Consider the following 71,348-nt stretch of genomic DNA (forward strand, 5'->3'; position numbering starts at 1 on the left):
TGACCAGGTTTGGAGAGCCATGTCATGCTGGCTGGGGAATTCTGGGAGTTGAAGTCCACCAGTCTTAAAGGGGCCAAGTTTGGAAACCCCTGAGCCAAAGCCACGCCCCATTTGGAAAAGCTGTATGCAGATCAGGAAAAGGCGTGTTGAAAATTAAAAGCTGCGGTTTTCAAAATTTAGAAGTTGCCTCGTGGGGGGGTCAACCCGATATGAATCCTGACTAAATGAATTACTTCTACTTTATTGCAAAGCTACGTTAACAGAAACTTGTAGGTTTGGAAATGCAACTCTCCCGCTGCCTCCTTTACAGCCGGAGAAACGAGGGAGGGTTTCTTCTGAGTCTCTTCCTCCGTCCATCGTGCAGTCCCTTATCAGGCTGTTTTCTAAAGCTTAACAGAATCTTGTAACTTGGAAAGTACAATTCTCTTTCACGGTGTCTTTTAGAGCCGGAGAAACTAGGGAGGGTTTCTTCTGAACCTCCACCCATTATGTAGCTGTGGGCTATGCGCCCTCTTCCCTACCTCTTCTTTAAAGCTACATTGACAGAATCTTGCAAGTTTGAAAGTGCAAATCTCCCACTGTCTCTTTTGCAGACTGAGAAACTAGGGGGGGTCCCTTCAGACCCTCTTTCTCTTCCCATGTGTGCAGCTGAGGGCTCTGTGCTCTCTTATCTGACCGTTCCCTGAAGCTACATTAACACAAGACTTACATCTTATCAGTCTGAAAGTACCCTTACAAATCCCCCACCATCTCCTTTGGAGACTGAGAAACTAGGGGGGGTCCCTTCAGACCCTCTTTCTCTTCCCGTGTTTACAGCTGAGGGCTGTGTGCTCTCTTATCTGACCGTTCCCTGAAGCTACATTAACACAAGACTTACATCTTACAAGAGCCGAGGTGGCGCAGTGGTTAGGGGTGCAGTACTGCAGGCCACTTTAGCTGACTCTGATCTGCAGTTCAGCGGTTCAAATCTCACCGGCTCAAGGTCGACTCAGCCTTCCATCCTTCCGAGGTGGGTGAAATGAGGACCCAGACTGTGGGGGCGATATGCTGACTCAATTTGCTAAAAAAATTGTAAACCGCTTAGAGAGGCCTGAAAGCCCTATGAAGCGGTATATAAGTCTAATAAATAAATAAATAAATAATCTTATCAGTCTGAAAGTACCCTTACAAATCCCCCACCATCTCCTTTGGAGACTGAGAACCTAGGGAGGGTCCCTTCTGAGCCTCTTTCTCTTCCTGTGTGTGCAGCTGAAGGCTGTGTGCTCTCTTATCTGACTGTTCCCTGAAGCTACATTAACACAAGACTTACATCTTATCAGTCTGAAAGTACCCTTACAAATCCCCCACCATCTCCTTTGGAGACTGAGAAACTAGGGAGGGTCCCTTCTGAGCCACTTTCTCTGTCTGTTATGCAGCTGGGGGCCATGCCGTCTCTTATCTGCTCTTCTCTTCTCTGCAGTGTATCTTAACCTCAGTCTCCCAAGGTCATTTGCTAAACCCCTCCATTCCCACGCACCAGGCTAAAAATGCACCAGCAAAGATGTTAAATCACCAGTTCAGGTTGGAACTGTTTGGCAAGGAAAATTGATTAGGAATACCTGGATCCTAATTTCTTTTTTCAACAGACTTGGATAGGTGCTACTATAGGCCATCTTGGAAATCTCCTAAATCCCTTAATTTTTTCCCCTCCCTTCTCCAGACTGAAAATCCTGCTCCAAGTCCGGGATCTGCTTTTAGACCAGAGGATGAAATAGAACAGTTGACCAAAAAGATGCTGTATGACATGGAGAATCCCCCTTCAGAAGAATACTTCGGTGAGTTGGCATTTTTTGCGACTGGGAAAAATGACTTACGACCGGGTCCTTGCACTTACGACCGCCGCAGCATCCCGAAGGTCACCTGAGCCGAGGTGGCACAGTGGTTAAATGCAGCACTGCAGGCTACTTCAGCTGACTGCAGTTCTGCAGTTCGGCTGTTCAAATCTCACCGGCTCAAGGCTGACTCAGCCTTCCATCCTTCCGAGGTGGGTGAAATGAGGACCCAGACTGTGGTTGGGGGCGATATGCTGACTCTGTAAACCGCTTAGAGAGGGCTGAAAGCCCTATGAAGCGGTATATAAGTCTAACTGCTATTGCTATTGATGGCCCTCAGTCGTGACCTTCTCAGCCGGCTTCCGACAGGCAAAGTCAGTGTGGGAAAGCCGGATTCGCTTAACGACCACATGACTCATTAACAACTCCAGCCATTCATTTTAACAACCGAGGAGTTCCCTTACCAACTGACGTGATTCGCTTGGCAGCCAAGGAGTAGCTTAACGACTGCGGTGATTCAAATTAGCAACCAAGGGGAAAAAAATAATAATAATCATAAAATTGGGATCGACTCCCCTAACAACCGCTTTGCTGAGCCACAGAAATTCTGGTGTCAGTTGTGGTCGTAACTCGAGGACTAGCTGTATCAAAGAACTGGGTGATCTGTTGTTCAAAGGGCGGGGGGAGGATTTTAAGAAATCCGTATGTTTCCTTGTTCTCTGATCCTTGTCTTTAGAAATCTGAGACAATTATGGAATCCTGGTGGCAGGGAGTTCCCCAGGCATTTTGTTTTACATGGGGGGGGGGGAGTTAATTTTCAAAGCCAAAGAGTTTGGCTGCAGCCTTTACTGTAGGGTCTCCAACTTTTAAGACTTGTGGACTTCAACTCCCAGAATTCCTCAGCCAGCCACGCCTGTTTCCCCCCCCCCTCTTCAACCCCTAAAGCAGAGAGATTGCAGAGGAAGGGATTACAAGAGAGGAAGCTATGCTGGCTGGGGGATTCTGGGAGTTGCAGTCCACAGGTCTTAAAAGTAGCCGAGTTTGGACATCTCTGCCCACCCCCCCATGCCAGAAAATTAAAAACCAAGAGCCCAACAAGCGACCTTGACCCCAACTGAGGTTGGACAATTTCTGCAGAGGAATTCAATGTCATAGAAACTTCTCCTCCACCCAGGTTTGCACATCCGAGCATGAGGTCAATGGCAACTGGGATGCATTAAAAAAGAAAATCTGTTGAGAGCTGCGATTTTTTGAATGGAAGGACCTAATTAACTGAGCTGGGAAGCTTCAGGCCATTATCATAATTCATGAGTATAACATGGTCCAAATTATTACATCTGAAGAGGCAAAGAGGATTAGGAAAGGTCATTGGCTGGTTCTTTTCTGCCTTTCTTCCTTTCTATTTCCAGCTCCCTCACCTGCCTCTTTTTCAGAAAGTCCTTGACTTATGGGGACGGTTGTGACCAGGAGAGAGGGAGGGAGAGAGGGGGGGATGTATATAGATGATAGATAGATAGATAGATAGATAGATAGATAGATAGATAGATAGATAGATAGATAGATAGATAGATAGATAGCTGATAGATGATAGATGATAGATGAAAGATGAAAGATAGATAGAAATAGAGAGAGAGATGAAAGATAGACAGACATGGATGAATGGGTGGATAAGTAGATAGGTAGCTAGGTAGGTAGGTAGGGATGGATGGATGGATGGATGGATAGATAGATAGATAGATAGATAGATAGATAGATAGATAGATGAAAGATAGATAGAAATAGAGAGAGAGATGAAAGATAGACAGACATGGATGAATGGGTGGGTAGGTAGGTAGGTAGGTAGGTAGGTAGGGCTGGATGGATGGATAGATAGATAGATAGATAGATAGATAGATAGATAGATAGATAGATAGATAGATAGATAAGAGAGAGAGAGAGATGAAAGATAGACACAGACATGGATGGATAGATAGGCAGGCAGGCAGGCAGGCAGGCATGGATGGATGGAGATAGATAGATAGATAGATAGATAGATAGATAGATAGATAGATAGATAGATAGATAGATAGATAGATAGATAGTACATAGATATGCGAGAGAGAGAGAGAGAGAGAGAGAGAATCAAACTTCAAATAGCTGTTGCTAAGCATTGCCAAGCACCAAATTTGGAGCACCAGAGTGTGGGGATGCTGCCATGGTCGTAAGTGCGAGGAGCAGTTGAAAGCCCCTTTCTTCAGTGCAGTTGCAACGTCTTCTGTGTGGCTGGGTGTTGCTCGTGTTGAGGGCCAGGCCAATTAAACCCCCAAGTAACCGTATCACCCAACCAAGATAATCACGGTTTGTTGTTCCTGGGCCTTTTTTGGAGAGCTTCCGTTTTGCGGCTGTCACACCCAGACATCCCAATTGTGTCTTTCCGATGTTTAACCAAGTCGCCTCCGGCAGGTTTGAAAAACACAAAAACCTGTTCAGGAAGGCGGAGGTAGTCCTCGGCTTACAACATTCATTTGGCAACCATTTCAAGTAATAATGACATTGAAAAAAATTGATTGATGTCTGTGGTAGCATCCTCCCGTGATCAAACTCTGGGTATTTGGCAATCCTCATGCACCGCCAGTCCTCGACTTAACAACGGTTCATTTAGTAACCATTCAAAGTCATGATGACACTGAAAAAAGCGACTTAGGACCGTGTTTCACACTTACGACCATTGCAGCATCCCCAGGGTCAGGTGATCAAAATCCAGGGGCTTGGCAATGGACTCATATTTATGACAGTTGCTGTGTGCTTGGGGTAACGGGGTCCTCTTTTGCGACTGTCTGACAAGCAAAATCAATGGCGAAGCCAGATTCACTTAACGACCAGGTTGCTAAAAGAAAAAACGGACGTGATTCACTTAACAACTGTGGCAAGAAAGGTCGTAAAACGGGGCAAAATTCAAATGTCTTGCTTAGCAACAGAAACGCTGGGGTCAATTGTGGTCGTAAGTCGAGGACTATCTGTATTTACAACGCGTGCAGCGTCCAGGGGTGACCATTTATGACTTGCCCAGCCAGTTTCCGACATGCAAAATCGAAGAGGGAAGCCGGGATCGCTTAACAAATGCAATGATTCACTTAATAACCGTGGCCAGAAAAGTCATCAACTGGGACAAAACTCACTTAAAGACCTGGATGGCTTAGCAATGGGAATTTTGAGCCCAGGGACTATATTGACCGTCATAAATAGGAGCCGGTTGCGAAACGCCTGAATCTTGACCGTGGGGATGGCGGTGCGATTCACTTAATGACTGCAGTGTTTCACTTAACAACCATTTGAGCGGATCTCAAATCGTGGAGCTGAAAAATTACCCGCTCAGGAGTGAGCCTGGAAGATGGGATTTTTGTCTCTGGGGAGGGTCTTCGCTCCTCCCTCCCCCTGTATTTCAAATTCAAGGAACGTTTTGATTTTGGCTCTTGGTGGGGAAATGAAAAATTAATCACTAAAGCTCCTTAAAGCCAGAAACATTTGGTGCCGATTCCACGGGCTTTTATTAGTGTCCTCATCACTCATAAAATGCATACAGACTAAACGTTTTTACTTATTTATTTGCTCATCCAGTTTATACGGACGCCCGTCCCACGAGAAAGAGCCACGGGGGGGGCACGTAATAGAAAAGATTCTGAAACGACTAACATGCAAACGTTCCCTGTTTTATTTTTTAAAAAATAGTAATTTTTATGATGATTTATTCACATTGTAAGTACAAGTCCTTGACTTACGACCCACCATTCAGCCCGCAATTTCCATGGCTAAACGAGACGGCCATTAAGTGAGCTTTTGCCCCCCTTCGTTGTGACTTTTCTCGCTGCGGTCATTAAGCAAATCGCTGCGGCGGTTAGCTTAAGTCACGCGGTCGTTATATTGAACGGGCTTCCTCGTCGGCTTTGCTCATCCGAAGGTCACCAAAGGGGAATTGCATGACACTGCAAACTGTCATAAATACGAGTCAGCGGCCAAGCAGCCGAATTTTAATCATGTGACCACGGGGATGCTGCCGCGGTCGTAAGTGCGAGGACCAGCTTTAAGTCCCTTTTTTCACCATGTTGTAAAAGTCGCTAAACGAATAGTCAGTAAGTCGAGAACACCCTGTTTTTCCAAGCTCCTTTTTGGGATGTTTTTCACCCTGTAATGAAACATTTGAGTTTTGGCCGCTGCCGTCCGGATGTGACCAATATGTCAATATTTTTGGCAGTCCGCCTTGAAGACAACTTCCAGAAAACACAACGCAGAGAAAGAGCTGGTGTCCTTCCAAGCCACAATCTTCATAAATAAATTGGGCCGGCGTTTTTAAGCTTCCGTTTCTCTCCGATCGGACACTCGCCGGGGAAGGTTCCAGCAAGTAGAATTCGTGCCGTGCTTCAACACAACGCAGGTTTCAAAGCGAGGATTGAACTGAAGGGGGAGGTCATTCACCTGGAAGCTCTTCCCAGGTTGAGGGGCTTCTAGGTCGGCTGGAAAGCACCCCCCCCCCCCCGTGGATCCTGCTGCCACCCCAAAAGACCTGAGAACTGTGGTCAATAGCAATAGCAGTTAGACTTATATACCGCTTCCTAGGGCTTTCAGCCCTCTCTAAGCAGTTTACAGAGTCAGCATATCGCCCCCAACAACAATCCGGGTCCTCATTTCACCCACCTTGGAAGGATGGAAGGCTGAGTCAACCTTGAGCTGGTCAGGATTGAACTCCTGGCAGGGCAGAGTCAGCAATACTGCATTCTAACCACTGTACTACCATGGCCTTTCCTTCCTTCTCCTCCCCTCCCATTTAGCACTTAACATTTATATACCGCTTCACAGTCCTTCGCAGCCCCTCTCTAAGCAGTTTACAATCTGGGTCCTCATTTCACCCACCTCGGAAGGATGGAAGGCTGAGTCAACCTTTGAGCCGGTGAGATTTGAACCGCTGAACTGCAGATCACAGTCAGCTGAAGTAGCCTGCAGTACTGCACCCTAACCACTGCGCCACCTCGGTCAAGGACTTGTGGACTTCAACTCCCAGAATTCCTTAGCCTGCCATGTCTGTTTTGTTTTTTTTTCCTACAGCAGAGAGATTGCAGCGGAATGGATGACAAGAGAGTAAGCATTTTTTTATAGCAAAGAGATTGCAGGAGAAGGGATGACAAGAGAGTAAGATTTTTTCTATAGCAGAGAGTTTGAGTTTGAGTTTTGAGTTTTATTAATATTTGTAGGCCGCCCTTTTCCCTGAGGGGACTCAGGGCGGCTCACATAAAATCAGGGAGGGGGAATAACAAAACAATGACAAAGACACATATAATAAAAGTAATAAGCAACATACATTCATCATTCGGGAGGGGCAACTATCCTTGTCCCCAGGCCTGACGGGCGAGCCAGTTCTTCAAGGCTGTGCGGAAGGCCTGGACGGTGGAGAGGGTACGAATCTCTACGGGGAGCTCGTTCCAAAGGGCCGGGGCTACTGCTGAGAAGGCTCTCCTCCTTGTAGTTGCCAGCCGACACTGGCTGGCCGATGGAATGCGGAGGAGGCCTAATCTATGTGATCTTATTGGTCGCAGGGAGGTAATTGGCAGAAGGCGGTCTCTCAAGTATCCAGATCCACTGCCATGTAGGGCTTTATGGGTGATTAATAGCACCTTGAAGCGCATCCGGAGATCGACAGGCAGCCAGCGCAGCTCGCGGAGGATGGGTGTTATGCGGGTGAATCGAGGTGCACCCGCAATCACTCGCGCGGCTGCGTTCTGTACCAACTGAAGTCGCCGGATGCTCTTCAAGGGCAGCCCCATGTAGAGCACATTGCAGTATTCCAGCCTAGAGATCACAAGGGCCCGAGTGACTGTTGTGAGAGCCTCCCGATTCAGGTAGGGTCGCAACTGGCGCACCAGGCGAACCTGGGCGAATGCCCCCCTGGTCACAGCCGTTAGGTGGTGGTCAAATGACAGCTGTGGATCCAGGAGGACTCCCAAGTTGCGAACCCTCTCTGAGGGGTGCAAAATTTGAGAGATTGCAGGAGAAGGGATGACAAGATAGTAAGATTTTTTCTATAGCAGAGAGATTGCAGGAGAAGGGATGACAAGGGAGTAAGCTTTTTTCTATAGCAGAGAGATTGCAGCGGAAGGGATGACAAGAGAGTAAGATTTTTTCTATAGCAAAGAGATTGCAGGAGAAGGGATGACAAGAGAGTAAGATTTTTTCTATAGCAGAGAGATGGCAGCAGAAGGGATGACAAGAGAGTAAGCATTTTTTTATAGCAAAGAGATTGCAGGAGAAGGGATGACAAGAGAGTAAGATTTTTTCTATAGCAGAGAGATTGCAGGAGAAGGGATGACAAGGGAGTAAGCTTTTTTCTATAGCAGAGAGATTGCAGCGGAAGGGATGACAAGAGAGTAAGCATTTTTTTTTTCTATAGCAAAGGTGGCTCCTATTTTTCTACTTGCATTTTTTAACGTGCTTCCGAACTGCTCGGTTGGCAGAAGCTGGGACGAGTCACGGGAGCTCACTCCGTTGCACTCGGGATTCGAACCTCAAACTCCCAACCTTTCTGATCGACAAGCTCAGGGTCTTTAGCCCCTGAGCCACCGCATCCCTTGCTTCTATTAGACCCAAAATGGTTGTGCCGGTGCCAGAACGTCTTCCCACTAAGGTCAGAGGAAGCACCACGGACCCCACAGAGCTGAATTTTGCTCCACATCCTAGGCCAGTGAGGGCGAACCTTTTCGGCACCAAGTGCGCTCGTGGGAGTGGGATGCGGCCCTGTTTGTGCCAGAAACCGAAGAGCAGTCTCCCAGTGCGCATGTGCATTCCGGGAAGATGGTTTTCCGGGTTCTGGTACGCCAGCTGGTCTTTGTGCATGCGTGTGCCCCAGAAGACCAGGTGACTGGTGCTCATGTGCGTGCCAGAAACCGGAAGAGCATCCGGCTTCCAGCCCTCCCGCATACAGGAGCACCAGCTGGCCAGCACTGCAGGATGCGGAGGAGCGACGTGCCATGGCTCTGCGGGCCACCTCTGCCCCCCCCCCTCCGTGCCTTCGGTTCGCCCTCACTGCGCTGGGCCACGGAGGGACATACCAGTGCCCCTAACAGGTTGTGTGAAGGTGGGCTAGGGAAAAGGACGTCGTGGAAGGCTGGGCCAGAGGGGTCCCAGGTGGACTTCAGCCCGTCTCTTTGTCCCTCGCAGGTCGTTGTGCCCGCTGTGGGGAGAACGTGGTGGGGGAAGGAAGCGGCTGCACAGCCATGGACCAAGTCTTCCACGTCAGCTGCTTCACCTGCATGATTTGCCACCAGAAGCTCCGGGGACAACCTTTCTACGCCGTGGAGAAGAAGGCCTACTGCGAGCCTTGCTACATCGTGAGTAGCCCTTCCTCCGCCTCCCTCTCCAGCGTGGGGAAGGGTCTCGGCTGAGCTCCGGGGGGGATCTCGGGCTTCAGCTCATCCTTCCAAAGGTCCGCCGGGGAACTGGGTTGGGCCGGAAAGGCCCAAGGCCCCCTTGAAAAGGTCCACTTAAATTAATTGACGGCTCCTCGTGCCCGGCCACAGGATGACCAGGACACAGGGGACCTTCTGGCCAAAGGCAGCTGGACTTTCTTGTTTTTTTCTTTGAAGAACTTTCGCTTCTCCTCCAAGAAGCTTCTTCCGTTCCGACTGGAGGGTGGGGAAAGGAAATCTAGGGAGAGCAGAGGAAGCTTCTTGGAGGAGAAGTGAGATGCCTTCAAAGAAAGAACAAGAAAGTCCAGTTGCCTCTTGGGAAAAGCACTTTTGGGACACTTTTGTGGATGACTGGGATGAAAGGAGGGCGGGAGGGAGGAAGGATGGATGGATAGAGGGAGGGAAGGATGGATGGATGGATAATGGATGGATAGATGCAGGGATGGAGGGAGGGAGGAATGGAGAAATGATGGATGGATGAAGGGATGGGTGGATGGATAAAGGGAGGGAAGGATGAATGAATGGAGGGAAGGATGGATGGAAGGGAGGGACAGAAGGACGGAGGGAGGAATGGGGAAATGATGGATGGATGGAGGGAAGGATGGATGGAAGGGATGGGGGAGGGAGGGACAGATGGGGGGAGCAATGGGGGACTGATAGATGGATGAAGGGATGGATGGATGGATAATGGATGGACAGATGCAGGGATGGAGGGAGGGAGGAATGGAGAAATGATGGATGGATGAAGGGATGGGTGGAAGGAAGGGTGGGTGGGTGGATAAAGGGAGGGAAGGATGAATGAATGGAGGGAAGGATGGATGGAAGGGAGGGACAGAAGGACGGAGGGAGGAATGGGGAAATGATGGACGGATAGAGGGAAGGATGGATGGGAAGGATGGAGGGAAGGGATAGATGGATGGATGGATGGAGCAACGGAGGGAGGGAGGGAAGGGTGGATGGGAGGGAGGGAAGGATTGGCAGAGGGATGGAAGGAAGAAAAGAAGGAAGGAGAGAACGAGGGATGGATCTTTGCTCACCAACCCCTTCCACTGTAGACCAAGGGTTGAGGGGGTCCTCCTGCTTCTCCCCAGAAGACCCTCCAGTGGTGGGCTGATCCAGGCCCTCTTGGCTCTTCTCTCGAGGCATCAGGCTTTGTGCCGTCAGGAGGGTCAAACGGGTCGTAGCTGCATCACTCAAGGGCTTCATTAGCCTGAGTGGAATCCTGGCAGAAGAAGCTCCATCAGCCGGCCTGGGAGGGAAGGAGATGAGCAGGACAACGGAGGAGGACTCCCTCCCTCCCTCCCTCCCTCCTCCTCGTTCCCATTCATCATCAGGTCTTCAATAAGGCATAAGAAATATTAGTGAAATGTTGAAATGGAGCAGAAGGTGGCTGGTTCCCTGGACCCCCTGCAGACCCCACCCCACCCAGAGCTCCCGAGGGGACAGTCAGAGGGTCCCACGAGATGTGTGTGAGAGAAGGCTCTTTCTGCCCCTCCATCATCACCCTTTCTCCTCCTCTTCCTTTTCCACCATCCCCATTTCCCCTTCTGTAGCACCACTTTCTCCTCCCTTCTCCACCATCATCTCTTGTTCTCCTTCCTCTCCCTCCTCTTCCTCCTCCTCTTCTTTCTTTTTCTTCTCCTTCTCTTTCTCCTCTTCCACCTCCTCCTTCCCCTCCTCCTCCTTTCTTCATCTTCTTCTCCTTCTCCTCCATCTCCTCCACCTCCTTTTCTCCTCCTCCTCCTCCTCCTCCTCCTCTTTCTTCTCCTTCTGCTAATCCTCCTCCCCCTCCTCCCTGCACACCCTCTTCCCCTCCAGCACTGATGATGTTCCCTAGTTGGGTTGTGAAACGTCTGGCAGGAAACCCCAACTCTGCTCCTCAGAGTGCGCCCAGGACCCCTCGTTTCCACCTACAAATATTCTCCTTGAGATGCCGGGGGGACGGGGGACGGGGACGGACTCCAACTCAGGATAACTCCTGAGCCGAGGTGGTGCAGTGGTTAAATGCAGCACTGCAGGCTACTTCAGCTGACTGCAGTTCTGCAGTTCGGCTGTTCAAATCTCACCGGCTCAGGGTTGACTCAGCCTTCCATCCTTCCGAGGTGGGTAAAATGAGGACCCGGATTGTTGTTGGGGGCAAATATGCTGACTCTGTAAACCGCTTAGAGAGGGCTGCAAAGCACTGTGAAGCGGTATATAAGTCTAACTGCTATTGCTATTGCTAACTCACCGTCACGGAGCACATTGGAGGCAACGTGCTGCATTTGGGAGTGATTATCTCCGGGGATGGAGGTGTTGCGTGGTGCGTTTGGCAGATGCCTCTGTGTGTGTGTGTGTGTGTGTGTGTGTGTGTGTGTGTGTGATATTTAGCATACTGTGCTACCTCAGCTTCCCTGACGATGCCCTCGTCAGCCCATCGTGTGAACCCAGAAAATGGGTGAAGCCGATTAGCAGATGCCGCAGGTTGTCTGAAGGCAGCCTGGGACTCCTGAGCGCTGACCCAAATTATCAGAAAGGTTTCCTTCCATGCCACAAAAGAGAGGGAGGTTTCCCAGGAACTACATCCAGCAGGCGACGGGCATTTTGACTCCTATCTAGAAGGGAAGAGAATATAGAATGGAATGGAATAGATATTGGAATGAAGAACAGAATATGGAATGTGGAATATGGAATATGGAATGGAATAGAATGAATAGAATAGAATAAATAGAATGGAATGGAATGGAATAGAATAAATAGAATAGAATAGAATGGAATAGAATACAACAGAACAGAACAGAACAGAAAATATGGAATAGAATAGAACAGAACAGAAAAGAATACAAAAGAAAATAGAATAGAGAGTAGAATAGAACAGAATAGAATAGAACAGAATAGAACAGAATAGAATAGAACAGAATAGAATAGAACAGAATAGAATAGAATAGAATATAAAATATGGTATGGAATAGGAATAGAATAGAACAAAAGAAAACATAGAAGAGAAGGAAATGGAATGGAATGGAAGAGTTGGAAGGGACCTTGGAGGTCTTCTAGTCCAACCCCCTGCCTAGGCAGGAGACCCTATACCGTTTCAGACAAATGGCTATCCAGCGTCTTCTTAAAGACTTCCAGTGTTGGGGCATTCACAACTTCTGGAGGCAACTTCTGTTCCACTGATTCATTGTTCTCACTGTCAGGAAGTTTCTCCTCAGTTCTAAATTGCTTCTCTCCTTGATTAGTTTCCATCTGTTGCTTCTTGTTCTGCCCTCAGGTGCCTTGGAGAATAGTTTGACTCCCTCTTCTTTGGGGCAACCCCTGAGATATTGGAAGATGCTATCATGTCTCCCCTGGTCCTTCTTTTCATTCAACTAGACACACCCAGTTCCTGCAACCGTTCCTCATATGTTTTAGTCTCCAGTCCCCTAATCCTCTTCCTTGCTCTTCTCTGCACTCTTTCCAGAGTCTCACCATCTTTTCTACATCGTGGAGACCAAAACTGGATGCAAATATTCCAAGTGTGGCCTTTCCAAGGCCTTATAAAGTGGTATTAATAGCAATAGCAGTAGACTTATATACCGCTTCATAGGCCTTTCAGGCCTCTCTAAGCGGTTTACAGAGAGTCAGCATATTGCCCCCAACAATCTGGGTCCTCATTAACCCTTCACGGGATCTTGATTCTCTCCCTCTGTTGATGCAGCCTAGAACTGTGTTGGCTTTTTTGGCAGCTGCTGCCCACGGCTGGCTCCTATTTAAATGGTTCTCCACTAGGACTCCAAGATCCCCCTCACGGTTACTCCTATTGAGCAAGGTATCACCTAAACTGTCCCTGTGCATTTGGCTTTTCCTTGCCTAAATGTAGAACCTGACTCTTTTCACCCTTGAATTTCATTTTATTAGATAGGGTGTTGAATGAGATCCTTTTGTATCTTGAGCCCATTTTTGGGGGTGTTGGCAGCTTTTGTTCTGCTTGGGAAAATACGGTCAAGTGAAGAAGGAAGCTCCCAATTCTCCATATCTGACTGGGGCTATTTTCTAGAAATTAAATGTCGGATGAGCAGAAATAGCTTTTTTACTTACTGGTGCAGAAAATCGGCTCCCGATTCCAAGCCACAGATAGCTGCTGTTTTTCCCCTCTCTCCCCTGTTAAAAGATTAAAAAGGACCAAAATAGCAACAGAGGGAGGGAGGGAGGGAGGGAGAGAGAGAGAGAGAGAGAATAAATAAATAAATAAACAAAACAAATAAATAAACAAATAAATAAACAAATAAATAAATAAATAAATAAATAAATAAACAAATAAATAAACAAATAAATAAACAAATAAATAAACAAATGAGAGGCAAAAGAACACACACAAACACTTACTTCCGTTTTTAAAATCCCTTATTTTCGTTTTTATCCCTCCACGAAATTGGAGGGTAATTTACCGAAAGAGACTGTCAGCGCAATGCAGCTCGACAATTTGAACGTTAACGGCTGGTGGAGGGAATCATTAAAGACAATTATGTGAGTTTTTCCTCCCTTACGGAGAGGCTGAAGGATTCTTAACGATTTACCTGCAAAACAAGAAATATGGAATTCATTAAACAAAAAAAATAGGGCGCCTTTCGAAGCCGCGGCGCAGCCGAGTCTGGTTGCGGCTCCCGGAGGACGTGTGGGTTGGGTCGGCGTGCAGGGGGGTCTGCGCTTAAGACCACAATGAAGCCCAACGTTTCCACGGCTGAGCGAGGCTGTGGTTAAAAGTCCATTTTGCCCCGTTTTATGACCTTTCTTGCCGCCGCCGTTAAGCGAATCGCTTCCATTTTTCAGTTACCCGCATAGTTGTTCAGGGAATCAGCCTTTCCCCCCTTCTCAGAAAGTTGCAAAAGGGGACAGTCAAGATCCTGCTGTGGCCTAGAGGTGGAACTCTCGCCTCACCCTCAGGAGGTTGTGAGTTCAATCCTAGGTAGGGGCAGATCTAGGGTCCCCTGCTTGGGCAGGAGGTTGGACTAGATGACCAGCAAGGTCCCTTCCAACTCTGTTCATCTGTTAAAGAGTGCAACCGTCATAAACACGGGTCAGCTTCCAGTCCATCCGAATTTTGAGCATGTGACCACGGGGATGCTGCAAACGGTCGTAAGTGTGAAAACTTACACTTACTCGGTGCCATTGTAACTTCAGTCGCTAAGCGAACGGTTGTAAGTCGAGGTCTCTCTGTAGGCATATTAGCGTGGTACGTCCTTGGGTTGAGGACTCTTTAATTAGACCCAGCCAGTTTGGTGTCTGCCAAAATCACGCCGGTGAATTCAGCTCAAGCATGGAAATCGGGGTGTACGTCACCTTTTGGACTTCATACTTTGAATTTTGGGAAGGGGCTGGGAATTGCAGCTTTTCAACAAACCCGGGTTTTGGAGAGCTTATCTTTTACTTGGTTTTAGCCCTCTTAACAAAGGCCGCGTTCACATGTACTGCGTTAACCTCCTTGTGGAACAAATCCACTTTTGGGGTGTGAATCTGCGGAGGACAAAGACGAGCCGGAACCGGGAGCAGACGGAGATTGGGGGGGGGGGGAGACTTTGTTGGCTTTAGAGGAAAATGGGGAGGAGCAGGCCGAGTCAGGCCAGAGCTTTTCAGGATTAGGACAGCTTGTTGGCAGGAAGAGACAGAGCTCAGGCGAGGAGCAAGGACCACCCCCTCCTGATCCTTGAGTATGGAGAGTAGAGAGAAGGCGAGAACAGAGCAGCTCACCCAACTACTCGGGAGAAGAGCAGGGACCATCCCCTCCTGATCCTCGAGCGTTGAGAGAAGGCGAGAACAGAGCAGCTGACCCAACTACTCAGGAGAAGAGCAGAGACCACGCCTTCCTGATACTCGGGTATGGAGAGTGAAGAGAAGGCAAGAACAGTGCAGGCTCACCCAACTACTCGGGAGAAGAACAAGGGCCACCCCCTCCTGATCCTTGAGCATGGAGAGAGGAGAGAAGGCGAGAACAGAGCAGACTCACCTAACTACTCGGGGAAAGAGCGCCCCGCCCCTCTTCCCAAGGAGCACCTGGGGACTGAGACTTAAGGAGATGCCGTGGGGAGGGGGAATTGTCTGGAACAATCGCTGAATTCCTGGAGTGCTGTTTGAACTTTCCTGGATTCCATGCATTCTTTCTGGATTCCTTGCCTTGCTCTTTTGCTTCCTGGACTCAATTCAATTCAATTCAATTTATTGAACTTGTATGCCGCTCTATTCCCGGAGGGACTCAGGGCGGCGAACAAACACATGGGGAAGGGGCCATACAAAACACACAAGACAAAAACAGAAAACAGAGACAATTTAAAACTACTCAACAGACGCAGCAATTCAAGTGGGGCCGGGAACTCATCAGCCCCAGGCCTGCCGGAACAGCCAGGTCTTGGCAGCTTTGCGGAAGGCCTGGAAGGTGGTGAGGGTCTGAATCTCCATGGGGAGTTCGTTCCAGAGGGTCGGAGCAGCCACAGAAAAGGCCCTCCCCCCGGGGGGTCGCCAGTCGACACTGGCTAGCTGATGGTATCCGGAGGAGGCCTAATCTGTGGGATCTAAGAGGTCTTTGGGAGGTAATTGGCAGGAGGCGGTCTCTCAAGTACCCAGGTCCGATACCATGTAGGGCTTTAAAAGTAACGACTAGCACCTTGAAACGCGTCCGGAGTCCAATAGGCAACCAGCGCAGCTCGCGGAGCATAGGTGTAACGTGGGTGTACCACGGTGCACCCACAATTGCTCGCGCGGCTGCATTCTGGACAAGCTGCAGTCTCCGAATGCTCTTCAAGGGCTGCCCCATGTAGAGCGCATTACAGTAGTTGAGGCCGACTCCTCAGAGAGGGAGGGAGGGAGGGAGGGAGATCACTTTGCTCTAGGACTTGCCAGAAACGTGGGAGCATTTGGGGCAATTTGGAGCAATAAAGGGCCGGTTTGAACCCAGTTGCCTGGGTGGTGTCCGTGCCAGTGGTGGGTTTCGAAAAAAAATTGGAGCCTCTTCTGTAGGTGTGGCCTGCTTTCCGGGTCCACTGGTGGAACTTCTTCTAACCGGTTCGGTAGATTTGACGAAACGGTTCTATCGAACCGGTGCGAACCGGTAGGAGCCCATCTCTGTTCCGTGCCATGCCCCAAGTCATCACAGGTTGCAGACAGTAGGACCACCAAGGAACCCAATACTTAATCCTAATTTTAAGGATTTCAACTCCAAGGAATCCCCCAGCCAGCATGCTTGGGACATTGAAGTTCCATGCATGTCGACTGGGGCATCCTGGCAGTTGAAGTCCACCCCTCCTGAAGTTGCCACGGTTGAGCCAACCCCTGGCTTAGGTGTCTCTGTTTGCAGAGGCGAATATTTTGGGCCGTGTTTGCAATGCCAAGCAGGCAACGGACTGCTAGATGTGTAAAAAATGGTTCTTGCTGGTTGCTTGTCTGCTGTTCTGTGTCCTTCATCTTATTAAATGTGAGTAAATTGAGGCAGGATGTTTGCATAAATCCCCATTTACAGAAATCAGCGCAAAGGTGGGTAATAAAAGAACAGTTGTCTGGTTGGGAAGCCGAATGGAGCTGCAGAGGGGAGAAATGATAAGCATGCCAGGCTCACCATTGGCAGCTTCTTTCTCTCTTGCTTCCTCCTCCTTTCTCTTTCTTTCGCTCTACATCTCTTCCTTTTTTCTGTCTCCTTCCTTCCTTTCTCCTTTCCCTCTCATTTTATCTTCCTTTTTCTTTCTCCTTCTCTGTCTATTTCGATCTTTCTTTCTGCCTTTCTGTTTCTCTTTTTTCCTTCTTTTTCTTCCTCTCTTTTCTTTCTTTCCTTCCTCCTCTTTCTTTTTCTTTCTTTCTCTGTCTTCCTTTCTCATTCTTCTCTCTTCCTCTTTTTTCTGTCTCCTTCCTTCCTTCCTTCCTTTCTCCCTTTCCCTCTCATTTTATCTTCCTTTTTCTTTCTCCTTCTCTGTCTATTTCGATCGTTCTTTCTGCCTTTCTGTTTCTCTTTTTTCCTTCTTTTTCTTCCTCTCTTTTCTTTCTTTCCTCCCTCCTCTTTCTTTTTCTTTCTTTCTCTCTCTTCCTTTCTCATTCTTCTCTCTTCCTCTCTTTTTTCTGTCTCCTTCCTTCCTTCCTTTCTCCCTTTCCCTCTCATTTTATCTTCCTTTTTCTTTCTCCTTCTCTGTCTATTTCAATCTTTCTTTCTGCCTTTCTGTTTCTCTTTTTTCCTTCTTTTTCTTCCTCTCTTTTCTTTCTTTCCTTCCTTATCTTTCTTTTTCTTTCTTTCTTTCTCTGTCTTCCTTTCTCATTCTTCTCTCTTCCTCTCTTTCTTTTTTCTGTCTCTGTTGCTTTTCTATCTTTAACTTTCTTTCTCTTTTTTTCTACCATTCCTTTTCTTTCTCTCTTCCTTTCTATTTCTGTCCTCCTTTCTGCCTTTCTTTTTTCCTTCCTCTCCTTCCTCTCTTCCTTCCTTTCCTTTCTTCCGTCTTTCTTTCTTTCTTTCTCTCTTTCATTCTTTCTTTCATTCTTTCTATCTAGCTTTCCTTCTCCGTTTACCCCTTTCTCTCTTTCTCTCTCTCTCTCTCCCAGTAATCATATAACCTTACAATTCCATTCCTCCATCTTGCCAACTCTCTTCTTTTGCAATGCGATTCCACCGTTAATAACCTTCCCTCTCAATTCTCTCTGAGGATTTCACAGCCGCCTGGAATAAAAGCTTAATCAGATGGAATTATCCTCCTTTCAACGTCCCCTTAACCTTTGTCTTTCCGATCTCCCCCGTTATCACTTGAAACGTTTACGTCCTCCTCTCATCGGTGACTTTCCCCATTTCCTACCCAGTTGAGGACGGCACCCGGCGTGCCGAGGTCACGGGCCATGTTTAACACGCCTTAATTCCCCCGTGCGCCCCTCTTCCCAGTGTGTTTCCTTTATGCCCCGTTAATTACTTTAATGGCAACATGCAGCTTTAAAAGACACCTTTATTAATCCCTCTAAATCTTCCTTTTTATTGTTATTTAAACTCCTTCTCCACATCCATTATGGAGAAGTGTTTAAAGCCTGTGCCCAGTCTCTGGAAAGAGATGGCTGGCCATAAATTCGGCAGTCAGCAACTGACAATTCTAGGTTTTCTAGATGTGGGGAGGGAGCAGGGCGGACTGGCGTGGAGCGTCCTGGGTGCAAGAAGGCACATTTTGATCCCCCCCCCAGGGAATTTGATCTTCTCAATGGCAAAGGCTGAGCAAGGAAGCTGGGATGAGCAACATGGGGGGGCTCAGCACCCTGCTCCAAACCGGAACTTCTCTCTGTTATCCAGTGTTTATCACACTTTGTAACTTTAAGTCAGGTGGACTTTAATCCCAGAATTAAAATAAAACCCTAGTAAGGCCACACCTGGAATACTGCAACCAATTTTGGTCTCCACGATGTAGAAAAGATGTGGAGACTCTAGAAAGAGTGCAGAGAAGAGCAAGAAAGAGGATTAGGGGACTGGAGGCTAAAACATATGAAGAACAGTTGCAGGAACTGGGTATGTCTAGTCTGATAAAAAGAAGGACCAGGGGAGACATGATAGCATCTTCCAATATCTCAGGGGTTGCCCCAAAGAAGAGGGAGTCAAACTATTCTCCAAGGCACCTGAGGGTAGAACAAGAAGCAATGGGTGGAAACTAATCAAGGAGAGAAGCAATTTAGAACTAAGGAGAAATTTCCTGACAGGGAGGACAATTAATCAGTGGAACAATTTGCCTCCAGAAGTTGTGAATGCCCCAACACTGGAAGTCTTTAAGAAGATGTTGGATAACCATTTGTCTGGAATGATATAGGTTCTCCTGCTTGAGAAAGGGGCTGGACTAGAAGACCTCCAAGGTCCCTTCAAACTATTCTCCAAGGCACCTGAGGGTAGAACAAGAAGCAATGGGTGGAAACTAATCAAAGGGAGAAACAACCTGGAACTAAGGAGAAACTTCCTAACAGTGAGAACAATTAACCAGTGGAACGACTTGCCACCAGAAGTTGTGGGTGTTTCATCACCGGAGGTTTTGAAGAAGAGTCCTCTAGGCAGAAATGTTCTAGGAAATGTCCTGCTGTAGCAGGGGGGGTGGACTGCAAGGCCCCTTCCTGCTCACTCATTCTAGATATTAGATATTAGGTAATTCCCCAGGCAGCAATACTGGCTGGGAATTCTGGGAGTTGGTCTCCACATCATCCCTTTGCCAAGATTGAGAGAAACGGCTGTGATCCAAACAGTGTACACAGTTGTAAATCCTCCAGACTTCTCAACCACCACGCCCCAGTTGGGTTCCTGAGCATGTGAAGAGAGCTTTTTGCAGCAGTTTTTATGCATTCAGTGGAGTGCATAGAAACACACCCTGATGCCATTTTAGGATAGAAAAGGAGGAGGAGGAGGAGAAAGAAGAGGGAAGAAGGAAGAAGAAGAGGGATGAAGGAAGGAGGAGGAGAAAGAAGAGGGAAGAAGGAAGAAGAAGAGGGATGAAGGAAGGAGGAGGAAGAGGGAAGGAAGAAGAGGAAAGGAGGAGAGGAGGAGGAAGATGACGAAGAAGAGGGAAGAAGGAAGAAAAGAGAAGAAGGAAGGAGAAGAAGGAAGAAGAGGAGGAGGAGGAGGAAGAAGAGGGAAGGAGGAGGAGAAGAAGCTATTGTCCTTCCTTCCTTCCTTCCTTCCTCTCCATCTTTCTTCTTTCCTTTGCTGACAATAGCTGTTTCACTTAGCAACAGAAATTTGGGGTTCAACTGCAGTCGTAAGTAGAGCCGAGGTGGCGCAGTGGTTAAATGCAGCACTGCAGGCTACTTCAGCTGACTGCAGTTCTGCAGTTCGGCTGTTCAAATCTCACCGGCTCAAGGTGGACTCAGCCTTCCATCCTTCCGAGGTGGGTGAAATGAGGACCCAGACTGTTGTTGGGGGCAATATGCTGGCTCTGTAAAGCGCTTAGAGAGGGCTGAAAGCCCTATGAAGCGGTATATAAGTCTAACTGCTATTGCTATTGCTATCCTGGAGGTCATCTAGTCCAACTCTCCCACCCAAGCAGACCTACACCATTTCTGACAGAGGGCAGTCCAGTCTCTTCTTGAAAGCCTCCAGGGATGAAGCTCCCACAACTTCCGAAGGCAACTTCTTTTCCACGGGTGGATTGTTCTCATTGTCAGAAAATTCCTCCTTATTTCCAGGTTGAATCTCTCCTTGGTCAGTTTCCATCCATTCTTCCTTCTCTGGCCTTCAGATGCTTTGGAGAATAGCTTTCCCCCCTCCTCTCTGTGGCAGCCCTTCAAATATTGGAAGATGCTCTCCTGTCTTCCCTGGCCCTTCTCTTCCCTAGACTAGGCATGTCTCTCTTTTTTCTTTTTTCATTATTTTTTCTTCCTTCCTTCCTTCTGTCCTCCTTTCCTTCCTTCCTTCCTTCCTTTTTCTTTCTTTCTTTCTTTCCCTCCCTCTCCCTTCCTCTTTCTCTGTTGTGCTTTGGAGAATAGCTTTCCCCCCTCCTCCTCTCTGTGGCAGCCCCTCAAATATTGGAAGATGCTCTCCTGTCTCCCCTGGTCCTTCTCTTCACTAGACTAGCCATGTCTCTCTTCTTTCTTTTTTCACTATTTTTCCTTCCTTCCTTCCTTCCTTCCTTCCTTCCTCCCTCCCTCCCTCCCTCCCTTCTGTCCTCCTTTCCTTCCTTCCATCCCTCCCTTGCTCTTTCTTTCTTTCTTTCTTTCTTTCTTTCTTTCTTTCTGTTTCTTTTCTTTCTTTTCTTTCACTTTCTTGTGCTTTGGAAAACAGGTTGACCCCCTTCCTCCTCTGGGGCAGCCCCTCAAATATTGGAAGATGCTATCATGTCTCCCCTGGTCCTTCTTTTCATTCAACTAGACACACCCAGTTCCTGCAACCGTTCTTCCTATATTTTAGCCTCCAGTCCCCCAATCCTCTTTGTTGCTCTTCTCTGCACTCTTTCTAGAGTCTCCACATCTTTTCTACATGGTGACGACCAAAACTGAATGCAGGATTCCAAGTATGGCCTTTCCAAGGCTTTATAGAGGGGTATCAGTACCTCAGTTGATCTTGATTGTATCCCTCTGTTAATGCAGCCTAGAACTGTGTTGGCTTTTTTTGGCAGCTGCTGCCCACAGCTGGCTCAGATTTAAGGGAAGGTCCACTAGGACTTCTTGGAGAGATAGACTTCCTATCCCATGTCATTTGAACCTTTCCAGAAGGCCAAGGAACGCAAGCAAAACTTGCAAGCATTTTATGTAATCATGATTGTATTGTATTGATTTGCCCATCTTGGGTTCATGGTCCTTGAGCCATGAATGTGGATGGAGATGTGAAAGGGCATCCATATATAAAAAAATTAAGCTGTAGAAGAGAATCTTTGTAGATAAGGATTGAACTCTGGGTTCTTGGTGCTTTCGATATCAAAAAATGTATTGAGACACTGGAAAGAGTGCAGAGAAGAGCAACAAAGAGGATTACCTCGCTTGATCTTGATTGTATCCCTCTGTTAATGCAATTTAGGATTGTGTTGGCTTTTTTGGCAGCTGTCACACACAACTGGCTCCTATTTAGCTGGTTGTCCACTAAGACTCCAAGCTCCCCCTCACAGTCACTGCTATTAAGCCTGGTTTCACCCAGTCTGTAGCTGTCCTTTTGATTTTTCTTGCCTAAGTGTAAGACGTGACTTTTCTCTACGTCGAACTTCATGTTGTTAGATACGGCCCAGGGTTCAAGGTTGTCGAGATCCATCTGGATCTTACTCTTACTTGGAGGAAGCTTGACCCTAATCCTCTTTCTTGCTCTTCTCTGCACTCTTTCCAGAGTCTCCGCATCTTTTCTACGTCCTGGCGACCGAAACTGGATGCAAATATTCCAGACGGATCCTTATAAAGGCTTCATATAGAGGAGCGGTTTGGTTTTAGCGGTGCAAAAAACGTTTGTGGGTTTTCGTTTTCCCTTCTGAAGAAGCAGCAGAGATTGTGAAACTGTGTTGGGTGTTGTGCGGGCGGCTTTACATCCCTGCTGGAGAGTTGTAATTTACGACGGTCGGCCGATGGGTGATTTTTATCACCCGGCTAATAATTATCACGAAAGAGCCAGGCGGAGGAGGGGCAGCGGCTCCGAGTATTTTTATGCTCTTTTAATGAGCTTAATTAATGGGGTGGCCGTCCTGGGAGGAGGGAGGGGGCGTTTGGGGGGGGGTTGGACAGCTCTCCGCTGTTACACACACACACACACAGACGCACACACACCGCTGCCAGACCGTCTGGAAGAGCCGGAGGGGGAGGGAGGAAGGGAATCATGTTTCTAAATCCCTCCAGGCTTCATACAGGCAGTCCTCGGCTTACGACCACAACTGAGCCCGAAATTTATGTTGCTAAGTGAGAAATTGGGTTAAGTGAGTTCCCCCACCCCATTTTACAAGTTTTTACGTTTTTTCCTCTTTTTTTTACATTTTTTACATTCACATTTTACATTTCTTACCTTTTTTACATTTTAGAACTTTTTTGCATTTTTTTTTACATTTCTTACATTTTACATTTTTTACGTTTTGCAACTTTTTTACTAGGACTGTGGGATCCTTGGCCCTTTCTGAGCTGGGTGGTTTCCTTGATAGACGTTTCATTATCCAAACTAGGTAACATCATCCATGCACTGATGACGCACTGATGACATTCCCTAGTTGGGTCATGAAACATCTGCAAGAAAACCACCCGGCTCAGAGAGCACCAAGGACCCCATAGTTGCTGTCTTGCTCCTCCTCCTCCTCCTCCTCCTCCTCCTCCTCCTCCTCCTCCTCCTCCTCCTCCTCTTCTTCTTCTTCTTTTTCTTTTCCATCATCATTATCATCTTCATCTTCTTCTTCTTCTTCTTCTTCTTCTTCTTCTTCTTCTTTTCCATCATCATTATCATCTTCATCATCATCATCTTCTTCTTTTTCTTCTCCTCCTCCTTCTTCTTTTCCATCATCATTATCATCTTCTTCATCATCATCATCATCTTCTTCTTCTTCTTCTTCTTTTCCATCATCATCTTCTTCTTCTTCTTCTCCATCATCTTCTTCTTCTTCTTCTTCTCCATCCTCATCTTCTTCTTCTTCTTCTCCATCATCATAATCTTCTTCTTCTTCTCCATCATCATCTTCTTCTTCCTCATCTTCTTCTTCTTTTTCTTCTTTTCCATCATCATCATCTTCTTCTTCATCATCTTCTTCTTCTTTTCCATCATCATTATCATCTTCATCATCATCATCATCTTCTTTTTCTTCTCCTCCTCCTTCTTCTTTTCCATCATCATTATCATCTTCTTCTTCTTCATCATCTTCTTCTTCTCCATCATCATCATCTTCTTCTTCCTCATCTTCTTCTTCTTTTCCATCATCATTATCATCTTCATCATCATCATCTTCTTCTTTTTCTTCTCCTCCTCCTTCTTCTTTTCCATCATCATTATCATCTTCTTCATCATCTTCTTCTTCTTCTTCTTTTCCATCATCATTATCTTCTTCTTCTTCTCCATCATCATCTTCTTCTTCCTCATCTTCTTCTTCTTCTTTTTCTTCTTTTCCATCATCATTATCATCTTCTTCTTCATCATCTTCTTCTTCTTTTCCATCATCATTATCATCTTCATCATCATCATCATCTTCTTCTTTTTCTTCTCCTCCTCCTTCTTCTTTTCCATCATCATTATCATCTTCTTCTTCTTCTTCTTCATCATCTTCTTCTTCTCCATCATCATCATCTTCTTCTTCCTCATCTTCTTCTTCTCCTCCTCCTCCTCCTCCTCCTCCACCACCACCACCACCACCACCGCCACCACCTTCTTCTTTTCTTCCTCCTCCTCCTCCTCTCCACAATGCCTTCTAGCACTGATGATGTTCCCTTCTTGGGTCAACATCTGCTGAAACCACCCTGAGCTACAAACACATGCCTTGAGTAGCTTTAAGCAGCAGCATCTTGTGCAAAGCGGGCGTTGGGCAGATCCTGGGAGGGAGGAGGGGAGCACTTAACGGCCTGCCTGTCGTTTCTCCAAAAGGGAGGCATGGAGCATGAAAATGACACACCGACCAGCGCACACTACTTAGTGCCTCTCTGGCATAAACACCTGTCTCTGCGCAAAACGGCTGATTAGTCTTTCACCCGGGGGGGGGGGGGAATAAATTGGACCCTGAAAGGGAAACGTTCTGAAATGCGACCAATTTGTTTGCATTTCTCTCCCCGGCCTCCCGTAATTGTACACAGGCGATGTGGCTCTCAGAATGCCCAGCCGACGCGGCTCCCGTCTTTCAATCCTGTTATTTTGATTCCGCCTTGAATAGCGGAGAAAGCAGATTGTGGGTTCGGCCGCGCTAGAGAGAGCGAGTCGCATCGGTTTCGTGGTAAACATCCCCATTTGCAGGAACTGCTTCTAATCTCAAAAGCGCCGGTGGGGAGGGAGAGGAAGGAATAGCAGAAAAAACAAGAGTCGGAAGGGACCTTGGAGGTCTTCTAGTCCAGCCCCCTGCTCAGGCAGGAGACCCTACAGCACTTCAGACAAAGGGTTATCCAACATCTCCTTAAAAGCCTCCAGAGATGGGGAAGGAAGGAAGGAAGGAAGGAAGGACGGAAGGACGGAAGGACAGAATAGTGTTGGAATGACTGAATGACGGAAGGAAGGACGGAAGGAAGCACAGAATAGTGTTGGAATGACTGAATGATGGAAGGAAGGAAGGAAGGAAGGAAGGAAGGAAGGAAGGAAGGACAGAATAGTGTTGGAATGACTGAATGACGGAAGGAAGGACGGAAGGAAGCACAGAATAGTGTTGGAATGACTGAATGATGGAAGGAAGGAAGGAAGGAAGGAAGGAAGGAAGGAAGGAAGGAAGGAAGGAAGGACAGAATAGTGTTGGAATGACTGAATGATGGAAGGAAGGAAGGAAGGAAGGAAGGAAGGAAGGACAGAATAGTGTTGGAATGACTGAATGATGGAAGGAAGGAAGGAAGGAAGGAAGGAAGGAAGGAAGGAAGGAAGGAAGGACAGAATAGTGTTGGAATGACTGAATGACGGAAGGAAGGACGGAAGGAAGCACAGAATAGTGTTGGAATGACTGAATGATGGAAGGAAGGAAGGAAGGAAGGAAGGAAGGAAGGAAGGAAGGAAGCACAGAATAGTGTTGGAATGACTGAATGATGGAAGGAAGGAAGGAAGGAAGGAAGGAAGGAAGGACAGAATAGTGTTGGAATGACGGAAGGAAGGAAGGAAGGAAGGAATAGTATTGGAATGACTGAATGACGGACGGAAGGAAGGAAGGAAGGAAGGAAGGAAGGAAGGAAGGAAGGACAGAATAGTGTTGGAATGACGGAAGGAAGGGAGGGAGGGAGAAAGCAAGGAAGGAATAGTGTTGGAATGACTGAATGACGGAAGGAAGGAAGGAAAGGAAGGAAGGAAGGACAGAATAGTGTTGGAATGACGGAAGGAAGGGAGGGAGGGAGAAAGGAAGGAAGGAATAGTGTTGGAATGACTGAATGACGGAAGGAAGGAAGGAAGGAAGGAAGGAAGGAAGGAAGGAAGGAAGGAAGGAAGGACAGAATAGTGTTGGAATGACTGAATGACGGAAGAAGGAAGGAAGGAAAGGAAGGAAGGAAGGACAGAATAGTGTTGGAATGACTGAATGACGGAAAGAAAGAAAGAAAGAAAGAAAGAAAGAAAGAAAGAAAGAAAGAAAGAAAGAAAGAAAGAATAACAGTGGAAGTGATCTTGGAGGTCTTCTAGTCCAGCCCCCTGCTCAGATTGGAAATCCTATACCATTTCAGACAACCGAATGTCCATCTCTTCTTAAAATACTCCAGTGATGGTGCACCCACAACTTCTGGTGGCAAGCTGTTCCACTGGTTAATTGTCCTCATGGTCAGGATTTTTTTTCCTTAATTCCATGTTGCTTCTCCCCTTGATTAATTTCCATCTGTTGCTTCATCTCCTGCCTTCTTTGGGTGCTTTGGAGAACAGGTTGACAGCCCTTCAAATATTGGAAGACTGCTGTCATGTCACCCTTCTTTCATTAAACTAGATATACCTAATTCCAGCAACTGCCTTAATATGTTTTATCCTCCAGCCCCCTCATCCTCTTTGTTGCTCTTCTCTGCACTCTTTCCAGTGTCTCAATATATTTTTTGATATCGAAAGCACCAAGAACCCAGAATTCAATCCTTATCTACAAAGATTCTCTTCTATAGCTTAATTTTTTTATATATGGATGCCCATTCACATCTCCATCCACATTCATGGCTCAAGGACCATGAACCCAAGATGGGCAAATCAATACAATACAATCATGATTACATAAAATGCTTGCAAGTTTTGCTTGCATTCCTTGGCCTTCTGGAAAGGTTCAAATGACATGGGATAGGAAGTCTATCTCTCCAAGAAGTCCTAGTGGACCTTCCCTTAAATCTGAGCCAGCCGTGTGCAGCAGCTGCCCAAAAAGCCAACACAGTTCTAGGCTGCATCAACAGAGGGAGAGAATCAAGATCACATGAAGGGTTAATACCACTTTATAAATGCCTTGGTAAGGCCACACTTGGAATACGGCATCCAGTTTTGGTTGCCACGATGTAGAAAAGACGTGGAGACTCTCGAAAGAGTGCAGAGAAGAGCAACAAAGATGATTAGGGGACTGGAGGCTAAAACATATGAGGAACAGTTGCAGGAATAACAGTCTTCCAATCTCTCAGGAGTTGCCACAAAGAAGAGGGAGTCGAACTATTCTCCAAGGCACCTGAGGGCAGAACAAGAAGCAATGGGTGGAAACTAATCCAGGAGAGAAGCAACTTAGAATTGAGGAGAAATTTCCTGACAGTTAATAACAATTAATCAGTGGAACAAAAATTGCCTCCTGAAGTTAGGAATGCTTCTAGAATGGAAGTCTTTAAGAAGATGTTGGATAGCCATTTGTCTGAAACGGTATAGGGTTTCCTGCCTAAGCAGGGGGTTGGACTAGAAGACCTCCAATGTCCCTTCCAAGTCTGTTATTCTACTCTATTCTATGCTATGCTATGCTATGCTATTCTAAAGAGTGCAGAGAAGAGCAACAAGATGATTAGGGGACTGGAGGCTAAAACATATGAAGAACTGGGAATGTCTCGTTTAATGAAAAGAAGGACTAGGGGAGACAGGATGGCAGAGTTCCAATATCTCAGGGGTTGCCCCAAAGAAGAGGGAGTCAAGCTATTCTCCAAGGCACCTGAGGGCAGAACAAGAAGCAATGGGTGGAAACTAATCCAGGAGATTAATCAAGCAACCTGGAATTAGGGATAAATTTCTTGATGGTGAGAATAATCAACCACTGGCCTTCAGAAGTTGTGGGTGCTCCATCACTGGAAGCCTTCAAGAAGAGACTGGACTGCTTCTTATCTGAAATGCTACAGACTTTTCTGCTCGACCAGAGGGTTGGCCTTGATGACCTTTAAGTTTCTGTTTTATGCTCTTCTATGTTTAAGACGCCAACATGGAAAATCAGCTCCCTTGTTGGTGTTTGGGGCCTTTCTCTGTGAGCAGGACGTTTCTTCCAGCGCTTGGGAGAGGCCCGAATATTTTCAGCCCAATTAGAATAGAATATTCTTTGTTGGCCAAGTGTGACTGGACACCCAAGGAATTTGTCTCCAGTGCAGAAGCTCTCATACGAGCAACAAGGGATAAATCACCATCCTAATCTTAAAATACAATCACCGTAAATCACAAGACACAAGAAACAGAGAGTCATGGGAGGATAAATAATCCGTCGACATAAATCATGCTAGTAAATAAAGATAGTAAATAAAGGCGATCGACAGAAACCGTGAGGTGTAAACAACAACGTTAAAATCCTAAAAAGCCAAGGAAACGGATAATGGGACATACGAAATGATGGGAAGGATAGTAGCAATAGCAATAGCAGTTAGACTTGTATACCGCTTCATAGGGCTTTCAGCCCTCTCTAAGCGGTTTACAGAGTCAGCATATCGCCCCCAACAACAATCCGGGTCCTCATTTTACCCACCTCGGAAGGATGGAAGGCTGAGTCAACCCTGAGCCGGTGAGATTTGAACAGCCGAACTGCAGATAACAGTCAGCTGAAGTGGCTGCAGTACTGCACTCTAACCACTGCGCCACCTAGGCAATTCACCCCTACTATGTGGGTTTGACATATCAGGGCATAAGACATAAGTGTTGTGGGAATTAGTTGTTTAGCAGAGTGATAGCGGGGGATATGTCTTTGGGCCTGGTGGTTTTGGGGTGCAATGCCCTGTAGCGGTGATGGGGAGCCTTTTCACCACCAAGGGCCCAAAAGAAAGCGGGCTCCTTGGGGGCCACAACCCGGAAGAGGAGCTGCCCAGGGGGAAAATGGACTTCTGGTTTCTGCCAGCCAGTCTTCCGGTTTCTGGCGCGCACTTGTGTGCAACAATCAGCTAGCCCGCCGCACATGCTCACACACCAGGAAGCGGGAGACCAGCTCTTCCAGTTTCTGCCACATGCACAAAGGACAGCTGATTGTGCGCATGAGCTCCAGGAAAGGGACTTCGGGCAGGCATCCCGTAGGCTCCCCATCGCAGCCCTACAGTGTCATCTTGAGAAGTTGAACGAGTTGATGCCCAGGACATGTGTGGGGGTGTACAGATATTTCCTCATCCCTCTTTCTGGCTCCTGCAGCACACAAGTCCTCAATGTATGAAGGCAGGCTGGTTGCCATCTTTTTCTCTCTCCTTCAGTTGTTGCGTGGCTTCCCATACTACCAAAAAGGATGTTGAGACTTTGGGAAAAATGCCGAGAAGAGCAGCTGAGAATAACTAATTACACAATTAATCAGCGGAAGGGCTTGCCTTCAGAAATCGTGAGCAGGGGGCTGGACTAGAAGACCTCCAGGGTCCCTTCCAGCTCTATTCTATTCTATTCCCTTCCATTCCATATTTTCTTTTATTTTCTATTCCATTCTATTCTTCTCTATTCTATTCTATCTTCCATTCCACTCCACTCTACTCTTCTCTATTTTCTATTCTATTCCATTCTATTCTTTCTATTTCTATTTCTATTATATTCCATTTCTATTCTATTCTGTTCCATTCTATTCTTTTCTTTTCTATTCCATTCTATTTATATTCCATTCCATTCTACTCTACTCTACTCTATTCTATTCTATTTTCTATTCTATTCCCTTCCATTCCCTTCCCTTCTCTTCCATTCCATATTTTCTTTTCTATTCCATTCCATTCTATTCTTTTCTATTCTATTTTATCTTCCACTCCACTCTACTCTATTTTCTATTCTATTCCATTCTATTATTTCTATTTCTATTATATTCCATTTCTATTCTATTCTGTCCCATTCTATTCTTTTCTATTCTATTCCATTTTATTTATATTCCATTCCATTCCATTCTACTCTATTCTATTTTCTATTCTATTCCCTTCCATTCCATATTTTCTTTTCTATTCTATTCCCTTCCATTCCCTTCCCTTCTCTTCCATTCCATATTTTCTCTTCCATTCTATCCTATTCTATTCTTCATTCCATTCCATATTTTCTATTTTATTGCTATTCCTATTTATTCCTATTTTATTCATTCTATTCCATTCTATTCCATTCCATTCCCCTTCAAATCAGGGCGATGGGGCCAAGCATCTCCATCCGGCTGCCAAGCCATTCAGTTTTCTTAAGTCTGTTTCATGGTTTGGCTGCAGGCAGGCCTAAATACCTTTGCAGGCTCCTTGCAGAAAACCAGAAGGCAAAGGGAGGTTTTAAGCCATCCCTGTTGCTGCTGCTGCGTCTCCAAGAAATGTCATTCTGCTCCAGGGATTTTTGTCCCCCTGCAGATGCTTCTATTTCCCCCCTTGGTCACCCAACCTGAAGATGGGAGACTACAAAAACAGTGAGTCATCAGGTGCCGAGTGATGGTTTTGAAAGTCATTGGAAACAGCAGCCTTCTCCTCTCCCTCCCTCCCCCCCTCTCTTCCCCATCTGTGGCTTTGAGTCATCCTTCCAAAACAGCTCCACCCATTTATCCAACCACAGCAAACTTTTATTAGCCGAGTCTTCTGGGGCAAGGAAAGAACAGCCGCTGAACAGATTTTTAAGAAGAGAGAAAAAAATACCAGTGCTTGGCTGAAGCACTGAGGTGGAAGGGAGCTGGGAGGTCTTCTAGTCCAACCCCCTTGCCCAAGATTATAGAATCACAGGGTTAAAAGGGACCTTGGAGGTCTTCTAGTCCAACCTCTGCCCAAGATCACAGAATTATAGGGTTGGAAGGGAGCTTGGAAGGATATAGATAGATAGATAGATAGATAGATAGATAGATGGATGGATGGATGGATGGATGGATGGATGGATGGATGGATGGATGGATGGATGGATGGATGGATGGATGGATGGATAGATAGATAGATAGATAGATAGATAGATGATAGAAGAGAGATGGATAGATAGATGAAGATAGATAAAAAGAAAGATAAGACAGAAGAAAGAGAGAAAGCGATGGATAGATAGATGATAGAAGATATAGAAAGAAAGAAAGAGATAGATAGATAGATAGATAGATAGATAGATAGATAGATAGATGATAGAAAGAAAGAAATAGAAGAGAGATAGAGATAGAGAGATATAGATGATAGAAGATATAGAAAGATAGATAGACAGACAGATAGATAAATAGATGACGATAGATAGAAAGAAAGATAGATAAAATAGATAGTAGAAAGAAAGAAAGATAGATAGAAGATAGATAGGTATAGATAGAAGATAGAAAGAAAGAGAGAGAAATATGGATAGATAGATAGAAAGAAAGAAAGAGATGGATTGATAGATCCATAGATCTACATGGGGCTGCCCTTGAAGAGCGTTCGAAGACTTCAGCTTGTTCCAGAACGCAGCCGCGCGAGCGATTGTGGGTGCACCTCGGTATACCCATATTACATCTATCCTCCGCGAGCTGCACTGGCTGCCCATTGGTCTCCGGACACGCTTCAAGGTGCTAGTCGTTACTTTTAAAGCCCTGCATGGCATCAGACCTGGTTACCTGAGAGACCGCCTCCTGCCATTTACCTCCCAAAGACCGATTTGATCGCACAGGCTTGGCCTTCTCCGGATTCCATCTGCCAGCCAATGTCGGCTGGCGACCCCCCGGGGGAGGGCCTCCTCTGTTGCAGCTCCAGCCCTACAAAACCAATAAAACCAAACCAAACCAAACTAGATGATAGAAGATATAGAAAGAAATATAGATAGGTAGGTAGGTAGGTAGGTAGGTAGGTAGGTAGGTAGGTAGGTAGATAGATAGATAGATAGATAGATAGATAGATAGATAGATAGATAGATAGATAGATAGATAGATAGATAGATAGATAGATAGTAGATAGAAAGATAGATAGAAGGAAGGTAGGTAGGTAGGTAGGTAGATAGATAGATATAGATAGATAGATATAGATAGAATATAGAAAGAGAGAGAGAGAGAGAGAGAGAGAGAGATGGATATATGATAGATAGTAGATAGAAAGATAGATAGAAGGAAGGTAGGTAGGTAGGTAGGTAGATAGATAGATAGATAGATAGATAGATAGATATAGAGAGAGAGAGAGAGAGAGAGAGAGAGAGAGAGAGAGAGATAGATAGATAGATAGATAGATAGATAGATAGATGGATATATGATAGTAGATAGAAAGATAGATAGAAGGTAGGTAGGTAGGTAGGTAGGTAGGTAGGTAGGTAGGTAGGTAGATAGATAGATAGATAGATAGATAGATAGATAGATAGATAGATAGATAGATAGTAGATAGAAAGATAGATAGAAGGAAGGTAGGTAGGTAGGTAGGTAGGTAGATAGATAGATATAGATAGATAGATATAGATAGAATATAGAAAGAGAGAGAGAGAGAGAGAGAGAGATGGATATATGATAGATAGTAGATAGAAAGATAGATAGAAGGAAGGTAGGTAGGTAGGTAGGTAGGTAGATAGATAGATAGATAGATAGATAGATAGATAGATAGATAGATAGATAGATAGATAGATATAGATAAATATATATATATATATATATATATAGATATAGATAGATAGATGGATATATGATAGTAGATAGAAAGATAGATAGAAGGTAGGTAGGTCGGTAGGTAGATAGAAGATAGAAAGAAAAGAAAGGTTGATTGATTGATTGATTGATTGATTGATTGATTGATTGATTGATTCATTGATTTCTATACCACCTATCTCAGCAAACTCTCGGCAGTTCACAATTCAAACACATATTACAATTCAAACCTAAAAACAAAAACCCAATCAAAAACAGTAAAAGGCATTAAAGCCATTTTTAGAAAAACCGAAGGATTGTCGCTGACCACCTCCGCTCTTCCCCTCCTCTCCGCAGGGCACCCTGGAGCAATGCAGCGTCTGTGCCAAGCCCATCATGGAGCGCATCTTGCGGGCCACGGGGAAAGCTTACCACCCTCACTGCTTCACCTGTGTGGTTTGCAACCGGAGCCTGGACGGCATCCCGTTCACTGTGGATGCCGGGGGCAATATTCACTGCAGTGAGGATTTCCACAGGTGGGTCACGAGCCGGAGGGTCTGGAGGGCCGGAGAAACGCTGGGGTGGGGGTGGGGGGGATACATGAAGGAAAAAATGAATGCGGGTTGAGTTCACACAACACGAGGAACCCAGGTTAGCAGAACACAAGGCCTGTATTCCTTGTGTAATAATCCTGAGTGCTGTTCTGACCCAGCAGAAACAGGAAACGGACTCCGTGTCACGGAAAGCCCCTGTTATATTTCCCTCATGTGAATTAATGGCATTCACCCATCAAAAGGTCCAGGCAAGATTCCTGCAAGGTGTTAACTGCAGTACAGACCTCATCAGTTCCTTGCGATAATTGCAGGGCCCCAAAGGCTGCAAATTAAGTTCTGGCAAGCAGTCTTTGCGGCATGAAGCACCATGAGCAAAATCTTCAGAAATACGAACTGTTGTCTCCTACGACAGCCACTCTCTTTTCCTTCTATTGATTCCCCAGCGTTCACATGTGCTTTGCTTCCCGAGTTGACTCCTTGTCCTCTATTGTTCACCTCTCCCAACTGCTCTGCCCATTTATGTGCTTCTGGAACAGGCCCCACCTGTTCTTCCGCCTCACTCATAGCGGCCTCCAAAGGCAGCTGCCTCTCCGGTGGCTGGGAAATTTTGGGCGGTCCTGGCTCTATCTCCGCCTCCTATGTAGCGCATCCATCGGAGGCTTCCCCAGGCTCAAGAACTGTCCCAGGTTCCTCCCCAACCTCCGAATCTGCCGCCAGCTCTGCTGGCAGCTGGCGGGCCACAACAAATGCCTGCCAGAGATTGTCTCTTTTTCCTCCTATGCCAAAGAGCATCAAGGAGTTTAAGTTTTAAGTTTTAATAACATTTGTATGCCACCCAATCCCGTGGGGACTCCGGGCGGCTAACAATACAGTAAATTAAAAAAAGAAGAGGAAAGAAAAAAATAGATTTAAAAAACACATCATGCACTCCATTTTAAGTGGGGCTGGACCGTATTTTGGGGTCAACAGCCCCAGGCCTGCTGGAACAGCCAGGTTTTAATGGCTTTACGGAAGGCCGAGAGAGTGGGAAGGGTCCGGATATCTGCGGGAAGATCGTTCCACAGGGCCAGAGCAGCTACAGAGAAACACCTCCCTCGGGTAGTCGCCAACCGGCATAGTCCGGTCAATGGTACCCTAAGGAGGCCCAATCTGTGCGATCTTATAGGTCGTTGGGAGGTGTGTGGCAGGAGGCGGTCCCGTAGGTATCCAGGTCCCAAGCCATGTAGGGCTTTAAAGGTAACGACCAGCACCTTGAAGCACGTTCGGAGACCGATGGGAAGCCAGTGCAGCTCGCGGAGGATAGGAGTAACATGGGTGTACCTAGGTACACCCGATATCACTCGCGCGGCCACATTCCGGACCAATTGTAGTCTCCGAACACTCTTCAGGGGCAGCCCCAAGTAAAGCGCGTTACAGTAATCAAGCCTAGAGGTGACGGTCCAGGTAGGGCCGCAACTGGTGCACCAGGCGAACCTGGGCAAAAGCCCCCCTGGTCACAGCCGACAGGTGGTATTCTAATGTCAGCTGAGGATCCAGGAGGATACCCAAGTTGCGGACCCTCTCTGCGGGGCGAAGAGTTTCGTCCCCCAGGGTAAGAGGTGGAATATCTTGGGGGGCAACATCAATAGCCACTGGGTCTTGCCTGGATTGAGAGCCAGCTTGTTTACTCCCATCCAGACCCTAACAGCCTCCAGGCACTGGCGCATCACTTCTACCGCTTCACTGAGTTGGCACGGGGCGGACAGATACAACTGGGTATCGTCTGCGTATTGATGATATTTGATCCCGTGCCGACGAATGATCACACCCAGCGGCTTCATGTAGATGTTAAGGAAAAGGAAATCTTGCGTTTCTTTCTCCCCTGCTCCTCTCATAGTTTATTATTCCTTCCCTGCAGGCAATCCTCGACTTACCAAGTTCATTAAATAGCAATAGCAATAGTTAGACTTATATAGCGCTTCCTAGGGCTTTCAGCCCTCTCTAAGCGGTTTACAGAGTCAGCATATTGCCCCCAACAACAATCCGGGTCCTCATTTTACCCACCTTGGAAGGATGGAAGGCTGAGTCAACCCTGAGCCGGTGAGATTTGAACAGCCGAACTGCAGAACTGCAGTCAGCTGAAGTAGCCTGCAGTGCTGCATTTAACCACTGCGCCACCTCGGCTCTTGGCGTTCAAAGTTACAACCCCACTTCAAAAAGTCACTTAGGTGTATAAGTAAAAAGTATACGAAAGTACAGTAACTTACTTAAAGGCTACTATTTTTCACACTTATGACTGTTGCCATCCCCACCGTGGTCATGGAATCAAAATTGGCAACTGATCCACATTTATGACGGTTGAAGTTTCCCCGGGGTCACGTGATCCCTTTTGGTGACCTCCTGACAAAGCCAAGTCAATGGGGAAGCCAGATTCACTTAACGACCGTGTCCCAAAGGTGCTTTTTTTCAAGAGGCAACTGGACTTTCTGATTTTTTTTTTCCCCTTTGAGGACATTTTCCTTCTCCTCCTAGAAGCTTCTTCAGCTCTGATTAGACTTCCATCCCTCACCATCCAGCCAGAGCTGAAGAAGCTTCTAGCAGGAGAAGGAAAATGTCCTCAGAGAAAAAGGCCAGAAAGTCCAGTTCGACACGGCGACTGTCATAAATGTGAATCAGTTGCCAAGCCTCCGAATTTTGATTCCATGGCCATGGGGATCCTGCAGTGGTCGTAAGTGTGAAAAAATAGTGACCCTTAAGTAAGTTACTATACTTTTCTATACTTTTCTCTACTTTTTACTTTAAAAAGCACCTTTGGGACTACCAGGAGCTGTAAGACTGAGAACCCTCATACTTATTAATTAGCATAATAGTGGCAGAGATTCACTTAACGACTGGGGCAAGAAAGGTCATAAAATGGGGCAAAACTGATGGAAAAAAATGTCTCGCTTACCAGTGGAAATTTGGGGACTGGGTCATGGTTGTAAGTCAAGGACCAGCTGTGTTCACGCTCACTTTCTCTCCCCCACCCCCTTTCCAGGAAATTTGCCCCACGATGCTCCGTCTGCAAGGAACCCATCATGCCTGCCCAGGGCCAGGAGGAAACTATCCGGATTGTGGCCCTGGACCGTGACTTCCACGTCCTATGCTACCGCTGTGAGGTGGGTGCCTTCAGCCCCTATCCCCCCCTCCCCCCAATAACCCACCTGGCTCTCCAGGGACCAAGGATTCCTCTGGCCCTTCTCTCCCCTGGACAAGGTGGGGCCAAGCGCCAAATCCTGCCAGCCTTTAAACCTCCTGGTTGAAATACACGGCCAGCCAAGCTGCAGGGAGAGATGGGATAGGAGAGGAAAGGAAAGGAAAAGATGGATGGATGAAGAGGAAAGGAAAGGATGAAGGAAAGGAAGGGAACAGGAAAGGAAAGGAAAGAAGATGGGAAGGGTAGGAAAGATGAATAATAGCAATAGCAGCAGCAATAGCAGTAGACTTATATACCGCTTCATAGGCCTTTCAGGCCTCTCTAAGCGGTTTACAGAGAGTCAGCATATTGCCCCCAACAATCTGGGTCCTCATTTTACCCACCTCGGAAGGATGGAAGGCTGAGTCAACCCTGAGCCGGTGAGATTTGAACCGCTGACCTGCTGATCTAGCAGTAGCCTGCAGTGCTGCATTTAACCACTGCGCCACCTTGGCTCAAGGGGAAAGGGAATGATGGATGGATGGATGGATGGATGGAGAGGAAAGGATGAAGGAAAGGAAGGGAACAGGAAAAGAAAGAAGATGGAAGGGAAGGGTAGGAAAGATGAAGAGGAAAGGGACTGAGGGATGGATGGATGAAGAGGAAAGGAAAGATGAAGAGGAAAGGAAGAAGGGAGGGAAGGAAAGGAAAGATGAAGAGGAAAGGATGAAGGAAAGGAAGGGAACAGGAAAGGAAAAGAAGAGGGAAGGGTAGGAAAGATGAAGAGGAATGCGGGAATGAGGGATGGATGGATGAAGAGGAAAGGAAAGATGAAGAGGAAAGGAAAGGATGAAGGAAAGGAAAAGAAGAGGGAAGGGTAGGAAAGATGAAGAGGAAAGGGAATGAGGGATGGATGGATGAAAAGGAAAGGAAGAAGGGAGGGGAGGAAAGGAAAGATGAAGAGGAAAGGAAAGGATGAAGGAAAGGAAAAGAAGAGGGAAGGGTAGGAAAGATGAAGAGGAAAGGGAATGAGGGATGGATGGATGAAAAGGAAAGGAAGAAGGGAGGGGAGGAAAGGAAAGATGAAGAGGAAAGGAAAGGATGAAGGAAAGGAAAGGAAAGGAAAAGAAGAGGGAAGGGAAGGAAAGATGGAGAGGAAAGAAAATGATGGATGGATGAAGACGAAAGGAAAGATGAAGAGGAAAGGAAGAAGGAAGGAAAGGAAGGAGGAAAGGAAAGAAAAGAAGATGGAAGCGAAGGGTAGGAAAGATGAAGAGGAAAGGAAAGGAAGAAGGGAGGGAAGGATGAATGAAGGAAAGGGAAGTGGAAGGACAGGGAAGGAAAAGAGGAGGGAGGAAAATACAGAGCAGGGAAGGGAAGGAAAGGAAAAAGGGAAAGGAAGGAAAGGAGGGAGGAAAATACAGGGAAGGAAAGGGAAGGAAAAGGAGGGATGAGAGGAGAAAATAAGGAAGGGAGGGAGGAAGGAAGGAGGAAAGGAGGAAGGGATGGAGGGAAGAAAGGAAGGACAGGAGGAGGGGAAGGGGGAGGAAGGAAGGGAAGAGGGAGGGAGGAAGAAAGGAGAGAAGGAAGGAAGGAGGGAGGGAAGAAGAGGAGAGAGAGAGAGAGAGAAGGGAAGGGAGGGAGAGGAAGGGAAAAATCTATTACCTCCCTTGCCCTTCCCCTCTAGAAATATTCTGGGGGTCCCTAGATGGGATTTAAGCTTGGAACCCCAAAGTGAAGCCACTTCAAATGCCCGACCCTCCCAGCTGGGTCTCGGGGGGGGCCCAGAGCTTTCGGCCCCAAACATCTGGAGAGCCTTCCCTAAGGGAAAGAGTCCCCACAGTTGTGACCGAGCCTAAGCGAAGTAGAAAGGCCCTCAACCCATCCTCCCGTAACGCCCCCCTCCCCCTTTTCCCTCCCGTCTCTTCCATGCAGGACTGCGGGGGGCTCCTGTCCGAAGGGGACAATCAAGGCTGCTACCCGCTGGACGACCACATTCTCTGCAAGGGCTGCAACTCCGCCCGGATCCAGGCGCTGACCGCCAAGGCCAGCACTGACCTCTGAAGGGGGCACGGCTCCCCCCCGCCCCCCCGGGACTCTCCTGCACACTACTTGCCCCCCAAACACACAGACAACAGATTGTGCCATCTTTCTCTCTCACCAACACCCCCCTTTTGGCTGTCATGGGAAGGTTTTTCTGGGTGGGGGTCCTGAGGTTCTTTCAAGGGGGCTTCTTAGCCTCCCCCCACCCCCCATGGAAAGGTCCCTTCCCCGGATTCCGGGAGACAGAGAGAGAGGGGATGGGGAATGTGTCCAATTTCCATCTGATTAGGTTTTGGGGTGTCTCCATTCACGCAAATTTAAGAGTGGGGGTGTCTGGGGTGAGGGGTGGGGGGAATCCCTAGATGGGGGTCACGGCCTGACACACCTTTCCACCTGCATGCCTTAATTGCACATCTGTCTTTACCATAATCGGGAATTTTTTCTGGCCCTCCATTCAACAGATTTACCCCAATTTCCTCCTTGTCTCCATTCATCCTGTGTTTTATATGCATATTTCTCCCCTGTGCCTTTTACACCGTTGCCTGAGGGTTTTTCCCCCCCTTCGGCAAGCCTTAAGCTCGATTTGCACATTTCTACAGCGAGTCCTCTACTTACGACCCCAACAGTTCCGTCACTAAGCGAGGCGGGGGGAGAGTTAAGTGAAGGGTGCCTCGTTTCACGAGCTTTTTTTTCTGACCGAGGTGGTTAAGGGAACCACTGCGGTCCTTAAGTGAATCACACGGTCATTAAGTGAACCTGGCTTCCCTGTTGACTTCGCCAGCCAGAAAGTCGCAAAAGGGGACCCCGGGACTCTGCAACCATCATAAGTACATGCCAGTTGCCAAGCCTCTTAATTTCGATCACGTGGACGCCCTGGGGATGCAGCGACCGTCGTAAATGTGAACCAGCTGGCAAGCGTCCGAATTTTGATCACGTGACCCCGGGATGCTGAAATGGTCTTAAGTGTGAAAGGCCTAGCTCCCTTTTTTCAGTGCCGCTGCAAATTTCAACGGTCACTAAACAAAGCAACTGTAATTTTGAGGATTATCTGACTATCCATATCCACTTGATACCTAGGATCGTCTCCTGTTTTGACATTTTATGCCTTAAAAAGGAAAGAAATCAAAGCAACTGATAGAAATTGGGGGCTGATTGTGTTTTTCACTCGCCCTCCAGGCTCAAAATAGATTCAGCAAGACAAAAGATTCAATTGCCTGGTTTTACAGATGGACTCATTTACGTGATCTGGCTGTTTTCATTTATTGGAAGCAGTTAAGAGAAACACACAATGCGTTTCATCCGTTTCCTGACTAGGTCGTCCTGGACTTACGGCCGTAATTTGGAGGGACCAGTTAAATGAATCGCGCCTTATTTCACAGCCCTTGCCGCCACGGTTTTTAAGCGAATCACTGCCATTGTTAAGCGAACCACAAGGTCATTAAGCAAATTTGTTGAGAGCTGTTCGCGGACACACAACCCCAGCCACACTGCAACCGTCATAAATACATGCTGATTTGATTGCAGGCTGTAGCGGTCATAAGTGAGAGGACCGGTCGTAAGTCCCATGTCTTCAGTGCCGTTGTAACTTTGAACTGTTGTTCAATGAACGGTTGTAAGTCAAGGACCATCTCTATGGATTTATTTCTGGGTTTTGCAGTAGAGTAAAATTTCCCCAGTCTTTTTCAACTCTGGCTCCTTTAAGAGGAACGGACTTCAACTCCCAGAATTCCCCAGCACCAAAAGTTGGAATCATTTCACAGTTCCTTCCCCTGCTGATCTCGGGGACATCCTCGCTACCCAGATGGACGGGACAGTCCTGCAGAAACGCCCTGTTCCGAATCTTCAAGGTAGAGAGAGATATTTCTTCTCTCTAGGCACACTGAGAATGTATCTGCAGAACAAAACTCCTCATTGGTGACAAGAAGGGCATCGGGCCAGAAAACAGTTCCCAGACTCCACCTTGCAAGAGATTATGTTAAAAGAGGAGGATAGAGGAATATATTGATTGCAAAGCATCATGTAACCGAGTGCCCCCAGTGTGCCTTTTGCAGAAGGAATTTGGGGGCCTAATTCGAGCAGACATATGTTTGACGTATTCTTCTTTTGAATGATCAAGAAAAGGAAGAGGGGAAGGGAAGGCTCCGTCTGGCTGCTCAAGCAGAAAACAAGATTTATAGAAAAATAAGCACAGGAACCCGATTCGAAGAGATCAAAAAGAGAGATTTAAAAATTGGACACCGTGGGAAAGCTTCACTCTTAAGCCTTGTACAGCAGCAAAACAAGCTAGAGCCATATTTTTCCAACTTGAGGGGGTGGGGAATTCCCCTGGCCGATAATTGAGGAATTCTGGGAATTGAAGTCCAGGCATTCTGCATGGGGGGAATTCTGGGAGTTCATGCATTGCTGCTTGAGGAATCCTGGGAGTTGAAGTCTATACATGCTGGCTAGGGAATCCTGGGAATTGAAGTCCAACCACGTTGGATTCTGGGATTTGAAGTTTATGCATCCTGGATTCTGGGAGTTGAAGTCCAACTGCTGAATTCTGGGAGTTGAAGTTCATGCATGGTAACCAGAGGAATCCTAGGAGTTGAAGTCCCAGCATGTTGGATTCTGGGAGTTGAAGTTCATGCATGCTACTTGAGGAATCCTAGGAGTTGAAGTCCCAGCATGTTGGATTCTGGGAGTTGAAGTCCAACTGTGCTGAATTCTGGGAGTTGAAGTTCATGCATGCTACTTGAGGAATCCTAGGAGTTGAAGTCCCAGCATGTTGGATTCTGGGAGTTGAAGTCCAACTGTGCTGAATTCTGGGAGTTGAAGTCCAAGTTGTGGATGCTCCAACATTAGAGGTTTATAAGAAGATATTGGATTTATCTTGAAAGACTAAGGTTTCCTCCCTGAACAAGGGAGGGGGGTGGATGGACTAGAAGACCTCCAAAGTCCCTTTCAACTCTGTTATTCTGCTGCTGATGGGATGGTGGGCAACTGTTTAGTTGGGTTTAAACCTCTTGTTGGTTTGAACATTTGGTTCTCCTTAGAAGCTTCCAGAGACAATGGTTGGGTAGATCCCACCGTCAGGGAATATTTTTCCCCTCTGTGTCTCAGTAAAATCTAGCACCTGCCACTTACAAGCCCTTTGCTACTCCTCCTAGTTTCTGTAGCTCTTGTCTAGAAAGTGATTTTTTGACCGTCTTCCTTGTAACTTCCACTTAAGAGACATGATTTTCAAGCTTGCAACGAAATAATAGAACAAGCTTTCTTTTGCATTACTCTTTAAGAACAAAGATTTTAACGTTGCAATATACTTAAGTCCGCTTAAGATAAGAGGTTGTGAGTTTCTCAGCTTTGTTGTCTATCAACCTTTTACACCAGTGTGTCTCAACCTTGGAGACTTTAAGATGGGTGGGCTTCAACTCCCAGAATTCCCCAGAAAAACGGTTGTCCCCTTTCCCAGTTTCTTTGAGAGTTTATGTGGGACTTCCAAAAACAATTTGGAAGTGAAGTTATAGGGCTGTTTTAGAGTAAGGGGGTTGGGGAATGGCTTTTAGGAGAAAGGGTCCTTTGCAATTTTACGGGTGGCAGAGGATGTAATACGAGTAGGGGGATCCCCCCTCCCAATCAGACGCGGGCAACCCCTTATTTTAAATGCAGAGTTTGCAATTACACAAGTCAAATGAAAATCAAAATCAATCACCCTTTTAAAACCAGGAGCCATTCCGGCAAAGCTCATGAGTATAGAAAGCTAAAATGAAACGTTTTTTTTGCATCTCTCACCTTCTTCGCTGTTTACTTTTCCTAGTACACAAAGTCCTGAATCACCAGCTATATATATACATATATAATATATGGTCAATCGGTATATATGGTGCCTTATTATATACTTTGAAGGAAACGCCAAAGTGCCTTTGCAAAGGTTCTGCAGTTTCTGTACGTTTTATTCTATGCAATTTTACACCCCGGTGTATCTTTTGACGTTCTTCTCGGCTCAAGTTTGTTGAATGATTACGATGCTTTTAATGGCCCCCTGAATTTTTATCCTGTTAATTTTTGCTAAATTTTTCCACCGTAAGGAGAAAAAGGTGCACTGTTTCAAAAACTTTCTCTTTACTCCTGCCAAAAGAACCACAGATTATTATTATAATTATAATTATTATTATTTTTATTTTGGAAACTGTAACCAAACTAATAAACTCTCAATACACATCAATTTGTGTGGGTCTCCTTCTTTGCAATTCTTTTTCCAAATGCACACCAGTATTGCAGGGAGGGAAGAACGGGGCAGTTGTTAAGTGAATCGCCTGGTCGTTAAGTGAATCGGACTCCCCGTTGACTTTACTTGCTGGGAAGGTCGCCAGAGTGGATCACGTGACTCAGCAATGGTCATAACTATGAGTTGGCTGCCAAGCATCCGAATTCTGATCACGTGATCAGGGGGGAAGCCGCAACGGTCATTAAGTGTGGAACACGGTCATAAGTTGCTTTTTTTAGCGCAGTTGTAACTTTAGATGGCCAATAAACAAACAGCTGTAAGTCAAGGGCTACTTCGAGGTTAAATAAACGGTCGTAAGTCCCTTTTTTCAGTGCTGTAGTAATTTTCAACGGTCACGAAACGGATGGCTATAAGTTGAGGACTAACAAATATAAATTTCGTGTCTTCCCTAGCTTCTGTAATAGCAGCAGCACACACTTCACACACTGGCAGTCCTGGACTTACGACAATTGAGCCCAAAATTCCCGTTGTTAAGTGAGACAGTTGCTCAGTGAGTCTTGCTCCCATTTTGCAACCTTTCTTGCCACTGTTGTTAAGTGAATCACGGCAGCCGTGAAGTTAGCCACACGGTTGTTAAGTGGTTTAGCTAATCCAGCTTCCCCGTGGATTTTGCCCGGGGAAATCACGTGACCCCAGGACCCTGCAACCGTCATAAGTACATGCCAGTTGCCAAGCCTTCTAATTGGGATCACGTGACCCTGGGGATTTCTGCAGCGGTCGTAAGTATGAACAACGTTCCTAACTCGTTTTTTTCAGGGCTGTTGTAACTTCAAGCAGCCACTAAACGAATGGCCGTATGTCAAGGACGACCTGTGCACTCCAGGCAAAGTTTATAGTTTATAGTTTATAGTTTATTGGGATTTATATGCCGCCCTTTTCCCTGAGGGGACTCAGGGCGGCTTACAACCACAGGGGAGGGGGGTGCAAGATCAAAAACAAACAATATGTGCACAAAGAAAAGATAATAAAAACACAACTTTCATTCAGCAATCAAACACTCGGGCGGGTAATTGGAAACCTATCCCCAGGCCTGCTGGGAGAGCCAGATCTTGAGGGCTGCGCGGAAGGTCTGGATAGTGGTGAGGGTACGGATCTCCATGGGGAGCTCGTTCCACAGGGTCGGGGCAGCAACAGAAAAGGCTCTCCTCCTTGTAGTCGCCAGTCGGCATTGACTGGCAGATGGAATTCGGAGGAGGCCCAGTCTGTGCGATCTAATTGGTCGGTTTAGGGAGGTAGGAAAGGAAGGAAATTAAAACACAGGACGAGGACAAGAAGCTATTTTGGGAATGAGTCCACAGGGAGGGAAGATTTCCAGGATCAAAGCCTCCAAAGAGCCATTCATGCTCCGTTAACCAATTTTATGGCTTTTGAAGAACAGGCATTCCTGCCTTCCCACCCCCGCACTGCATGGAAGAAAACGGGTTAAGAGATTAACAGAGTTGGAAGGGACCTTGGAGGTCATCTAGTCTAACCCCCTGCTCAAGCAGGAGACCCTACACCATTTCTGACAGATAGCAGCCCAGTTTCTTCTTGAAAGCCTCCAGGGATGAAGCTCCCACAACTTCCGAAGGCAACTTCTGGTCCATCGAATATAGAATATCAGTGGGAAGGGACCTTGGAGGTCATCTAGTCCAACCCTTGGCCCAAGCGGGAGACCTTACACCCTTTGTGACAGATGGCAGTCCAGTCTCTTCTTGAAAGCCTCCACAGATGAAATTCCCACAACTTCCGAAGGCTACTTCTGGTCCATTGACTATAGAATAATAGAGTTGGAAGGGACCTTGCGGGTCATCTAGTCCAACCCTTGGCCCAAGCAGGACACCCTTCACCCTTTCTGACAGATGGGCAGCCCAGTCTCTTCTTCAAACCTTCCAGGGATGAAGCTCCCGCAATTTCTGAAGGCAGCTTCTGTTCCATTGAATATATAGAATAACAAGAATTGGAAGGGACCTTGGAGGTCATCTAGCCCACCCACGATTTCTGCTACCGGTTTGGAGAAACCAGCCTGAACTGGCTGAATACCACCTGTGTCCCCCCCATCTTCCACGCCCCAAGATTCAGAATCTCAGCTCTAACCCAAAGGAAATCAAGGCTGAGTCACAATTAGCATATGCAAAGCAGGTAGGATGCAGGCTGGGGGGATTCTGGGAGTTGTAGTTCCCCCAATCCATCTTCCAAGCCAACAGGATTGAGACTTTCCACTCTAATCCCAAAGAAATAAAATCAGATTTTTCTGAGTCAGGATGAACGTATGCCAAGCAGTTAGGATGGCAGGACAGACGGATTGGGGGGGTGGGTGGGCGGGGGGGAGGGGGAGAGAGAGAAGGCGGGAAATATTGGGCAAACATTTGCCTTCCCCCCCCCCCCCCCAAATGCTGCAATTTTCCTCTCTGCCCCCCCCTTTCCCCCCTCCACGTTTCTTCGAGAAATCTGCTTTTCAAAAAATAAAATAAAATAAAAATAAACCTTGGCACGTCAGGGGATGCCAGCCAGCCCGGGCGAGCTCCCCCCCCCATCTCTCGCTGGCACCGCCAAGCACTCGACGGGGGGGGGGGGTAGGAAGGGAAGATGGATCTCTGCCTGCCAATTAGCAACCAGAAACACAGGCTGGCATCGGCTTCTCGGCTCCCACACTGTTGGGGCAACTTTCTGCCCACTGTCTTCCTCTGGGTCCTCTCCTCTCCAGAAACCCCCCCCTCCCCTCCCATCTGGGTTCTGGGTTCGGATTGCACGCCTGGGAAGGCCCAGCGGGTGGGAAGTTAATGGATAGGTTGGTTCTTATTTATATGAGGATCCTTCCTGCCTCTAGTGGTTTTTTTTTTAATAAGCAGCACAAATAGATCGCAGGCTTCTTATTTCTCCCTGCGAGGTAGGCTGAGCTGAGAAAGAAGGGCTGCTTCAAAGCCATCCAGGCAGGGTTTGGGCCTCAGGCGGGACTAGAACTCACCGGCTCCTGGGGATTGGGCTAAAGTCACCCAGCCGGCTTGTGTGGCTGGGGGGGGGGGGGCATGGTAACAGCACCAGGGACACTGATGAGGTTGCATAGTTGGGTGGTGAAAGGTCTGCAAGAAAACCACCAAGCTCAGGAGCTATCAAGGATCCCACCGTTGTTTTCATGGTCCTCCTCCCTGCAAACGCCACTGCCTTCTAGCTCTGATGATGTTACCTAGTTGGGTCATGAAATGTCTGCAAGAAACTACCAAATAAGGAGAACACCAAGAACCCTACAGTCCTCCTCCTCCTCCTTTCTTCTCCTCCTCCTCCTTCCTCTTCCTCCTCCTCCTTTCTCCTCCTCCCCTCCTTCTCCTTCCTGTTCTTCTTTCTCCTCCTTCCTCCTCCTCCTCCCCCTCCTTCCTCTTCTTTTTTCTCTTCCTCCTCCCCCGCTTCTCCTTCCTCTTCCTCTTCCTTCTCCTTTCTCCTCCTCCCCCTCCTTCTCCTTCCTCTTCTTTTTTCTCCTCTTTCTCCTCCTCCTCTTCCTCCTCCTCTTCCTCCTCCTCCTTCCTCTTTTTTATCCTCTTTCTCCTCCTCCTCCTCCTTCCTCTTCTTTTTTCTCCTCCTCCCCCTCTCCCTCCTTCCTCTTCTTCTTTCTCCTCCTCCTCCTCCCCCTGCTTCTCCTTCCTCTTCCTCCTCCTTTCTCCTCCTCCCCCTTTCTCCTTCCTCTTCTTTTTTCTCCTCTTCCTCCTCCTCCTCCCCCTCCTTCTCCTTCTTCTTTCTTCTCCTCCTCCTCCTTCTCCTTCCTCTTCCTCCTCCTCCTTCCTCCTCCTCCCCCTCCTTCTCCTTCCTGTTCTTCTTTCTCCTCCTCCTCTTCTTCCTCCCCTCCTTCCTCTTCTTTTTTCTCTTCCTCCTCCCCCGCTTCTCCTTCCTCCTCCTCTTCCTCCTCCTTTCTCCTCCTCCCCCTCCTTCTCCTTCCTCTTCTTCTTTCTCTTCTTTCTCCTCATCCTCTTCCTCCTCCTCCTTCCTCTTCTTTTTTCTCCTCCTCCCCCTCTCCCTCCTTCCTCCTCCTCCTTTCTCCTCCTCCCCCTCCTTCTCCTTCCCCTTCTTCTTTCTTCTCCTCCTCCCCCTGCTTCTCCTTCCTCTTCCTCTTCCTCCTCTTCCTCCTCCCCCTCCTTCCTCTTCTTTTTTCTCCTCTTCCTCCTCCTCCTCCTCCTTCCTCTTCCTCTTCTTTCTCCTCCTCCCCCCTCCTCTCCCCACTCCTCCTCCTCTAAGTGGTGAGGCCTGGCATCCCCCCCCCCCTAACTCCCTTCCAGGCTCCCAGACCCCGAAGCCGCCGGATTTTCGCACCCCGAGGGACTCTTCGATTGTCTCAGCGGTGCCGCTTTGCGTTCCCGTTTTGGAGGCGGCTTCCCAGAGGTTTAAATTTAGCCCCGGTGCTTCCCCCCACCACCACCCCAGCTCCCTAACCCCAGGCTAGACCCTCCCCGCGTGCCCATCATCCCCAGCCTCCTCCCCTGCCTCCGCCGCCTCTCCTGTCGACACCCAGAGCCGCCGGGGAGCGCTTGGCCGCTCTCCAAGGAACAGAATGTACTTTGGCGAGCCTGACGCACCGAGTGTCTGCAGCAACCGCCGGCAGCCGGAGCCAAGAATCGCTAACTGGGTCATTAACCCCGCAAGGAAGCGCCCGGGCGGGGCTGGGCTCCCTCGCCCCCCCCCCCCCGGCCCCACGGGGGAAAACATCCCTCCAGGCCCGGCACGAGCGCAGATGCCAGGTGCGCCCCCCGTCCGCACCCGGTTCAGCCAGGTGGGAGAGGGCTTGGGGAAAGGGGCCCTTGCGGGGCAGCTGGGCTTTATGGCTCAGCCCCAAATGGGGAGGGGGCTGCATAAAGATCCCCCCCCCCGGCCTGGCCCGATGGCCTCTGGGTGCCTGCAAGCACCTCGGATGGCCTGCGCAACTTGGCACAACAAGCACCCTCGCTCCAGGGCGCTTGTGCCAAGTTCACATTGGCGCACCAAGGTTAGCAGAGGGGATCCCAGCCGGGGGGGGGGGGTCTTTTGGGTGGCTGGGGGGAGAACTGGATTCAACCGAGGTGATGTGAGGCCTCCTGCCTGGAGCAGAGGGTCAGACTAGCAAACCTCCAAGGTCCCTTCCTCACTGCTTGTAGCAGCTGGTTGGGTTTAGTAGTCAAAGCAACCAGTTTAGAACCCGGGACAGGGTGAATTCTAGTGCCGCTCCAAGGTGTGAAAGTCAGCTGGGTGGTTTTTGGGCCGATCTCGCCAAGAGGCTGCGAGTTCTAATCCTGATTTTGGCGTAATTGCCAGCTGGGTACCTTAGTTTTAGTTCCGCCTTAGCCCCAACCCCCCCACCCCAAATCAGCTGGGTGACTTTGAGCCCATCCCCAGGGAGCTGTGAGTTCTAGTCCTGCCCGAGGCAGGAAAGTCAGCCCAACCCACCTCACAGGGTTGTTGTAGGGAAAAGAGATGGGGGGAAGCAGTATTAGACAGGTATTATCCAATATAGTAAAGGCAGGCAATAAATAAATAAATACACACATACAGGTAGTGCTCAACTTACAACAGTTCACTTAATGACCATTCAAAGTTACAACGGCACTGGGAAAGGTGACTTACGGCCATTTTTCATGGTGACCACCTTGCAGCATCCCCCGCGACGACGCGGTCAAAATTCAGACCACCGACTCACACTTATGACGGTCGCAGCGTCCCCGGTGTGTGTGTGTGTGTGTGTGTGTGTGTGTGTGTGTGCGTGCGCGCACCACCCGATTCCCCTTTGGCGATTTTCCGACGAGGAAAATCAACGTGGGAAAACAGATTCACTTAGCCACCGTGTCGCCTGCGGCGATTCACTTAACGGACGGTGGGCGAGGAAGGTCGCATGAATGGGGCGCCGCTCACTTCACCCGGGTCTCGCTTAACGGCAAGAAACGTTGGGGGCCCCGTTGCGGTTACAAATGGAGGACTAGCTGTAAACAAATAACGAATAAACAAAGGTGCTTGTGGTGTAAATTCACCAGTGGTTTGATTGAATTGGGCCCAGGCAAAATTGGGGGGGGGGGTGAGTTTGTCCCTTCTTCCTTGACCTCCCACCCCCAAGGGAAGTCAGTGAATTGGGTGTCAAACCTGCTATTGCAGCCCGAAAAACACACACTGCGTCCCTGATTGCGAAACAGTTTTCCACGTGCATGGAATTTTACAACCCTTCAAACAGAGTTTTTTTCCGTTTTTGTTTTTTTGCACTGACCTTGTAAACATCTCTTGTTTTCCAGGATTATTTTTTTCTCTTTTTTTCTTCCAAACACTCCCCCAAAACTCCAGCCTATTAGTGAAGGAAAAGGCAGCTTCAGTTCCACTTCGTGTTTTCATTTTGCAGCCAGACCGGGGGGGGGGGGGGGTGTTTCCGCTCGCCTCAAACCACCCTCCCTGCAGAGCAGGTCCCTTCGCACAACACGTTTGAGCCCATCCGCCGAATTAGCAGTCCGACTTATATACCGCTTCATAGGGCTTTCAGCCCTCTCTAAGCGGTTTACAGAGTCAGCATATCGCCCCCAACAACAATCCGGGTCCTCATTTCACCCACCTCGGAAGGATGGAAGGCTGAGTCAACCTTGAAGCCGGTGAGATTTGAACCGCCAAACTGCAGTTAGCAGTCAGCTGAAGTGGCCTGCAGTACTGCACCCTAACCACTGCGCCACCTCGGCTCTTGCTCAGCACGCAACCGGTTGGATTGACTGGCTAACTTTGATGACTTTTAACCATGGTTAGGGGACACGGTGGCTCAGTGGTGAAGACGCTGAGCTTGTCCATCAGAAAGGTCTGTAGTTGGGCGGGTTCGAATCCCGAGCGCCGCGTAATGGAGGGAGCTCCCGTGACTTGTCCCAGCTTCTGCCAACCTAGCAGTTCGAAAGCAGGTAAAAAATGCAAGTAGAAAAATAGGAACCACCTTTGGTGGGAAGGGAACAGCGCTTCCGTGAGCCTTTGGCGTTGAGTCATGCCGGCCACATGGCCACGGAGACGTCTTCGGACAGCGCTGGCTCTTCGGCTTTGAAACGGGAGAGGAGCAGCGTCCCCTAGAGTCGGGAAGGACAAGCACAGATTGTGCGAGGGGAACCTTTACCTAACCATGGCTAGGTTTATTTCTCCTCCTGGGGTTTAAAATCCTACCCTGCTTGGTTGAAGCCCGAAAGGATCTCACGTGTATCCCTTGTGCAAATAACAGCTTTAAAAAAAACAGAGTTATAAAACAAGTTACAAGGAACATAAATCAGATTAAAGTGGAAAAGTTACGGTGATGTAATGCGTTCCTGCCCCATACTTCTACGCCCCCCCAAAAATTGGCTGCACAAGTGCATTTATTCCATGGTTTGTGTGCAAATTATTAAAGCAAATTATTTTAGTGAGAGAGAAATCTCCTTGGAAAAAGAAGGAGGAGAAAAAAAGCAGGAAAATATGCATGCAGGTCGTGGCACGACGTGGCACGACATAACCGCGAACATCAAAAGCGTGCCGACAAAACCGCGGCGCTAAAACCGCGATGTCAAAAGCGCGCCGACAGAAGCGCGATTTAAGTTAAGGTAAGGTTTAGGGTTAGGTTTAGGGTTAGGTTTAGGGTTATGTTACAGCGCGCTTCTGTCGGCGTGCTGTTGTCGGCGCGCTTCAGCGCTCATTCGTCTCCGCAGTTTTGACGGCGCGGTTTTGTCACCGCGCTTTAGACACACACGCTTTTGTCATACGTGCATTTGTGGTGGAACCCATGCAGGTTACCCTTTTAAAAAGAGGTGCCAGCGTCCTCCAGGGGTTAATAACAGTGTTTCTCAAACTTGGCCACTTTAAGAAAAAAAGGACTTCAGTTCCCAGAATTCCCAGGAAATGAGAAGAAATAAGGAGAAGAGAGGAAAGGAGAAGGACTAAGGAAGGCCCTGAGGGTAGAACAAGAAGCAACGGATGGAAACTAACCAAGGAGAGACGCAACCTGGAATTAAGGAGAAACTTCCTGATAGTGAGGACAATTAACCAGAGGAACAACTTGCCACAAGAAGTTGTAGGTGCTCCCATCACTGGTGGTTTTTAAGAAGAGACTAGGCAGCCAGTTGTGTGGAATTAAAACAGGGTCTCTTGATTGAGCAGGGGGCTGGACTAGAAGACCTCCAAATTCCCCTGCAGGCCTGTGATTCAGGAAGGAAGGAAAGGAAAGGAAAGGAAAGGAAGGAAGGAAGGGAAGGAAAGGAAGGAAGGAAGGGAAGGGAAGAAAAGGAAGGAAAGAGGGAAGGAAGGAAAGAAGAAAGGAAAGGAAGGAAAGGGAAGGAAAGGAAAGGAAAGGAGGGAAGGAAAGGAAGGAAGGGAAGGGAAAGGAAGGAAGGGAAGGAAAGTAAAGGAGGGAAGGGAAGGAAAGGAAGGAAGGGAAGGAAGGAAGGAAGGGAAGGAAGGAAGGAAGGAAAGGAAAGGAAGGAAGGGAAGGGAAAGGAAGGAAGGAAGGGAAGGAAAGGAAAGGAGGGAAGGGAAGGAAGGGAAGGAAAGGAAGGAAGGGAAGGGAAGGGAAGGGAAGGAAGGAAGGAAGTTAATCCAGAAGAGGAGCAACCTGGAATTAAGGAGGAATTTCCTAAAAACGAGGACAATTAACCAGTGGAACAGCTTGCCACCAGAAGGTGTGGGTGCTCCATCACTGGAAGCTTTTAAGAAGAGACGGGATGGTCACTCCTCTGGAATTGTCTAGGGTCTCCTGCTGAAGCAGGGGGTTGGGATAGAAGACCTCCAAGGTCCCTTCCAGCTCTATTCAGATTCCACTTGTCTTTTCCATGGGGAGATGGGCTCTTCCTTCTTCCAGGATGCTTCCACTCTAACCTCCATCCTCAGGATTTGCAGGGTCTTTTGGTGGGTGGGCTGCAGCTGCTGCCTATTCGCTGACAACAAAGCCTGGCTTTTAAAAGTCCGTATTTGGGAGTAAAATGAATTTTCTCTCTCTCTTAGATGCTTTGCTTGGTGATCCAAACCAGATTTTAGGGTTCCCCCTTCTCTCTCCGCCCTCTGCTGGCCATCATTGGCAGTGCAGCCTTCTTCAGAACATCCATTGTGATCCCAGGGCGGGAAGGGTCCTTGGAGGTCTTCTATTCCACCCCTCTGACAGGAGACCCTCTTCGTATTTAATCCTCTTGATTTTAATCACTTCGTATGATCTTTTTCACCTTATCAACATGCTAAGCTGCCCAGAGTTGCTTTTGCAGTGAGATGGGTGGCATCCTTCGAATTACACGATGTAATGTTTTTTTTTCCTATACTGATTTAATGGTTTCACCGTTTTTTATTGTTTTCAAAGTATTAATTGTTTTGAATTGTGAGCCACCCAGAGTCATTTCTTCAGATGGGCGGTTATAGAAATTAAATAAGTAAATATACATACAAACATTAGTGAAGAGGGAAGGAAAGAAGAGAAGAGTTGGAAGGGACTTCAGAGGTCTTCTAGTCCAACCCCTTGCTCAGGCAAGAAAACCTATATCTTTTCAGACAAATGGTTGTCCAATCTCTTCTTAAAAACTTCCAGAAGTGGAGAATTCACTTCTGGTGGTAAGTTGTTCCTCTGATTCATTGTTTTGAGGGCCTGGATTGTTGGGGGTGATATGCTGACTCTGTAAACCGCTTAGAGAGGGCTGAAAGCCCTATGAAGCAGTATATAAGTCTAATTGCTATTGCTATTGCTATTGCTATTGCTATTGTTTTCAATGTCAGGAAATTTCTCCTTGGTTTTAGGTTGCTTCTCTCTTTGATGAGTCCCCTCCGGGGGAAAGGGCAGCATAGAAATATAATAAATCAAAACTAATAATAAATAAACAATGAATGAATTAAGACATATTAAAAATAATAAACTCCTTGGTGCAAGATTTGGACCCTTCCTGGCTGGCTAGCAATGGGTCCATCATCCCCTGCCTCCAACGTCCCTTGTCCAATGGGTAATTGAGTGTCTTGGAACCTATTATGGCCTCTGCATAAGAAGAGGAAGATAATTAAAAGCTGTTTGCTGGGCAGTTCCTTACCTGTGCAGGGAATTATCTCAAAGGCAATTTATTAAAAGTGGCCAATCAATAGCAATCAGCGAGGCACCTTAATAGAGTCAAGTTAGACCCTTAATTGGAACAAGAACAATGCTCCCTCTTCATCTTTGGCACACATTCATCCCTCTGAGGCTGGAGACTCTTTTACCCATGCTCAACAGGTGCTTTCTTGCAAAGGGGGAACTCTAGTCCATTCTGGAACAGCAGCTGCACAGAGAGGAAGGGGTCAGAAACTGAGAGGGGGGGACCCTCCTTGGCAGACATCTTGACTTTTCTGACCTTCCTTGCCGATGCCGATTACCGAAGAGTTATTTATTCTAGCTGGTACTGTCCATGTGACTTTACGTCTCCCAGAATTCCAAGCTTCTGTTTGGGAATGCTGGGAAATTGTGGTTCCCACCCTTGGAAGACGGCTGATTTGGGGCTTTTCAAAATTGGATGGTTGGTTGGGTCCTAGAGTAAACGTACAGCTGAGGTTTTTTGAGGAGCGTTTCCCTTTTTTTTAATATAAATTTTTATTTTTATTAAACAGACAACACACATACACAACAATTAAAAAAAAAAGACAAAAAAACTCATCATCACATACATCCTGTCGTTTGGTTACAAGTGTTTTTACATCCATATTCTCGAATAATATTTTTTTAATTTGTTTTATTTTATCAATTTCATATATACATTCACAATTATATGATCTCATAACTGTTATTAATAATATGTATTTATAACAATTTTTCCCTACAGTTGACAATATACTTGAAAATTGCTTTCTTAACATCCCATAGATCCATCTTATCTTACAATGGTCCTACTTCTTCTTCCCTCCCTCCCTCTTTCCTTCCCTCGTTTCTTCTCTCCTACTCCCCTTCCTTCCCTCCCTCCTTCCCCTTCCCTCCTTCCTTCCCTCCTTCCTTCCTTCCCTCCTTTCTTTTCTCCTTCTCTCCTTCCTTTCCCCCTTCCTTTCCTCCTTCCTTCCCCCCTTCCTTCTCTCCTACATTCCCTCCTTCCTTCCCTCCTTCTCTCCTTCCTTCCCTCCTTCCTTGCCTCCTTTCTTCTCTCCTTCTCTCCTTCCTAAATAATATTTACCATCACAGATTTTTCATCTAGTATAACTAAATACCTCACTTTCCTTGTACAGCATACGTTCAATTACGATTAGTATTGTTTTTTCCCCAATAAATCATAATTCCCTTACATTCTTGATTGTCTATTTGATAACAGTATATCTTTATATAATCCCCATGTGAAAGAAAGAATTTTTTTTTAATCAACCATTTATATTTGTATGTCACTATTTTCAATTATGCATAATTCCACCAATCGACTATCAGGTATGCTTATGTTCATTATTATCCTTGTACATCATACATTCAAACAGAAATCTTATTCCTTCATTTTTCAACCAAATATTCTAAATAGTCACTACATATATATACCAATTTTCAATTATTCCCTGATTAAAATTATTTATCAACAAGATGTCATTGTAATATGTTCTTAGGGTTATACATTATATCACCAATCCTCTATCAAGTATATATAAAATCATGGTTATCCTTATCCTTTTTAAAACAAAAAATTCTAAAGTATTCAATTCATAAATGTATCAGTTTTTCAGCCGAGGTGGCGCAGTGGTTAGGGTGCAGTACTGCAGGCTACTTCAGCTGACCTGTTAGCTGCAGTTCAGCGGTTCAAATCTCACCGGCTCAAGGTTGACTCAGCCTTCCATCCTTCCGTGGTGGGTTTAATGAGGACCCGGATTGTTGGGGGCGATATGCTGACTCTGTAAGCCGCTTAGAGAGGCCTGAAAGCCCTATGAAGCGGTATATAAGTCTAACTGCTATTGCTATTCCTTCCTTCTCCCTCTATCCCTCCCTCCATCCTTTTCCTTCCTTCCTTCCTTCCTTCTCCCTCTATCTCTCTCTCCATCCTTTTCCTTCCTTCCTTCCTTCCTTCCTTCCTTCCTTCCTTCAAGTTCGACTCAGCCTTCCATCCTTCCGTGGTGGGTTTAATAAGGACCCGGATTGTTGTTGGGGGCAATAATGCTGATTCTGTAAACTGCTTAGAGAGGGCTGAAAGCCCTATGAAGCGGTATATAAGTCTAACTGCTATTGCTATTCCTTCCTTCTCCCTCTATCCCTCCCTCCATCCTTTTCCTTCCTCCCTCCCTTCCTTCCCTCCTTCCTTCCTTCTCCCCTATCCCTCCCTCCATCCTTTTCCTTCCTTCCTTCCTTCCTTCCTTCCTTCCTTCCTTCCTTCAAGTTCGACTCAGCCTTCCATCCTTCCGTGGTGGGTTTAATAAGGACCCGGATTGTTGTTGGGGGCAATAATGCTGATTCTGTAAACTGCTTAGAGAGGGCTGAAAGCCCTATGAAGCGGTATATAAGTCTAACTGCTATTGCTATTCCTTCCTTCTCCCTCTATCCCTCCCTCCATCCTTTTCCTTCCTCCCTCCCTTCCTTCCCTCCTTCCTTCCTTCTCCCCTATCCCTCCCTCCATCCTTTTCCTTCCTTCCTTCCTTCCTTCCTTCCTTCCTTCCTTCCTTCCTTCCTTCCAGTTCGACTCAGCCTTCCATCCTTCCGAGGTGGGTGAAATGAGGACCCGGATTGTTGTTGGGGGCAATATGCTGACTCTGTAAACTGCTTAGAGAGGACTGAAAGCCCTATGAAGCGGTATATAAGTCTAACTGCTATTAACTGCTATTGTATCGTTGTTAATCTATTTCACAACATAATTGCGTTATCATTTAACTCTTGGAGGAGCGTTTCCTAACTTGCTGTAATATTTCTCAGTTTTGGCCACTTGAAGATTGGTGGACTTCTTCAACTCCCAGAATTCTGGGAATTGAAGTCCATTCCTTGGATCCATTTCCCCCCCACTCCAGAACTGTTTTAACCATTCTTGCTTTGCATCCTTGCTCAGCTAAGAAGCTTCTCTGGTCTTTCTTCTCTTCTTCCCGACACAATTATCTTTATTCCTGTTGTTGTTTTTCGGCCTGGATATTTGCTTGGAAGAGGCGGCTGGCAGAATCCCTCGGCCTGGCCACGGCTGGCTTGGGAAGGAAAAATGACCCACCCACCCCAGAGTTTCCAGAAGCTGGGAAACTTTGTAGTGGGGGGGGTCTCAATCGCCACCCCCCCTCCTCTCATTCCCATGCTGGGTATTTCTCATCCATTCTTAGCTCTTCAGTTTCAGTTTCAGTTTCAGTTTATTGGGATTTATATGCCGCCCTTTTCCCTGAGGGGACTCAGGGCGGCTTACAACCACAGGGGGGGGGGGAGGGGGGGTGCAAGGTCAAAAACAAAACAATATGTGAACAAAGAAAAAATAATAAAACACAACTTTCATTCAACAATCAAACACTCGGGCGGGTGAATTGGAAGCCTATCCCCAGGCCTGCTGGGAGAGCCAGATCTTGAGGGCTGCGCGGAAGGTCTGGATAGTGGTGAGGGTACGGATCTCCATGGGGAGCTCGTTCCACAGGGTCGGAGCAGCAACAGAAAAGGCTCTCCTCCGTGTGGTCGCCAGTCGGCATTGACTGGCAGATGGGATTCGGAGGAGGCCCAGTCTGTGCGATCTAATTGGTCGATTTAGGGAGGTAATCGGCACCAGGCGGTCTCTCAAGTACTCAGATCCACTACCATGAAGGGCTTTAAAGATGGTCAACAGCACCCTGAAGCGCACCCGGAGACCAACAGGTAGCCAGTGCAGCTCGCGGAGGACAGGTGTAACGTGGGCGAACCGCGGTGCGCCCACTATCACTCGCGCGGCTGCATTCTGGACTAGCTGCAGTCGCCGGATGCACTTCAAGGGCAACCCCATGTAGAGCCCATTGCAGTATTCCAGTCTAGAGATCACAAGGGCTCAAGTGACTGTTGTGAGAGCCCCCCGGTCTAGGTAGGGCCGCAACTGGCGGACCAGGCGAACCTGGGCAAATGCCCCCCTGGTCACAGCTGACAGCTGGTGATCAAAAGTCAGCTGTGGGTCCAGGAGGACTCCTAAGTTGCGGACCCTATCTGAGGGGTATAAAATTTGACCCCCCAGCCTAAGCGTTGGTATATTAGCCAAATTATTGGGGGGGAAGCACAACAGCCACTCGGTCTTGTCCGGGTTGAGTACCAGTTTGTTCCTCTGCTGGCCCATCCCAGGAAGGAGGAGAGAAGGGAGGTGATCGCCATAGTGGCATGAACGAATGAGGGAGGCGAAGAATAACACGGCAAACCAATCGTGAGTTCAGCCTTGCGATATTTGAAGGACTGTCAGAGAGAAAATGGGGGGTCAAGCTATTCTCCAAAACACTTAAAGGCAGGACAAGAAGCAATGGGTGGAAACTAATCAAGGAGAGAAGCAACTTAGTTCTTAGGAGAAATTTCCTGACAGTTAAGAACAATTAACCAGTGGAACAGAAATTGCCTCCTGAAGTTGCGAATGCCCCAACACTGGAAGTCTTTAAGAAGATGTTGGATAGCCATTTGTCTGAAACAGTATAGGGTTTCCTGCCTAGGCAGGGGGTTGGACTAGAAGACCTCCAAGGTCCCTTCCAACTCTGCAATTATGTTGTTGTTCTTCCTTCCTTCCTTTCCTTCTTCCTTCCGCATTTTATTCTTTTTCTTTTCTTTCTCTGTCCTCCTTCCTTCCCCATTTCCTTCCTTTCTTTTTTCCTCCCTCCCTCCCTCGCTCCCTTCCTTTTCTCCTTCCTTCTTTATTCCAATTCCCTTCCTTCCTTTTCCTTCTTTCTTCCCCGTTTTATTCTTTCTTTTCTTTTTGTTTTTCTTCCTTCCCCATTTCCTTCCTTCCCTTTTTCCTCCCTCCCTCCCTTCCTTCTTCCTTTCCTTCCGTCTTTATTCCAATTCCCTTCCTTCCTTCTTCCTTTCCTTCTTCCTTCCCCATTTTATTCCTTCCTTCCTTTTTCTGCCTTCTTCCCTCCCTCTTCCAGTCTATCTTCCCCATTTCCTTCCTTCCTTCCTCCCTTCCTCTTCCAGTCTATCTTCCCCATTTCCTTCCTTCCTTCCTTCCTTCCTTCCTTCCTTCCTTCCCAAGAAACACCCCAGCCAGAGGAGGAGGTCCAGGGCATCCCGCACTGCCTGCCACCAATCTCTTTCCTCCTTTTCTCCATGGCCAGAGAGTGGAGTTGGCAGCATCTGAATCGTTCCCTTGGCAACCAGTTGCAAACATTCAGGGAGATGTTTTGGAAAAATACAGCCCTTTTTTTGAAAGCCGTAGAAATATGTATTTGATTTGCAGGCTGCGTCTGTCCTTTCCAAAAATGTTAATGGCCCTCGGAGAACGGGGCGGATGGAGCCTCCTGCATGCCCCCACCACGCCCCCCATTCAGGAAGCTTCCCACCCAGACTGGCCCTGCAATCAAATCCCCATCATTTTCTTCCTCTGAGCATCGCTTGGCCGTTTCAATCTGGGAACTGTCTCTACAGGGCTTGTGAGCTAAGAGAGCCCTGGGCACTATGGGGGAGTCATGATACAAGCTAACAGACTTGGGAGGGACCCTGGAGGTCTTCTAGTCCTACCCCTGCCCAAGCAGGAAACCCCTGGCTGTTCAAGCTACTCTGGAAACCCCCCAGTGATGGAGCACCCACAGCTTCTGGAGGGAATCTCTGCCACTTATTAATTTTTCTCTTCTTAAAAAAAGACCTCTTTTAAAAAAAGGGAAGGAAGGAAGGTTGGGGAATTCTGTCCACACACCTTCAAGCAGCCAAGGTTGAGAAACAATTGTTTATGGTTCGGGAACTTGTTCAAACCTACAAAATGGCTCAATTCAGTGCTTAAGCTAAGCATGTCGTAGCTAAAAATGCGCGAAGACGTTACATAGCAATAGCAATAGCAGTGAGACTTATATACCGCTTCCTAGGGCTTTCAGCCCTCTCTAAGTGGTTTACAGAGTCAGCATATCGCCCCCAACAACAATCCGGGTCCTCACTTCACCCACCTCGGAAGGATGGAAGGCTGAGTCAACCCTGAGCCTGGTGAGATTTGAACCGCTGAACTGCAGATAGCAGTCAGCTGAAGTAGCCTGCAGTACTGCACTCTACCCACTGCGCCACCTCGGCTCCTTGCATACTCTATAGGTCGACCGAACATGGCATGGCCAAGAACGAGGGCCACGCCAGGACGATTCCTGCAGTTCTCCAGATCCACTTAATCTAATTTAATTTAATTATCAAAATTTTATATGCCGCCCAATCCCGAAGGACTCCGGGCGGCTTACAAAAAGACTTGCTTGGTTAATGTTTCTTCTGCAATATATCACAGGGAATTCTGGGAAAGAAAGAGCACCTTCACAAGAACATTGCTTTATAGCACACTAGTGAAGGCACACTTGGAATCTCACATCCGGCTCTGGTCCAAAAATACGCTGAGAGTCTAGAAAGAGGGCAGAGAAGAGCAACCAGGATGATGAGGGGACTGGAGGCTAAAACGTACGATGAACGGTTGCAGGAACTGGGCATGGCTGGTCTAGGGAAGAGAAGGACCAGGGGGGACAGGAGAGCATCTTCCAATATTTGAGGGGCTGCCCCACAGAGGAGATAGGGGGTCAAGCTATTCTCCAAAGCCCCTGAAGGCCAGAGAAGGAAGAATGGATGGAAACTGACCAAGGAGAGTTTCAACCTGGAAATAGGGAGGAATTTTCTGACAGAGAGAACAATGAATCCATGGAAAAATATTTGCCTTCGGAAGTTGTGGGAGCTTCATCCCTAGAGGCTTTCAAGAAGAGACTGGACTGCCCTCTGTCAGAAATGGTGTAGAGATCGGACTAGATGACCTTGGGCAGTGGTTGGACTAGATGACCTCCAAGGTCCCTTCCAACTCTTAATCTGAATCTGATTAGGAAGCTGGAGGCTAAAACATATGAAGAACAGTTGTAGGAACTGGGCATGGCCGGTCTAGGGAAGAGAAGGACCAGGGGAGACAGGAGAGCATCTTCCAATATTTGAGGGGCTGCCCCAGAGAGGAGGAAGGGGGTCAAGCTATTTTCCAAAGCCCTCAAAGGCCAGAGAAGGAAGAATGGATGGAAACTGAACAAGGAGAGATTCAACCTGGAAATAAGGAGGAACTTTCTGACGGTGAGAACAATCAACCCAAGGGACAGAAGTTGCCTTTGGAAGTTGTGCGTGTTGTTAAGAAGAGATTGGACAATCATTTGTCTGAAGGCCTCCTGCTTGAGCAGGGCGGTTGGACTAGATGATCTCCAAGGTGCCTTCCCACTCTGTAATTCTGTAATCCCAGACCAATTAATCAGTGGAATGGCTTCCCTCCAGACGTTGTGGGTGCCCCATCACTGGAGGTTTTCAAGAAGAGAGTGGACAACCATTTGTCTGTAATGATATGGTCACTTGCTGGAGTGGCGGGGGGGTTAGACTAGAAGACCTCCAAGGTCCCTTCCCACTCTTGTTATTCTGATATCTCCATATTGGCTGTTCCATAGTCAAGGAGGCAGAGGTTGGGTAGACAAAGAAGAATCGGAGCTTCAGCAGGTTTGAAGAAGCCGTCAGTTCTTCTCCAGAAGATCCGAAGAAGAGATTTTGACCTGCTGGGAATTGTAGTTGGAACTCCCTGTGACTATAGGATGACTCAGCCAGGCGGGAGTGCATATATTTCCCTTGCTGAGGTCCAAGATTTTCCCCAGAAGCTTTCAATATTTGAGAAATGCTTTCCACAGAAATGTTCTCTCGACGCCCAGCAGAAGGAGGTTGATCCTGACCGGAATCGAATTTATGGATCTTGGCACCTCTTTTCCCCATCCCGTCTCGTCCCAAATTTCCTCACGGCGCAGAATGATGGTTTCTTGAGTCTATATTTGCTGGATGGAACTGGATGAGGAGATCTCCCTGAGGAAGGTTGGATATCTTTATCGTCAGAGGAAGGCCCAGGGAGCAGATTTGCAATGAGATACAAGCGGACCTCAGCAATCTGGCATTGGCTGTTGGATGATGGGAGTTGTAGTCCAGGCCTGATAAGGAATGATACCCTCCAAGGTCACATAGTCCACCAGGACACAGGCATAATTGCCTCCCATGGAATTTTTAAAATAATTCCAGGATGATGAGAGTCAGTGTGGCCTAACACTTAAGGTGCTGGCCTCCAAACCAGGAGATGGTGAGTTCTAGTCCCGCCTTAGGCATGAAAACCACCTAGGTGACTTTGCGCCAATCACCAGGAGACTGTGAGTTCTAGTCCCACCTTAGGCATGAAATCCGGCTGAGTGACTTTGGGCCAATCACCAGGAGACGGTGAGTTCTAGTCCTGCCTTAGGCACGAAATCTGGCCGAGTGACTTTGGGCCAATCATCAGGAGACTGGGAGTTCTAGTCCTGCCTTAGGCATGAAAGCCAACTGGGTGACTTTGGGCCAATCACCAGGAGACTGGAAGTTCTAGTTCTACCTTAGGGATGAAAGCCATATGAATGACTTTTGCCCTATCACTAAAAGATTGTGAGTTCTAGTCCCACATTAGCCATGAAGGCTGACTGGATGACTTTGGGCCAATCACCAGGAGATGGTGAGCTCTAGTCCCACCTCAGAGATGAAAGCCAGGTGGGTGACCTTTGGGCCAATCACCAGGAGACTGTGAGTTTTAGTCCCACCTTAGGCATGAAAACCACCTAGGTGACTTTGCGCCAATCACCAGGAGACTGTGAGTTCTAGTCCCACCTTAGGCATGAAATCCGGCTGAGTGACTTTGGGCCAATCACCAGGAGACGGTGAGTTCTAGTCCTACCTTAGGGATGAAAGCCAGCTGGGTGACTTTGGGCCAATCACTAAAAGATTGTGAGTTCTAGTCCCACATTAGCCATGAAGGCTGACTGGATGACTTTGTGTCAATCACCAAGAGATGGTGAGTTCTAGTCCCACCCAGCCAGCATAACTTTCTCTCTTGTGATCCCTTCTTTCCTCTGCAAACTCTCCACTTAGATCAGAGGTCTTCAAACTTGGCAACTTTTAAGACTTGTGGACCTCAACTCCCAGAATTCCCCAGCCAGCATAACTTACTCTCTTGTGATCCCTTCCTTCCTCTGCAAACTCTCCACTTAGATCAGAGGTCTTCAAACTTGGCAACTTTTAAGACTTGTGGACCTCAACTCCCAGAATTCCCCAGCCAGCATAACTTACTCTCTTGTGATCCCTTCCTTCCTCTGCAAACTCTCCACTGAGATCAGAGGTCTTCAAACTTGGCAACTTTTAAGACTTGTGGACCTCAACTCCCAGAATTCCCCAGCCAGCATAATTTACTCTCTTGTGATCCCTTCCTTCCTCTGCAAACTCTCCACTTAGATCAGAGGTCTTCAAACTTGGCAACTTGGGGAATTCTCGGAGTTGAAGTCCACAAGTCTTGAATTTCCCAAGGTTGGACACCCCTGATCTGAATAATTAAATATTGGGATAGGTGAGCTTGGAGAAAAGGACACCTTGAGTGGGAAGGTCACTGCATGGAGAAGGTCATCAAGACTTGGCCTTTGCAAGACTTGACTCCCTGCAGAGAGACCTTCTCGTCCGAGGAGAAAACAACCAGATCTAGGGCAGGAAGATAAATGGACTTTGGGCGACTGGCAGGACACACCGCGCAGCTGAAAGCGTTTCCACATGTGGGATCTGTGAACCCAAGAAAAACTTGGACACAGGGGCCCTGTGTTATTCTAGCCACATGCTACAATTGCGACATTCAGCTCTGGAAAACCGTCTCGGAAGGAAGGAAGGAGGAGAAGGAGGAGGCTACTTGGCCACTCTGATCTCCAGAAGGGGAGCAGCCTTGGCTGTTTCTCCAAAGAGGCTTAATGAGCCCTGGAATTTTTCATGAAATGTCTGCAAGAAAACTATCAAGCTCACAGAGCAGCAAGGATGACATACTACTACTACTACTACTACTACTACTACTACTACTACTACTACTCTCTACAAACCCCACTCCCTTCTAGCACTGATGATGTTCCCTAGTTGGGTCATGAAACATCTGTAAGAAAACCACCAGGCTCAGAGACTACTAAAGACCCCACAGGCCCTTTCTTCTTCTTCTTCTTCTCCTTCTCCTTCTTCCTCCTCCTCCTCCTCCTCCTCCTCTCTGAGAATGCCACTCCCTTCTAGCATTGATAATGTTCCCTAGTTGGGTCATGAAACGTCTGCAAGAAAACCACCAAGCTCAGAGACCACCAAGGACAACGTAGTTATCTTCCTCCTCCTCCTCCTCCTCCTCCTCCTCCTCCTCCTCCTCCTCCTCCTCCTCCTCCTCCTCCTCCTCCTCCTCTTTCCCTCCTCCTTCTCCCCTCCTCTTCCTCCTCCTCCTCCTCCACTCCTCTTCCTCCTCCTCTCTTCCTCCTCTTCCTCCTTTTCTTCTCCTTCTCCTCCTTCTAATTCTCTTTCTCCTCCTGACACACCCCTCTACCTTCCAACACTGATGATGTTCCCTAGTTGGGTCATGAAACGTCTGCCAGAAAGCCACCAAGCTCAGAGAGCACCAAGGACCCCACAGTCCTCCTCCTCCTCTCTTCAAACCCCTCTCGCTTCTAGCCCTGAGGATGTTCCCTTAGTTGGCCTGAAAGAAAACCACCAAGCTGAGAGAGCCCCCTGGAGCCCTCATTTACAATATTCTCTTCCGCCAGTGACCCTTTGAGGGTGGTGGGCTTTCAAAGTTGCACCAGGACAGGCAGATCATATTTAACGGCCGAGCAGAAATACTTCTCCAGAGGAAAAACGTTATAGATTTCTCTATTCCCCCCCCCCTTAAAAAAGCTGGGCCTGTTTCTCGTGCAATGGCAAATACCACATTTTATTCACTCATGGTGGATGATGATGAGTTGAGGTCCTCCAAGAATGAGGAAAAGCGGAATAGATGTGAATAAACTAACTTTTCAACTGTGTTTTTGATCGAAGTCCTTCCGTTCCTAGGGAGCTGGGACTGTAGGTGGCCTTTGGTAGGATTCTCCTACTTAGGAAAGGAACTCAAGTCCAGCAAATGGTTGTCCAGCTTCCAAGCAAACCCAGCCAATGAGGAAGACCACACCCTGCCTTGGTAGAGGTCCCGTTTTCCAACTGATCTTCCTCTTGGGAAGTTTATCCTAAAATTTAATAGAAATTCCTTCCTGGAACTCTCGTAAACCTGCGTTCAACGTTCTCCAGATGATTCCAAAAGGATGGCATCTCTTCCTTCTCATCTCCACAACTCTCTCTGTAACTCTTAATATCCAAGCAGCAATTAAACCATGGATTGGCCGTGCAGTCCTTTTCCAAAGGGCCCCGTGCTCCAGCAGGGGGTTGGACTAGAAGACCTCCAGGGGTCCCCTTCCATCTTTGTTATTCTAGTATTCTGTCTGGGGAATTCTGGGGGTTGAAGTCCACAAGTCTTAAAGTTCCAAGGTTGGACACCTCTGATCCAGGGTCTCCTGCTCAAGTAGGGGGTTGGACTAGAAGACCTCCAAGGTCCCTTACAACTCTATTATTTCATGTTCTAAACCTTCCATATTTTTTTTCTGGAACTTTCCTTTTTGGCATCCAGAATAAGATTGAATACTCTGGATGGGCCTGGCCAAAACAGATTAGAGTGGAAATATTATTTTTTCCAATCTTTGGGAATCCAGTGTGTATTGATGCAAGATAAACAATGTAGTTTTGGGAGCTGCGGATATATATATTATGTGTGTGTGTGTGTGTGTGTGTGTGTGTGTGTGTGTGTGTGTGTGTGTGTGTGTGTGTGTGTGTGTGTGTGTGTGTATATATATATATATATATATATATGTATGTATGTATGTATGTATGTATGTATGTATGTATGTATGTATGTATTTTCTTTCAGTTCTTCCTTGAAATTCATGAGTTGTTTGTTTGGAAGGAAAGGGATGGGCTTGCTTCTTAAGAGCCTTCCAGGAAAAAGATTAGAGATTCTGAGGAAAAGGGTGGACGGCCATGGTGTTCGAGATGGTCTGAGACGGCCTGGGTAGGGGGTTGGGCTAGATAACCTCCGAGGTCCCTTTCAGCTCCAGAAACTCAACGGTTCTATCTAGGATGAATGCAGGCAGTTCTCAACTTGCAACCACAATTGAGCTCAACGTTTCTGTTGCTAAGCGAGACAGTTGTTAAGTGAGTTTTGCCCCGTTTTACCACCTTGTTAAGTGAATCTGCAGTTGGTAAATTAGGCAAATGGTCATTAAGTGAATCTGGCTTCCCCGTTGACTTTGCCTGTCAGGAGGTCGCAAAAGGGGACCACGTGACCCCCGTGAGGCTGCAACCCCCGTCCTAAATATGAATCAGTTGCTAAAAGCCTGAATTTTGATCACGTGGCCCTGGGGGAGGATGCAACGGTCGTAAGTGTGAAAAAGGGTTGTGTTGCTTCGAACGGTCACTAAATGAACTGTTGTAAGTTGAAGACTACCCGTATGGAGCTTTGACAGAGCCAGGGGCAATGTTGGAACTTCAAAACTGGGTCATAAATCCGTTTTTGGGCACCATTGTAATTTTGGGGAATTCTGGGACATGAAGTCCACACATGCTGCCTGAGGAATTCTGGGAGTTGAAGTCCCCACATTCTCTGAGGAATTCTGGGAGTTGAAGTCCACACATTCTCTGAGGAATTCTGGGAGTTGAAGTCCAGACATGCTGCCTGAGGAATTCTGGGAGTTGAAGTCCACACATTCTCTGAGGTATTCTGGGAGTTGAAGTCCACATATTCTCTGAGGTATTCTGGGAGTTGAAGTCCACATATTCTCTGGGGAATTCTGGGAGTTGAAGTCCACACATTCTCTGGGGAATTCTGGGAGTTGAAGTCCACATATTCTCTGAGGTATTCTGGGAGTTGAAGTCCACACATTCTCTGGGGAATTCTGGGAGTTGAAGTCCACACATTCTCTGAGGAATTCTGGGACATGAAGTCCACACATGCTGCCTGAGGAATTCTGGGAGTTGAAGTCCACACGTTCTGCCTGAGGAATTCTGGGAGTTGTCCACACATTCTTTGAGGAATTCTGGAAGTTGAAGTCCACACATTCTTTGAGGAATTCTGGGACATGAAGTCCACACATTTTCTGAGGAATTCTGGGACATGAAGTCCACACATTCTCTGAGGAATTCTGGGAGTTGAAGTCCACACATTCTCTGAGGAATTCTGGGAGTTGAAGTCCTCTCCTCTTCAAGTGGCCAAGCTTGAAAAAGTCTTTCTTGGAGAGTCCCAGCAACGGCTCTGCCAAAGCTTCTGGTCTTCACTCAGGCCATCCTGAAGTCCACAAGAAAGTTGTTGTTTTTTTTAAATTTAAGAACTCCTGGGAACAGACTAGATCGCTTTCTCCGCTGAGGTCACGGTGACCCAGACGGGAGGCGAGAATCCACGGATCTTCTTGCTTGAATGAAACCTTGGAGAGAAACTTTCTCCCAGCGGCCAAAACCACAGCAAAGGAAAACAAACAGGGCCTTTCTTGGGGGAGTCACCCTGACAGGAGGAGGGACGGGTTTTATTCTCACCACCACCACAATTTTATTTTATTTTTATTTTTTTTAAATTTAACAGCCAGGGGCACCCTGGCATGGTGGCTTCTACCATCGCAGAGGATAATTTTCAGGCTAAAGTGAGCGGGCAACATCAGGGGAAGGCTTATGGATGTGTGTGTGTGTCTCTCTCTCTCTGTTGTGTGTTTGTGTGTCGCCAGTTCCCAAGTCTTCTTTCTCACAGCGAAGCGCCTGGGATGCAATTCATGTCTTCAATTAAGATCATTGCAAGTCCCCGGAGTATTTAGCCTCTCTTCCTTTGCAACCACAATCCAAGCCGTTTGAAAAACATTCTCCCGAGGTTTCGGCTACTCCTCCCTCTGCGCCCACTTGGAGGGCTGCCCCAGCAGCCGAACATCTGGTGCCGTCTTTCGAAAAGCAGGATCGCACACTGACCAGATCCCAAATCTCTTCCTTCCTTCCTTCATGCTCCTCCTTGAAGGACAGGCTGGGCTAGTGGGCAAGCTGCCAGGCTGCAAACTGGGAGACAGGGAGTTCTAGTCCTGCCTTAGGCCTGAAAGCCAGCTGGGCGACTCTGGGCCAATCACCAGGAGATGGTAAATTCTAGTTCTGACTTAAGCATTGTTTTTTTAAGCATGAAAACCCATTGGGTGATCTTAGGCCAATCACCAGGAGACAGTGAGTTCTAGTCCTGCCTTAGCCATGAAAGCCAATTGGGTGACTTTGGGCCAATCACCAGGAGACGGTGACTTCTAGTCTTGTTTTAGGCAAGAAAGCCCGCTGAGTGATTTCGAACCCATCATCAGGAGATGGTGAGTTCTAGTTCTGCCTTAGGCATGAAAGCCAACTGGGTGACTTTGGATCACTCCAGCTGTTGAGTTGCGTTGGGTTGGGTTGGTTAGGTTGAGTTGTATTGGTTGAGCAGGTTGGGGTGGAGGTGAGTTGGGTTGGGTTGAGTTAGGTTGTTTTGGATTGGGTTGGGTTTGAGTGGGATGGAGTTGGATTACATTGGGCTGAGTTGAGTTGCATTGGGTTGGGTTAGGTTGAGTTGGTTAAGTGTGGTGTGGTGTGGTGGGTTGGGGTTGAGTTGGGTTGGGTTGGGTAGGGTTGAGTTGAGTTAGGTTGTTTTGGGTTGGGTTGGGTTGGGGTTGAGTGGGATGGAGTTGGATTACATTGGGCTGAGTTGAGTTGCATTGGGTTGGGTTAGGTTAGGTTGAGTTGGTTAAGTGAGGTGTGGTGGGTTGGGGTTGAGTTGGGTTGGGTTGGGTTGAGTTAGGTTGTTTTGGGTTGGGTTGGGTTGGGGTTGAGTGGGATGAAGTTGGGTTACATTGGGCTGAGTTGAGTTGCATTGGGTTGGGTTAGGTTGAGTTGAGTTGGTTAAGTGTGGTGTGGTGTGGTGGGTTGGGGCTGAGTTGGGTTGCATTGCATTGCGTTGCGTTGCGTGAAATTGAGAGGGTGGGGTTGGCTTGAGCTGAACTGAGTTGAATTGAGTTGGGTTCAGTTGAGTTGGGTTGGGTTAGGAGGGAGGAGAGAGAGAGAGAGAGAGAGAGATTGATTAACATTATTGTTTCACGCTTTGTGAAACTATATCGTGGTCAACAGTTGTGGAAATAAATGAATGATTAGGGAAGGATATATTAAGTTTTTCACCCACAGTGTTTTTTTATTTATGCTTTGCCTCTGCATGGCAGTTCATTCATTTTGTGTCATTCAACAGGGGGTATCCAAGACCCTTTTCTCTTGCATTTCATTACACTAGTTAACAAATACCTTTTAAAAAGAAATAGAAAGCACATCTTTTAAGTCAATATATTAGCTGGAAAAGAAACCGCCCGATTTATAATCTGGATTATAAATCCCATTTTGGGGATCTGACATGACGTTGAACAGTCCGTAACCAAATGGTCATAAGGTGAGGACTCCCTGAACTTTGGAATGTGCTTGGAATGTGCCCATCGGCCTTTCAAGGCTGGGGAATCCCTCCGATACATTCAATGCATTCCATAGAGGAAGTCCTTGACTTACAACCATTTGTTTGGTGGCTGACTGAAGTTACAACAGCACTGAAAAAAAAAACCTCCCGACATGACCGTGTTTCACACTTGCGACCGTTGCCCCATCCCCCTGGCCAAAATTCAGATGCTTAGCAACTGACTCCTATTTACGACGTGTCCCGCGATCCCCTTTGACCAGTGAAGTCGGCAGGGAAGTCAGATTAATTAAAAACGAGTTACTCGCTCAACAACTACAGTGATTCAGCGGTGGCAAGAAAGGTGGTAAAATGGGACAAAAACTCACGTAACGACTGTCTTGCTTAGCCAGGGAAATGTTGGTCTCCCTTGGAGTTGTAAGTCGAGGACTCACATTTTTTTTTCATTTTTCTCGTCCTTGTTTGGTCTGTTTCCTTTGGATTCTTTGAGTCTCACTTTGGAGACTTGGCTGTTTACACTCCAAGCGAGAAAGACTTTGCTTTCACACAAACACACACACACACACACACACACACACACACACTTGGACACACACAAATACACACTTTTCTCCAGTCCCTTGCTTCTCCTCCTCCTCCTCCTCCATTCCTTCTCCCCGGCTGGCATGTCTTACCTGAAGTGACCTTCACGGCCACAAGCGCAATTCTTCAAACTTTGGAACAAGGCAGAGCTATCGCTCCAAGCCAAACTTTCTTAAAGTGGGGTTCAAGGACCCCTGGGGGGGGATTTACCCCCTTCTAAGCCCCCGTCTGGGACCAGGAATTGAAAAAGAGATCGGCTGCATATTAAAAAGATTGGCGAGAAATATTAGCCTTTGCTGAGATGGACAGGCTAACTTCAAAAATAAAAGATAAAGAAGACGCAGAATATTACTTGATATGGAATAGATTTTATGAGTGGTTAGAGAGAAAAGAGGTAGAAATTAGACGAAGAAAGACTATGAATGTATGTATTAAAGATGGTTTACAACTACAATCATGTCAATATAGTTAGCAAAATGTAAATAAGCTAACATAAAAAGATTCTCAGTCAAAATTACTGTTATATTATTACTATTGTTATTAGTACATGTGTTAATATATTATTGTTGTTGTTATTAGCACATGTGTTAATATTTATTACTGTCTTTTCTCTGGTTCTCTGGTTCTTCTTTTTTTATAAATGGCATATCCTGACAATACGCTGTATTCAAAATGTTTATGAATATATATAGAAATAGATCTATACTAGTCTCCCTTTATTTATTTATCAGCATAATTGCAACATACATACATACACACACACAGAGAAACACACACAGACACACATATATATGAAATGGTTGTCCAATCTCTTCTTAAAAGCCTTCAGTATTGGAGCACCCACAACTTCTGGTGGCAAGTCATTCCACTGATTAATTAAAAGATTGATGCATCCACTGTGGGATCAACGGGATACAGAAAATATTCACGGCTGAATGCATCAAGTCCTATTGAATTCTGGCCCAGGGAAACTTTTTATCTTCATCCTCGATATTGATAGCCGTCTGTCAGAAATGGTGTAAGGTCTGCTTGGGCAGGGGGTTAGACTAGATGACCTACAAGGCCCTTTCCAACTCTGTTATTCTGTTAATGGGCTTTCTTTTTTAAAAAAAACAACATATTTTTCAAATCCCTGAGTGCTGGGCATTTGGCGCCCTCTGCTGGTTAAACGTTAATCCTTTGCCTTGCGGGCTCAAGCAAAACAGGAAGGTAGAATAGGGCTGGAAGTGGGACCTTGGAGGTCTTCTAGTCCAACCCCCTGCTCAAGCAGGAGACTGTATAATGCAATTCCAACCAAATGGACACATCCAATCTCTTTTTGAAAACCCCTAATGATGGAGCAACTTCTGGAGGCAACTTCCATTCCAGTGATTCACGAATGAAGGCATCAAGGAATTAATTTTATTCATTAACTTTTTTTTTTAATTATTTTTATTTTTAATTACACAGACACCAATGGGAAAGGGAGAGGATGGGAAAAAAAAGAAAAGAAAAAAGGGGGGGAGGGAAAACCCATCTTCACATATAATATGTCGTTTAGTCACAGGTGCATCCCTACTAAGTTTATACATCCCGTATCTCTCTATTGTATATTTGATAAGCACCACAATAAGCTAGGGTTTAAGAAACAAAAAACAACAAGATAAAACAAGGGAGAGAGAGAAGAAAAAAAAAAGGAAAAAAGGGGTAGGGGGAGGAGGGGGAGGCCAAAAAGGGCAAAAAAAAGTCCAAAAAGGAATGGAAAAGAAAAAAGGAAAAAAAAAAACAACCATCATCACATGCAACATGTCGTTTGATTACGGTTGTTTTAACATCTACATCTTCAAATAATGTTTACCATCTCAGATATTTCCTCTAATGTAACTAAAGGTCTCATTTTCCTTCTACAATATATATTCAGTTAACATTAACATTATTTTCCCCCAGAGAATATACTTCTATTCATTGTTAATCTTGCATTTCATACCTTCAAACAGAGATCTTATTCCTTCATTGTTCAACAAGGCATCGCTGCCTCTATATACCAGTTTTCATTTGTTCCCCTATTAGAATTGCCTTATCAGCAATTTTATTCATTAACTTTTGAATTGCATTTTGGAAAACATAAACTGCCAGAAGGCTTAACGGAGGGTGAAAAAGACCTCCTTGCTTTCTGATTCTCTCCTTCCTCTTTCAGACTGCTGGACTGAAGACAGAGCGAAGTCAGCTGAGACGAGATGTTTTCAAAATTCAGGGAATGAAGAAATACGTTGAGCGTCTCTTAATCTCGTGTGACGTTTTTGGAGGGCTCAGGATTTTTGGGGGAAAGCCAACCTGTTCTCTTCGTTTGCAGTTCGAGACTCGGTGCAGATCCGTTTCTCAATCCCAGGCCTTCTAGGCGACGTGGACTCCAACTCCCAGAATGGCTGGGAATGGGGAATTCTGGGAGTTGTAATCCACCCCACCAGAGGTGGCATTCAGCCAGTTTGGACCAGTTCGGGTGAAGCGGTAGTGAAGATGGCAGGTGGCCCTGTGGCCCCTGGCTCTGTGGCATGTTATTTAGCCACGTTTTTTGAGGCTGGGCACATGTGGGGAAGGCGCACACACAAGCCATGTGCATGCACAGAAGGCCGGGCACATGAACGGAAGGTGCACATATGCGCGAAGCAGTGGTAAAATTAAGTGAAACTCAGTGCTGCCCCCCCAGTTAAAGCGGCTGGGATTGAATAGAATAGAATAATAGAGTTGGAAGGTACCTTGGAGGTCATCTAGCCCAACCCCCTGCCTAAGCAGGAGACCCTACACCATTTCTGACAGGTGGCGATTCAGCCTCCTTTTGGAAGCCTCCAGGGATGAAGCTCCCACAACTTCCGAAGGCAACTTCTGTTCCAAGGGTGGATTGTTCTCCCTGTCAGAAAATTCCTCCTTATTTCCAGGTTGAATCTCTCCTTGTTTAGTTTCCATCCATTCTTCCTTCTCTGGCCTTCGGGCGCTTTGGAGAATAGCTTGACCCCCTAACTCCTCTCTGTGGAAGCCCCTCAAATATTGGAAGATGCTCTCCTGTCTCCCCTGGTCCTTCTCTTCATTAGACTAGCCATGTCTCTCTTTTTTCTGTTTTTATTATTTTTTCCTTCCTTCCATACCTCCCTCCCTCCCTTCCACCTTCTTTCTTTCTTTCTTTCTTTCTTTCTTTCTTCCTTCCTTCC

The 71,348-nt window shown here is 47.1% G+C and overlaps 1 protein-coding gene across 1 annotated transcript; it reads left to right on the forward strand.

The window, feature by feature from the left end:
- Positions 1-1,618: 1,618 nt before the first annotated feature.
- Positions 1,619-40,112, forward strand: LPP (LIM domain containing preferred translocation partner in lipoma; the record flags this gene model as incomplete). Its single annotated transcript, XM_032225228.1, has 5 exons — positions 1,619-1,814; positions 8,997-9,166; positions 32,551-32,729; positions 35,764-35,884; positions 37,837-40,112. Coding segments are annotated over 5 exons (795 nt in total), but the record flags the coding sequence as incomplete, so codon positions are not given.
- Between the last annotated feature and the right edge of the window lie 31,236 nt (positions 40,113-71,348).

The sequence above is a fragment of the Thamnophis elegans genome, chromosome 10 (genome assembly GCF_009769535.1).
Source record: "Thamnophis elegans isolate rThaEle1 chromosome 10, rThaEle1.pri, whole genome shotgun sequence".
NCBI lineage: Eukaryota > Metazoa > Chordata > Lepidosauria > Squamata > Colubridae > Thamnophis > Thamnophis elegans.